The sequence below is a fragment of the Panicum hallii genome, chromosome 3 (assembly GCF_002211085.1).
Source record: "Panicum hallii strain FIL2 chromosome 3, PHallii_v3.1, whole genome shotgun sequence".
NCBI classification, from domain to species: Eukaryota; Viridiplantae; Streptophyta; class Magnoliopsida; order Poales; family Poaceae; genus Panicum; species Panicum hallii.
Genome location: NC_038044.1, coordinates 51,145,319 through 51,207,490, shown reverse-complemented (window position 1 = coordinate 51,207,490; position 62,172 = coordinate 51,145,319). Strand labels below are relative to the sequence as shown.

The window sequence follows — 62,172 nt, the reverse complement described above, 5'->3', positions numbered from 1 at the left end:
TTTTTTTATTGATTCTCACGATACATATTTATAGTTCGGAGACTTTGATCTTAACTAACCCTAGCTGATTACGATTCAATCTCTAACTTACTATATTTAAACTATCCATAGATACACGGCCATCCTGGCCCCTGACACGTTTGCATAGAGGCCGATTCGCAGACCATTACGATGATTTCCTTTAGCCCATGTTGCTCTCGGCCCATCCTTTGGCCCAGTCAAATTATAGCGATAACAAGTTGATAAGATCACAGTGTGTGGTAGTGGTGGCTAAGCGTTTGAAAGTACTAGCCACATACCGCGAAATATGGTAAAGCGGTAAGCCTAGTAACCAATCAGCCCATGGAGTGGACATACCTCCCACCACTCGTAATTTGGTTTTTCTCACGCACCGACGTGCAGGAGTACGTTCCACACAGCTGTGACACCCTAGGTGTCAAATTGTACCATAATAGGTTATGAAATGTAATGCATGTGTTGAAATGTATAAGGTTGGATGTAATTGTAGAAATAAGACCTTATGTGTAATTTTATAAAAATATGAGTCCTTTTGTGCAAGATGTATGAGTTGCAAAAGTAACTTTTAAAGTTTACTAGGGGTTTATATGTAAAAATGTTAGTCATCATGACAGTTTTGAAAACTTGCATGTAAGTCTAAAAGTATGTGAGTTTTACTTTGGGAAGGACAAAACTTTTATAAAGTTCAAATTTAGTACAAGTTATCAAAATAAATATGTATACTTTGAGTTTTTGAATTCAAACCCTAAAGCAATGTTGTAGAGCTTGAAAAGTTACACATTTTCTATTTTGGCCATTTTTCCATTAGAACCCTGTAACAGTGGGAAATTTAGCTTTACTTTCAGGCCCTTAAAGTTTTTGTAATTTGCAATCAAGTCCTTGGCGCCCCTCCACCCTTCTTCTTCCTCTGGCAGTCCTTCTGCTCCTCTGTTCTTGCGCCGCCGCCGCCGTTCCTCGGTTTCCGACCACTGCAGTGCAGCCCCCTTGCCCCCCCCTCACTCCCAGGCGCCGCCCTAGCCCTGCTCTCCGCCCTAGCCCGCCCCCGTGGCCTCTCCTCGCGCCACCACGCGCCTGCCGCCGCCCACCCGAGCCGCCGCCGTGGCCCTCGGCCTTGCGCCCCTCCCGTACCTCCTCCTCCCTATATATAGCTGCCCTAGGACCTGTTGAAGCTAGTCCCCACCCTCTTGCGCCTCTCTCTCTCGCCGGAGCTCTGCTCCCAGTACCACCCCGCCGCCGCCCTTCGGCTTCACGCCGGCGACCCTCTTCCCGACCTCCCCAAGCCCGACCAAGGCTTCAAACGAGTGCATCTCGGTACCCTCTCACTCCCCACCCCCTTCCCCGTGCCATCCGAGCTCTTCCTTCACCGGATTTGAGCCAAGACCGAGCTTGCCCTGGCCGGCCATGGCAGAAGGGCATAGTTGTGAAGCTCCAACTTTTTCTGAGGGCCTATATGAAAGATTTTGATTCTTTCTCCTTTTCAATGTGCTGAACTTTGAAAATTCCTAAGAAATCATAGAAAATTCAAAAAAATGTAAAACTAGTTGGACCTGAATTCTTATTTCAAACTCTATCACTCTTGTTTTGTGACCATGTTATGTAAGTATATGATTTGTGCTGTGTTTAAAATAGAAGTAAATGAATGCTTGTTATTTCATGTGAGTGGTGTTGCTGACTTGTAAATTCAATAGAAAATTGTAAGTTTTGTTGGAAACTAGATCTTGAACTCTACAACTTCTATTAAATAAGTTTGATATGAAACTAAATATTTTTGAATCTATGTTAAATCCAAGATAAGAGAGTGTAATATCCATAGTTCCTACATGTTAACTTTGTTGATCATGATTTTTGGTATGCAATCTTTATAGATTAAGTATGAATTGATGTAGAATTTTCAAACCTTATCTTGTATTGTAATTTAAATTCTTTTAAGTTGATCAATTTAATTGGTTTCATAGTAGAATTAGCTAGGTATACCCTTTACAGCTTATTTAATTAGATCTCCTGGTCAGAATCTTTAAATATGCAATTGATCTGTGTTTAAATTTTCAAAACTTTATAACCCTAATTATCCAGGGTTCATATTCAATTTTGAATTTAAACTTGAAATATTTAATGTCTGTTCCCAATTAAATTAATGCTATAATCATAAGTTGAATGTAAATGATTCAAAGCTTAGGTTCCTTTTTGTACCATGAGTTCTTGAGTGTTAACCTTTTGGATTGCAACTTTACCGTGAATTGAGATGAAAGTGTGTGCATCCATTAAACTCCATCTTGCATATCATGTAGACTCGACCACTCTCGCCGACGGAAATTACCAGCTAATCCCGGAACCAGAAGGAGGTTGTCCTGAAGACCCCGCGAACTTCGTCAGGGAATTCTCTGAAGGCCCGAACCAAAGTTCGGACGTTATTAACTTGACTAACCCCAGCCCCACCAGTAAAGGCAAGCCCCGGACATGACCCACTATTTTAATTATACTGCAATCTATATCTATTTACGTAATTCTATACATTAAGTTCTTAGGAATTGCTTGAAACCCTAGATGCATGGATCCTAGGAACCAATGTATTGCACCTGAGGTCATATCGATTATATGCTCTGCTAATAGAACCGGTAGAAGTCGGGTGATTCCCTGTCACTCACGCGATATAGGAAATGTAATGTTTACATTCCTGTTATCACTATAAGGATGACGGATGGGAGTTTTGTGAGGTATCATGGTTCAGGTGATACCCCGTCTGTGTTGTTGAATTTTGATAAGGTCGCGGTGTGTGCTGATCGGGGTTAAGTGTTTGAAAGTACTAGCCACATGCCGTAAAATATGGTAAGCGGTAAGCCTAGTAACCAATCGGCCCGAGGAGTGGACATACCTCCCACCACATGTATTTGGTTCTTCTGGTTACTTGATTCGACTGGGGAATACGTGTTGCAAGGGCAACCAGGAGTACGGGTTTTGTAGTCGCACTACAGACGTACGTCCTGCACTTTGGAAGTGCGTATGGTCCTGCAATCGCTTGTGGTGGATCTGATCCACGAGTCGGAATGAAAGGCAAACGGTTGCTTCGGAACGACCCTTTGGTGTTCCAAGCGTGTGCGTTAGGTTTACCTTGCAAGGTTAAATTCGATTCAGAATCGTCCGCTTCTCACGATGATTGAGACTTCTTGATCCCTTTATCACACAGAGTAACAAGAGCAACTATATGATGAGTAATACTGAAGGTTGAGATAAAGAGCTCTACCTTGCTTGCTTAGTTATAAGTGCTTATCTAGAATGGATAATCACATAGAACTTGAAAGCTAAAAGTTGAAAATAAGGATCTACTCTTAGTTGCTTTTCAGCTGAAACTAAACCCAGAGCTATTATAAGTCTAGTTACATGGCTATGTATACCATGAACGGGTAAGCCTTGCTGAGTATTAGTATACTCAGTCTTGCTAGCTTTATGTTTTTCAGGTAAAGTCTTTGAAGACCCTACTCTTCCCTTGCCTTGGCCCTGTGCTCTTCCAGAAAGTTGGTCCGTGGAATGGGATCCGTCCCCGACCAACATTGGTGATACCGAGTGATGTCGTGCCCGGGCTTAGCTTGACATCCGTCTTGACAACGTGCTGTAGATCATCGCGTATGTTTTCCGCTGCCAAGAAAGACCATAGCTTCAACAGTTGTAATGTTTTCTCTAAGTTTAAAACTTCGTATTTCTTTTGGAAACTCTTGTAATGCAATTCTCTATGATGTAAAATGTGATGGTGATTGTATCTCTGGACTCACCTTCGTGTGAGGTAACCTTATTTGATCCTGTGTATCGGTGGTTTATCGGGACGCTACCCGACAGGCCAAAGGATTATACCGTTTGATGCACGTTGGAACCCTCGGGAGTGGACTCGCTTACTTGAGCCGGTATAATTCAGGTTGGTTCTGCCACAACAGCGGATAGGAGTACGATCATGTAGTCGCGCTACAGACGTATGTCCTGCACAATTGGTGTGCGTACGGTCCTACAGTCGCTTGTGGTGGCCCTGTTCCACGAGTCGGAATGAAAGGCAAACGGTTGCTTCAGAACTATCGTTGGATGTTCCAAGCGTGTGAGTTAGGTTTGCCTTGCAAGGTTTGGAAATTCGATTCAGAATCGTCCGTTTCTCGCAGAGATTGAGACTGCTTATTCCTTCTACCACATAGAGGAAGAACAGTAACCATTATGGAATAATCCGGATGGATGCTAATCCCTACCTTATTTGTCTAGTATAGGTGGTTACCTAGAATGGTTAATGGAACTAGAATCTGAAAGCTAAAATATAAAAGTTAGCTCATACTCTTTGTTGCTTTTCAGCTGAAATTAAACTCAGAACCATTACAAGCCATCATAAGTCTAGCTACATGGCTAAGTATACCATAACACGGTTAAGTCTTGCTGAGTATTAGTATACTCGGTCTTGCTAGTCTATTTTTCAGGTATGACTTTTGAGAATCCCACGGATAGTCCAACATGGCCAAACTCTGTTCCGTTTGGCTGGTCCGTGGAGTGGGATCCGTCCCCGGCTGGCAGTGACCCTCCGGAATGACACCAAGTTTTGGGCTGAATAGGGTGTCAACCTTCGCGACGTAGTAGTTGCGTGTTAATTTCTTCCGCTGTGACTCTACACAAGCTTGCATGGCTTGTGGTTTTCAAACAAAGTTTGTGTAAGTATACTTAAGTTTAAAACGTTTGTAATAATGTTAATATTCTGTGAATTAAAAGTTGATGAGCTATTCTGCGATTGTTAACTCGCCTTCATACGAGGTAAACCTACTTCGATCCTGATGAACCGTGGTTGCATCGGTCGGAGACCCGACAGACCAATGGGTTGTTCCGTTTGAAGTGCGTTGAGTTAGTATCAGCTGTATAGCGATGACTAGCGCACTTGAGCCGGAATAATTCAGGTGGTTCTACCACACCAGTTCCACTGCCCACTTTGATATACGCCCCGTGGCATCTTGATTATGGAGAATATCCGCCAATGGAAAATCCGTAATCACAGTGATCTTGTACTCGTCGAAGTAATGGCACAACTTTCTTGATGTAATTAGAATTGTATATAAGAGTTTCTAAACTGCCGGGTATCGTACCTTGGATTCAGAGAGTACCTCACTGACGAAGTACACAGGCCTCTGCACTCCAAACGCATGCCCTCCCTCGCTGCGCTCGACTACAATAGCACTGCTGACAACATGAGTTGTTGCCGCGATATAGAGTAGCAGATCTTCTCCCGGCAATGGTGCTGTAAGGACCAGAGGAGACTGAAGGTGATGTTTCAGGTCTTGCAAGGCTCGCTCGGCCTCCTCCGTCCACTGGAACTTGTCTTGGCATTTCAGGAGCTCGAAGAAGGGTAGTCCTCTCTCCCCGAGCTCGGAGATGAATCAGTTCAGGGCTGCCAAACATCCTGTTAGCTTCTGCACATCTTTGATTGTGGCCGTAGCCCCCATATCAGTGATGGCCGAAATCTTCACAGGGTTGGCTTCAATTACCCGGTTGTTATAAACCCGAGCAATTTCCTTGATGGTACTCCAAAAACGCATTTAGTTGGGTTGATCTTCCACCGAAACCTGCGTAGGCTGCTCAACGTCTCTTCCAAGTCTGCAATCAGGTCGTCAGGATTCCTGGTCTTGATGACCATGTCATCCACGTAGGCTTCAATATTCCGATGCAGCTGATCAGCAAAGCACATCTGAATCGCGCGCTGATAGGTTGCTCCTGCATTTTTCAACCCGAAAGACATAGTTTTGTAAGCGTACGTCCCAAAAAGGGTGATGAATGCGGTTTTGATTTGATCTTCCTCGCTGAGTGCAATCTGGTGATATCTTGATAACAATCAAGGAAGCAGAGGAGTACACAACCCGCCATCGAGTCGACGACTTGATCAATGCGCGGGAGCCCGAAGTGATCCTTTGGGCAATGCTTGTTGAGATCGGTGTAATCAACGCACATTCTCCATTCATTATTCTTTTTCCTTACAAGGACGGGATTAGCTACCCACTCTGGATGAATTACTTCTTTAATGAAGCCAGCCGCGAGGAGTTTAGCCATTTCCCGTTTAATTGCTTCACGCTTGTCGTGAGCAAATCTTCGAAGGCGTTGCTTTTTGGGCACAGCCTGTGGGTGTACATTCAAACTATGCTCGATCAGTTCCCTGGGCACCCCTGGCATATTCGCTGGTTTCCACGCGAAGATGTCTCGGTTAGCCCCAAGGAAACTGATGAGCGCGAGTTCCTAATTCTCATTTACGGCTGCGCCGATGACGGCGATCTTGGATGAGTCACCCTCCTGGAGCTGGATCGACTTGAGGGCCATGTCACCAGTCGACAGAATGCTCGACTTGCTGGCCTTTCTCGAAGGGATCTCCAGCCCGGCTTGGGAGAGCTACTGCGCAGCCGCGAGTACTTCCCCTGAAGCATCTGGCACACGCGTAGTTGAAGCATACTAGATCGCCTCCTGGTTGCAATCATAAGACTTCTTCAAGTCGCCTCGGAGTATGAGTACTCCACTTTGTCCTGGCATCTTGAGAAGCAGATAAACATAATGCAGCACTGCCATGAATTTGGAGAGTGCCGGTCGGCCTAGTATGGCATTATAAGAAGATTTGAAGTTAGCAACTTCGAATTTAATGAACTCAGTGCGGTAGTTCTCCCTCGTGCCGAAGGTGACTGGAAGAACCACCATGCCAAGTGGGTGCGCCGCATTACCTAGGACAATGCCGTAGAAAGGAGACTTGCTTGGAACCAGCATGTCCGGGAAGTCCAGAGCCATCTTTCTCAAAGTGCTGGCGAAGATGACGTTGAGACCACTCCCGCCGTCGATGAGCAGCTTGGTGAGCCTGACTTCTGCCACCACCGGATCCAAGACCAGGGGGAACTTACCGGACTCCGAGAAAATTGTCCACTGATCATCACGGGAGAACAAGATGGGAACCTCTGACCAACGGAGTGGTCGCGGTGCCGCTGGCTCGACGGACATGATCTCTCGGAGAAGCAGTTTTTGTTCCCGCCTGGAACCGAAGTCTCCATCTCCCCCGAAGATGACGTTGATGGTCTTTGAAGCATCCTGGAATTTCACGTTGTGCGCATGGTCCCCTTGGTCGTCGTCTTCGGGTTCTTTGTCCAGTGGCTTCCTGTTCTTCTTGCCGCCACCGGGATTGCTGAATGTCCTCCGGAGGTGGTAGCAATCAATTGCCGCATGATTGGCACCTGGATGCCATGGGCATTTCTTCTGCAGGAGCTTCTCGAACTCTTCCTATGTTGTTGACTTCTTGCCTCACGAGGGACGATCCACAGCCGCGATGAGATCATCTGGCTTGCGCTTTCAGTATGGACCAGAATAGTCCCGCTGGCTCTTGTCGTTGTAGTTGTCATTTGGACGCCTCAGGTTACTATTATTGCGCCTTGGGAACCGCTCCCGCATCTTCTCTTCCTACTTGGACCAGTCGTGCATCATGTCACGAAGCCCCGCAACAGTTTTCGGTCTGTTCCGCCCGAAGTCTCTGTAGATGCCTGGGTCGGTGATGCCGTTGTAGAAGCAGTCGATGATGTCTTCCTCCGAGATATTCACAATGGTAGCACGGACATCGAAGAAACGGCGTGTATAGGACCGTAGGAGCTCATTACGTTCCTATTTACATTGAGCAAGATCGTGACGAGTACCTGTGCGAGTGATCACCCACTGGAAGTTGTCGATGAAGACCTTCTTGAGCCGCTCCCAGGAGTCGATCGAGTTGTTGCTGAGGCTCTCCAACCACGTGAGCGGTGCAGGGTCCAAAGCCATCGGGAAGTAGACGACCTTGGTGATGTTGGAGCCCCCTGCGACTTCAATGGCGGTGGAGTAGCAACGTAGCCATTATTGAGGAGCTTGCTTACCATCATACTTGGTGATGCCGATTGGCTTGAAGCCCTCAGGGTACTTGTAACTGCTAAACCGTGCGGAGAAAGCTGGAAAACGGTCGCTGCAGTCAGTACCCTCTGTCTCGGCTACTTCGCGCTCTTTGCGCCTGGAATCAATCACGGACAGCGCATCGCGTCCTTCATTGATTCGCTGGCACAGGTCTTCTAGAGGAGGCTGATGATTGGCCTATTGTGGGTTACCCCCTGGAGGTGGCTGCTGCCTCCCGCCAGGGGCCTGACTCCCACGAGCATTGTCATTGTTGCTGTGCTGAGGTCGAGGACGGCCGCCTGCCGTTCGAGTGTGAGCCTGGCTTCGGCTTTCGCCCACGCGCTCCTCCCTGAGGGTAGATGCCGGGTTTTGTTGATCAAGCTGGATCCAAGCCCTCTGTGCATAACGAAGTGCTTGACACACGTTTGGATCGTAACTGCACTCGAGTATAGCTGTCACCCTGGCGATGTTGGCCACCGGAGTCCTGAAGCCCCGCTCGCTTACAGCAGCGAATTCGGCGTCAAGCTTGCGATGCATAGATTGCATGCGCTCATTGACCCTCCTTCGACAGGCTGCGCGAGCTCTGTTCCTGGTCCTCCGTGCCTCACGATCTGCGTCGTTTTCGTCGCCGGCGTTAGCTGTGGCCTCATCTTCAGATACCGCATCAAACTCGACGATGGGCAAGTCGCCATCGTCCTCACCTTCTTCCGCCATCAGCACCTGGCGTGAGATGAGCTCATCAGAGCTCGTGTCGACTAGCTCGGTCGACTCCTCCACCACGATGGCTAATGGCCTACCCTCCTGAAAAGGCAAAGGCTTGAGGTGTGCCACAAGTCGGTCCTCGACCTCGAGTAGATCAGAAAGTTTCATGCCCTTCCAATGCACGAAACGCCCCTCCAGAGTAGAGGTGATCATCAGACCGTTGGCACCAAAACAACCCGAAGCCCCCAGATGTGCGGTGGCTTCGGGCTTTCCGAGTTGGGGTAGAGAGTCCAAGTCCTCCTCCAATGTGGAGAGGGACTCGGAGATATCGGCCTCCTGGAGATCAGTGGCCAAATTGCACAGACCGAGTCATGATTAGCTACGCAAATCCTCAGATTGGAATGAGTCCAACCCAAGGAAGGTTGTTGCAGTGCTGGATGAAGTCACGCCGGAAGCAGACTCCTCCTCAGTCCTCGTAGCGGATCCATGGATTGACAAGTCGTTGAAATCATCAACGAACTTGTCGAGGTCGCTATGAGAACCCAACGCAGGAGTTTTCGGCTTCATGTCGATGAGGAATCGATGGAAACTGCCCGCACCATCTACGACGCAGACCCACGAGCCAAAAACAAACGTCGTGCCCTAAGAGGGTACTGACCTTGTGAACTGGAAAGATGCCATCGAGTTCGCCGGTAGATCTTCGATGCGCTCCCCTACCTGGCGCGCTAGCTGTCGGTGTTTTACCAGCTGCCCACCGAGGGATATACCCAAGGTGGTAAGTTTAGGTGAGGAGACGCCGAGATCAGGAACTCGAAGGTGCTAGGAACAAAAGACTTGGACAGGTTCGGGCCGCGAGGTGCGTAATACCCTACGTCCTGTATGGTGGTTTGTTTTGCCTTGGGTGTAGATGTTGTTGTGTTTTGAATGGGTCCCTGCCCCCCTTATATATCCAGGAGGACAGGGTTACATGAATCCTAGCCCAATACTAGCCAAGGAATCGTACCCGAATATAACTCGAGTAGTTTTCTTCTGTACCGACTAGCTCTTTCTCCTACTCATACGAGTAGAAAACAAAATAAATAAGAGATAAGACAGGCTTTATCTCCTAATCTCGTTTAAACTATGTTATGTACACAGTCCCGTAGCCCCGGGTCTCACAGTGCGGACCTGGGGTAGCGCGCGGGTGGAGGCCGAGCCGTGCCGTGACCGGCTCGGGCTTCAGCCCGAGTCTGGCTCGAGGTCAGGGACGACCCCAACAGGCGGGCCCCGCCTGTCAGCGAGAGAGAGAAGGGAAGAAGAGAGGGGCGTCGGGTGGGCTGACTGGGCCGGGGGAGGAGGCGAGCAGGCTGGGCCAGCTGGGCTGCGCGGGGAGGAAAGGGAGGAAAGAAGAAAGGCCGGTGTAACATTCAGGTAATTAGAATTTGAAACACTAGATCTTAGTGTTAAGTGTACATGTGTGATCTTGTTTATGTGTGTTCAAATTGAAGTACAAAGGGAAAAAGGGTATTTATGTAATTTTGAAAAATATGGGCCTTTTAGTGATAATTGGGCAAGAATGGGAGTTAGTATCAAAACCTAGGAAAAACATGGCACTAGGTGTCCCATTTATATCACTATAGGAAAGAAAGTGCAATAGATATGTTAAATCCTAAAAAAATGGGTCTTTGTGTGAAAACAGGGACTTAGATGTGATTAATGCAAAAACATGGGTCCTTTTATGCAAAATATTGAAGCATAAAAGTAATTCTTAAAGTTTACTTAGGGTCAAAAATGTAAGAATACAAGTCATCATGACATTGCATGAAAACTTGCAAATGTGTCCAAAATTACATGAAGTCTACCTCAGTAAGGACAAAACCTATTCAAATTTTACCTTTGTTCAAAATTTAATATGTAAAGCTGTATACTTTGGATTTTTGAACTTGAACCCTAAAGAAATGTTGTAGGGTTTGAAAAACTCTCGAACTTCTATTTTGGGTATTTCCTCATTAGAGTTTTGGATTAGTGGGAAATTTTACTTTACCCAGAGGTCCCTGAGATTTTAGAAATTTACAAACAGGCCCCAGACCCCCTTCCTTTTTCCTCCTCTGTCACATGCTGCTCTGCTCTGGCCCACCCCCCCCCCCCCCCCCGCCGCCGGTGCAGCGCACCTCACCGTCGCCGCTGTGCAGGCCGCCGCCACTCCACCTCCTGCTGCCGCCTTCCCCACGTGTCGCCTGGACGTCGCCCGCCGCCCTAGCCCTTCCCTGCCGCCCTCCTTCGCGAGCGCCACGACCTCCCAAGCCCGAGCCCAAATCGCCTCCGCCGCCCACTACTCCCCTCCGGTGAACTATGGGCTGTCGTGGGCAGCCACTGTCGACCGCCCATTGCTCCCACCGACCCCCTAGCAAGCTTCTCTAACCTCTGCTCGAGCTCCCCAGCCCCCAGTAGCCCTCCCATTTCAACCGGAGCACCGTTGCTGACGACCGCCGTCCGCCGCCGTCTCCTGCTCGCTGTGGACCGCCCACCCCAGCCATCCCCGCACCACGACAACCCCTCAGCCAGTTTCCTTTCGACCCTATGAAGCTCTACAACCCCTCAATTGGTCCCTTTGTGCACCACACCGGCTTCCCGACGCTCGCCGGCATTTAACTCCGCCGCCCCCGTCACTGCCTCCGCCGGTTACCCCAATTCCGAAGCTTGTGTCCCCAATTGAGTACATCAGTACCTCCCCCATAGCTCACTGATGCTTACGCGCAGGTCCCTCGCCGACATTGGCCGCCGGAGCATCGCCGTCGTCGTTGACCCCTCCGCCGCCGCTTCGGGCTTCCGTCGAGATCCTCCTTTCCGGCCGTCCCCACTCTCGACAAGTAGTCCAATCGAACCGCCATGAGCCCCTGAAGCTTCCCCTTCCCTCAGACCTCGCCGCCGGTGGCTCTCCTCGCCGGAACTAGCCGGTCAAACCCCTGCCTCCCTCTCTGACCACGGCCAAGGGCCTCGGGATTGAAAGAAACAGAAGCCCAGGGGGCTGTCTGTGAAAACCGTGACTCAGATGAATAGTGTCATATAGGGACTCCACTGTTATTTGTGCTGCAGACTTTAAAATTTCATAGCAATTCAAGAAAAAAATCATAAAAATGTAAACTAAAATTTGTTGGATTCCTTATTCTGAGATCTACAACTTTCCTTATAGGTTGACTTTCAGTTTCTGAGTAGTTTCCACCCTAATTTTAAATGTTAAGTTTAAGTAGTTGTAGGCTAAGAAAATGCATAGTAAATAGCAGAAAAAAGGTAAAAATGTGAAACCAATTGTGTTAGTTTTGCTTTAACATGTAGTACTTAGGAAAAATAATTAACCTACTGTTTGAATAATATTTTCATAATGTGTGAGTTTAATTATGAATAATACCTATTTAACGTTACATATCTAATATCTATAGATTTAAAAGGTCAAAAATTATGAAAATATTTGGAGATGTTGAACTTGAGTAGGGAGACCTGCGTATAAAAATTTAAAACAAAATCTTATACAGATATACAATTCTAAATAATACCTAATGGATTAGTGCTAATGTTAATTATTTTTATAGCTCAATTTCTGTAGGAATAAAAATCTTAATAAATTCACTATGGCTTAGACATAGCCTAAGCTGTAGGTATCAAAATTTCAACCTCAGTGCTATGATAATTTATTTTATAACAACAAATCATGTTGCCTAATGTAGCAAACTAGATTAACTCGTACCCGGTAAATGACTGCCCAGTAAAAGGATAAATGAAATGTTTGATAAACATATTGTATTTTCATTGGATTGCAACTTTATCGTGAAATAAAATAAAAGTATATGCATCCGTTAAATTACATCTTTGCATATTATATAGACTCAACTACTCTCGCCGACGGAGACTACGAACTGATCCCGGATCAAGGCGTGGAAACTTCTGAAGTCCCCGGGAACGTCGTCGAGAATTTAACTGAAGCTCCGAACCAAAGTTCGGAAAACTTGGACACTCCTGCCCCCAACCCCACTCAAGAAGGCAAGCCCCGGACATAACCGTTACTTTATTTACACTGCAATCTATATTTATTTATAACTATCTATGCATTAAGTTCTTAGGAGTTGTATGAGAAACCCTAGTTGCATTTTCCTAGGAACCAATGTATTGAATATTAGAACTTGAGTTCGAATAGCCGCTACGCTAATAGGACTGGTAGAAGTCAGGTGATTTTCTATCACTCGCGCGATATAGGAGTTGCAATGTTTACCTTCCTGTAATCACTATAAGGATGACGGACGGGATTTATGTAAGGTATCATGGTTGAGATGATACCCCGTCTGTCTTGATGAATTTGGTTAAGGTCGCAGTGTGTGGTAGCGGTGGTTAAGCGTTTGAAAGTACTAGCCACATGCCGCGAAATATGGTAAGCGGTAAGCCTAGTAACCAATCGGCCCGAAGAGTGGACATACCTCCCACCACTCGTATTTGGTTTTTTCGGTTACTCGCTTCGACGTGTGGGAATATGTGTTGTAGGGCAACCAGGAGTACGGCCGTGTAGTCGCGCTACAGGCGTACGTCCTACACATTGGATGTGCGTATGGTCCTGCAGTCGCTTGTGGTGGCTCTGATCCACGAGTCGGAATGAAAGGCAAACGGTTGCTTCGGAACAATCATTGGATGTTCCAAGCGTGTGAGTTAGGTTTACCCATGCAAGGCTGAAATTCAATTCAGGAATCGTCCGTTTCTCGCGGAGATTGAGACTGCTTGATCCCTTTGCCACATAGAGTAACAAGAGCAACCTTATGGTTATCAAAGATGATGTTTGACTAAAGAGTCTGCCATGCTTGAATAGCTATAGGTGCTTATCTAGAATGGATAATCACATAGAACTTGAAAGCTAAAAGTTGAAATTAAGGATCTACTATTTGTTGCTTTTCAGCTGAAAACTTTACCCATAACCCAAAAAACCTTCATGAGTCTAGTTACATGGCTAAGTATACCATGAAACAGGTAAGCCTTGCTAAGTATTAGAATACTCAGTTTTGCCTTGTGACTTTTATTCAGGTAATCCCCTTGAGGACTCTGCTCTACCTATGCCATGGCCTTACCCGCTGCTCGATGGTTGGTCCGTGGAGTGGGACCCGTCCCCGGCCAACATCGATCCTACCAAGTGATATCATGTCAGGGCTAGCATGATATCCGTACCAGCGATGTGTACAGTGACCATATTTTAAACTCCGCTGCCATGACTTGAAACCTTAAACTGTTTTGTAATAATTTCCATCAGTTGGGAACTTATGTTACTTTTGAACACTCATGTAATATACCAACCTGTGATGTAAAATGTGATAGCAATTGTATCTCTGGACTCGCCGTCGTGCGAGGTACCTTATTTGATCCTGCATTCGTTGGTTTATCGGGACGTTACCCGACAGGCCAAGGAATTACACTGTTTGAAGTACGTTGGAACCCTTGAGAGAGGACTTGTGCACTTGAGCCAGTGTAATTCAGGTTGGTTCTGCCACAGCTGGTATCAGAGCTAACAAATGTACACTGGAGATATGAAATGCCTTCAATATGTTTTTAGTATAAAATTTGACCAACAACGTATTTTGCAAAACTACGTTGGTTTCGTAAAGGATTGTGCTTAGTACGTAAAGCCCTAGGGTGATATTTAATAAGGGAATTAGAGGTGGCTATAGTATATATATATATAACTCTAACTCCCAGCATTACTTTTCTTTCATAACTTAAATTGATACACAATTCAATTTTACATTCTATAACGACACCTTCGATGGTAAGGTAAGAAGGTAAGGATCCTCAGCCAGCTGAGGGAGCTTGGCTTTCCCGTCGGTGATGCGAACCGAACGTTGTTTCTCAAGCAGTGGCCTACTTGAGATGCTGCCAATATATCAACTTAGGTTGGTTATATTGGGAGTAGATGGTTCGGCGCAGGGTATGGCGATCGCTGTTCATACCCCTGCATTTTGCGGTATCCCCGTGAATATGTTGTTCCGATAACGTATGTTAACGTTGTCTGTACGGCGGTAATGATACAGATGTTATTTCTATAGTGAACAGTAATGATTGGGGACGCTTTCATGACACGCTGGCATGAAAGGTTCATTGGATATATATTGTGGTTTTCTGCAGGTACACTAACCACGATTATGAAGTTAAGGCGGATAGGACTTATCGATTAGTTATTAGTGAGAGACGTATGTCTTATGCCACCGGAACTAACCACGTAAGCCCGAAGATATTCGGCAATTATTTTGATTGTGAGATCAAATAGTACATGCATGCATAACCCATCCTTAATACACAGTAAACGCATTGAATATGTTGTAGAGTGTTGTTATTCTCTAGTGTGGGTCAATAGGAATTTTTGTGATAGTTTTAGTTTGAGTACCTTAAGTATCCATCTGATTTCTAGCCTTTGCTGTTATCAGAATCAACTGTCTCATTCTATTTACCTTGTGAGTTCTTAGCAGGGTAAATATATCTTACCATTTGCATTCTTGTTGCAGATGGCCGCTCCTTCGAATGTTTCTTGGGATCATGCAGGGCATCTTCACACAAATGCCTTGCATTGGGAAGGTTTTCCTCGTCTTCTATGGGAATCATTAAGCTTGTTCTTGTACACTGAGCCTCCACAATATGATGGAGTGGAGTATCGAGAGGAAGGTGTCCCTCGATGCCGAGTCAAGATGACAATCCCTCAACATCCTTTCCACTCCCAGTGGCACCCCATAGAAGTCGATGTGGTGGGGTATCGTCTAGTTGACACCATCGAGGCTACAGCTCTGGAAGCCATTCATCTCTTTTGCAACTAGCATCCAATGGAGGTTGCCAGGTATCCCATTGGTCTGTTCCCTGCTATAGACTCAAGTGATCCGGAATGGAACTTTCGGATAGCCCATTATGGTCACTTGTTGGGAGATTTGGCCGAAGAAACGATCCGCAGTATTACCAGGTTTATGAATGTTCAACACCATTATCAGATTTTGCTGCATCGTAGCATGGGTCAGTTAACTGATGTAGCACAAGGTCACTATCGGAATGCTGACCGTAAAGTCACCCAAATAGTGGAGCAAAGCCTTGGTTACTCAGAAGGATGAAATCATCGCAGCACGAGATGAAACCATCCTTCATCGAGAAGATCAGATCAACGAGAGTGATGCTATCATCACTCATCACAATACAATCATTGAGTTCCTCCAGGAACAAATCCACGACCTGATCCTTGAGACGGATGATGCCCAAGCTTACATTGAAGAACTGCAGCAGCCACCAGTACCTCCCACTGCACTCGTAGTACCTGAAGGTGGTGAAGAAGACCCGGAAGAAGTTGAGGGAGTTTCGGACCTCGACTCTGAGCATGGAGACCCGAAGCCCAATCCTCAGCCAGATTACTCTTCTTCTGGCAGTAAGTCTTCTGTAGGCAATCTTGACGATTTCTAGCTTGTCAAATTGTCGACTCTCTAGATGCAACCCATGTAAAGTGTAGTGACTTAGGTAGTAATTAGCTTACCTAGACCTTGTGTCATTTGTTGCAATATAGATGGCCTCTATAGGGATCCTTCGGATGTGCGATGTTAAGGACAACCAGAATCTGTGATGTAATATAAGTCTTGTGTTTTATCATCTTGTTCAATATCTTTATTTCTGAAATGAGTTGGTTGAATGGAGTATGTGAATTGCATATCTGAGTGGTATATCTTCTGAAATTGGGAGTAAGGCTATGTGGTTAATAATGGATATCTCCTTTGTTTCAGATGGTTGGAGCCACACGCGGAACCCCGGAAGGATTCTGGGCAGATCAGGCCAGCGGTTCTCAACAACCGCCACCACCACCTCCAAATCTAGCCGGGGTTATGGCTCGGCAAACCGAACTTCTCAATCTGCTGGTACAGGCACAGCAGAACCAATAGCGCCAGCAATCACGAGGAGGTCGTGATGAACCTCAGGCGGCAAACTACCAAGATTTCTTCAGTACTCAGCCTCCGCTATTCAGCAAAGTTAAGGAGCCCCTTGATGCCGATGCTTGGCTTTGCACCATTGAATCCAAGTTTGCTCTTCTTACGATTCCATGTGCGGACTCTAGCAAGGCTCACTTCGCTGCCCAACAACTACGCGGAGCTGCTCGTATCTGGTGGGATAACTATTGTGCCATGCAAGCTGATGGCCATGTTATCTCCTGGGAAGAATTCCGGAATGCTTTTCGAGCACATCATATACCCGAAGGACTGATGGAGCGGAAACTGAATGAGTTCTTGGCACTTACCCAAGGCACCCGCACCTTACTACAATATGCACAGGCTTTTAATCACCTGTGTCAGTACGTGGGCTATCACGCGGATAGTGACACCAAGAAGCAGGATCGTTTCCGTCGGGGCTTGAGCACTAAGCTCAAAGAACGTTTGAACCTTATAAAGGCAAATACCTTCAGCGAGCTGGTTAACAAGGCCCTGACCTAGGAGGATTGCATCACGACACATCGTGCCGAAAAGAAGCGAAGGATTTCCACTGGACCCGCGGGCGTTCAACCCTCGCGGTATCGATTCGTTCAGAATGCACCGCCTAGAACACCACAGCGAAATGCTCCATTTGGCAGACTAGTTTTCAGACCGCCTCAACAACAAAGAGGGTATAGACCTCCCGTACCTCCGCAGCAACCACAACAAACTGGCCCACGGCCAAATGTACAACAAGTCCAACAGAGAAGCAGCACTTATCGCTGTTTCAATTGCGGGAGTGCGGATCACTTCATCAGAGATTGTTCGCGGCCCAAGAAACTTAATCAAGGGCAGAGTTCCAATCAGGGTAACCAGAACAAGGGCAAGAGGCCGATGATGCAAGTCCGGCAAGGGCGAGTTAACTTCACCATCCTTGCAGAACTTCCGGATGGAGCCCCCGTCATGTATTCTCTATTCATCACAAACCAGTTGTTACATTATTTGATTCAGGAGCAACTCATAGTTTCATTAGTAACAACTGTGGTACCCGAATAGGACTTGATCTTTGTCCTACCCTGGGGTCATATATGATTTCTACCCCCGGAGGAAAGATCACTTCCAACCAAATGGTTAGAAGTGTGCCAATTCAGTTAGGTAGCAAAGTAATTAAAACTGATTTGGTTTTGCTAAATTTAGAGGGTATTGATGTTATACTTGGGACAAACCGGATGACTGAACATAGAGTACTGCTAGACATCTCTTCCCGAATTATTGAGATTAATTCACCACATCAAGGAGCCACTACCCTCTATCTGCCACAGCAAAAATATCTCCATTCTTGTGCCTATGCTATTACAGACATTAAAGTAAAAGATATTCCAGTATTCTGAGTATCCCGATATCTTTCCACACGACTTGCCTGGAATGCCACCAGACAGAGACATCGAGTTTATTATTGAACTTCAACCTGGCACCGCTCCTATTATAAAGAGGCCGTATCGCATGCCTCCAAATGAATTGGCCGAACTAAAAATCCAACTCCAAGATCTTCTTGACAAAGTTTTCATACGCCCAAGTGCTTCACCTTGGGGTTGTCCTACTCTCTTTGTAAAGAAGAAGGACAATAGCCTAAGGCTATGTGTCGATTATCGTCCACTCAATGCGGTCACTATCAAAAATAAGTATCCTCTTCCCCGCATTGATATCTTATTCGATCAACTAGCTGGAGCTAAGGTCTTTTCCAAGATTGACTTACGCTCTGGTTATCACCAGATCAAAATCAAGCCTTGTGACATTCCAAAAATGGCTTTCTCGACCAGATATGGATTATATGAATATCTGGTTATGTCTTTTGGGCTTACTAATGCACCGGCATATTTCATGTATCTCATGAATTCAATCTTTATGCCGGAACTTGACAAATTCATCGTGGTCTTCATCGATGATATTCTGATATATTCCAAGACTAAAGAAGACCATGCTAATCATACGACTACGTGATCATCGCCTTTACGCTAAATTCTCAAAATGTGAATTCTGGCTGGATAGTGTGAAATTTTTGGGACATACTATCTCCAGTGAAGGCATATCGGTTGATCCAACCAAAGTTCAGTAAGTTATGGATTGGAAGCCTCCAACTTCAGTCCATCAAATTCGAAGTTTCCTTGAATTGGCGGGATACTATCGCCGGTTCATTCCTGACTTCTCCAAAATAGCTAAACCCATGACTGGACTACTTAAGAAAGAAATTAAGTTCCGTTGGGATGATAAGTGTGAAGAAGCGTTCCACACCTTGAGAAAGCTTCTAACCACTACTCCAGTGCTAGCTCAGCCAGATAATACCCAGCCTTTTGATGTCTATTGCGATGCTTCTAGAACTGGACTTGGTTGTGTTCTTATGCAAAACAACCGGGTCATTGCTTATGCATCCTGGGCACTCCGAAATCATGAACAAAACTACCCAGCCCATGATCTTGAATTGGCAACAGTTATTCATGCTCTTAAGGTCTGGAGACATCATCTTATGGGTGCTAAGTGTAACATCTACACTGACCACAAGAGCCTCAAATATATCTTTACCCAAGCTGATCTAAATATGAGGCAAAGGCGTTGGTTAGAACTGATCAAAGACTACGATCTTGAGGTACACTACCATCCTGGCAAGGCCAATGTGGTTGCAGATGCACTTAGCTGCAAGGCACATTGTCATTGCTTATCCATAGAAACTTTTAATGACACTCTCTGCAATCAGATGAGAAAACTCAATCTAGAGCTTATCCCTCAAGGTAGTCTAAATCTATTGTCTATCGAGTCTATTCTGCAAGATAGAATCATCATGTCGCAATTATATGATGAAGGTATCAAAATTATCAAATTGAAACTATCCCAGGGAGAAGCCAAGTATAGATGTTTCCACACTGATCATCAAGGAATTCTATGGTTCAACAATCGTATTGTTATACCTAAGGATCATCAACTTTGTAAACAAATCCTTAATGAAGCACATCGATCTAAATTCTCTATTCATCCTGGTAGTACCAAAATGTACCAAGATCTTCGACAAAATTTTTGGTGGACCAGAATGAAAAGAGAAATTGCTAAATATGTATTCGAGTGTGATACGTGACACAGAATCAAAGCCAGTCATCTAAAAGCATCTGGTACACTCCAACCACTACCCATTCCGTCATGGAAGTGGGAAGACATTAGTATGGATTTCATTGTCGGTCTTCCTAACACGTCCCAAAAACACGACTCCATATGGGTAATCATTGATAGACTTACTAAAGCTGCTCATTTTCTTCCCGTGCATACCACTTATTCTGCTAAGAAGTATGCCGAAGTCTATCTTGATCAAATTGTTCGGTTACATGGTGTCCCTAAGACCATCATTTCTGATCGAGGGGCCCAATTCATTGCACGCTTCTGGGAACAATTGCAGTATGCTCTTGGAACCAAACTAATTCGAAGCTCTGCATATCATCCCCAGACTGATGGACAGACTGAGCGAATCAACCAAATTCTTGAAGACATGCTCCGAGCTTGTATTATTCACTATGGTGCAAGCTGGAACAAGTGTCTTACCTTGGCCGAATTCTCTTACAACAATAGCTACCAATCTAGTCTTCAAATGGCTCCCTTTGAAGCGTTATACGGTCGAAGATGTCGAACTCCTTTGAGTTGGTCTGAGACCGGAGAACGCAAAATCTTTGGATCAGATCTAGTTATCGAAGCCGAAGATAAGGTCAAGGTTATTCAAGCCAATCTTAAAACGGCCCAGACTAGACAAAAGAGTTATGCAGATCGAAGGAGGAAACCTCTGCAATTCCAAGTAGGGGATTTTGTCTATCTCCGAGTATCTCCTACCAAAGGTATTCAGCGTTTCGGCATAAAAGGGAAGTTAGCACCCCGATATGTCGGACCCTTTGAAATCCTTAAAGTCTGTGGGCCAGTGGCTTACAGAATTCGCCTTCCATCTCAATTGGCTGCCATTCACGATGTCTTCCATATCTCTAAACTCAAGAAATGTATCAAAGTACCTATGGAGATCGTTGAAGCACCCGCCATTGAGATTGAACCTAATCTAACTTACATCGAACACCCTATCCAAATCCTGGATACCAAAGAGAGAGTCACTAGAAGGAAAAATATTAAGATGTATAAGATCTTATGGGATCATCACACTGAAGAAAAAGCAACTTGGAAAACAGAATCCTATCTTCAACGAAATTTCCCAAACTTCCTTCAGGCCAATTCCCAAATCTAATCGTCCGATTCTATTCTGCTTCAGAATCTCGGGATGAGATTCTTTTTAGGGGGGAAGGCTGTAACATTCAGGTAATTAGAATTTGTAACACTAGATCTTAGTGTTAAGTGTACATGTGTGATCTTGTTTATGTGTGTTCAAATTGAAGTACAAAGGGAAAAAGGGTATTTATGTAATTTTAAAAAATATGGGCCTTTTAGTGATAATTGGGCAAGAATGGGAGTTAGCATCAAAACCTAGGAAAAACATGACACTAGGTGTCCCATTTATATCACTATAGGAAAGAAAGTGCAATACATATGTTAAATCCTAAGAAAAATGGGTCTTTGTGTGAAAACAGGGACTTAGATGTGATTAATGCAAAAACATGGGTCCTTTTATGCAAAATATTGAAGCATAAAAGTAATTCTTAAAGTTTACTTAGGGTCAAAAATGTAAGAATACAAATCATCATGACATTGCATGAAAACTTGCAAATGTGTCCAAAATTACATGAAGTCTACCTCACTAAGGACAAAACCTATTCAAATTCTACTTTTATTCAAAATTTAACATGTAAAGCTATATACTTTAGATTTTTAAACTTGAACCCTAAAGCAATATTGTAGGGTTTGAAAAACTCTCCAACTTCTATTTTGGGTATTTCCTCATTAGGGTTTTGGATTAGCGGAAAATTTTACTTTACTGAGAGGTCCTAAGATTTTAGAAATTTCCAAACACGCCCCCGGACCACCCTCCCCTTCCTTTTTCCTCCTCTGGCATATGCTGTTCTGCTCTGCACCCCCCTGCCGCCGGTGCAGGGCACCTCGCCATCGCCGCTGTGCAGGCCGCCACCACTCCACTGTGGCAGAACCAACCTGAATTACACCGGCTCAAGTACGCGAGTCCACTCTTGAGGGCTTCAACGTGCTTCAAACCGTATAATTCCTTGGCCTGTCGAGTAATGTCTCGATAAACCACCGAATGCAGGATCAAACAAGGTACCTCGCACGAAGACGAGTCCAGAGATACAAATGCCATCACACTTTATAGCACAGGCAGATATATTACATGAGTGTTTTTAAAGTAACATCAGTTACCAACTGATGGAAATTATTACAAAACACTTTTAAGTTTCCAAGTCATAGCAGTGGAGTTTATAACACGGGCACTGTACACGTCGCCAGTTCAGATATCATGCTAGCGCTGGCATGATATCACTCGGAGGGATCTGTGTTGGCCGGGGACGGGTCCCACTCCACGGACCAACCATCGGGCAGAGGGTAGGGCCACGGCACAGGCAGAGCTGAGTCGTCAGGGGAATTATCTGAACAAAAATATCACAAGGCAAGACTGAGTATTCTAATACTCAGCAAGGCTTACCCGTTCATGGTATACACAGCCATGTAACTAGACTTATGAAGGCTTTTCAGGTTTTGTGTAGGGTTTTCAGCTAAAAAGCAACAAAGAGTAGATCCTTAGTTTCAACTTTTAGCTTTCAAGTTCTATGTGATTATCCATTCTAAATAAGCACCTATAGCTATTCAAGCATGGTAGAATCTTTTGCCAAACATCATCTTTAATAATCACAAAGTAGCTCTTGTTAATCTATGTGGTAAAGGGATCAAGCAGTCTCAATCTCCGCGAGAAACGGATGATTCCTGAATCGAATTTCAACCTTGCAAGGGTAAACCTAACTCACACGCTTGGAACATCCAACGATGGTGCTGAAGCAACCATTTGCCTTTCATTCCGACTTGTGGATCAGATCCAGCACAAGCAACTACAGGACCATACGCACATCCAATGTGCAGGACGTACGTCTGTAGAGCGACTACGCGACCGTACTCCTAGTTGCCCGGCAACACGTATTCCCACACATCGAATCGAGTAAACCAAATTACGAGTGGTGGGAGGTATGTCCACTCCTCGGGCCGATTGGTTACTAGGCTTACTGCTTACCATATTTCGCGGCATGTGGCTAGTACTTTCAAACACTTAACCACCGCTACCACACACTGCGACCTTATCAAATTCAACAACACAGACGGGGTATCATCTCAATCATGATACCTCACAAAATTCCCGTCCGTCATCCTTATAGTGATTACAAGAATGTAAACATTGCAACTCCTAAATCGCGCGAGTGACAGGAAATCACTCGACTTCTACCGGTCCTATTAGCAGAGCGGCTATTCGGACTCAAATGCTAGCATTCAATACATTTGTTCCTAGGAAAATGTAACTAGGGTTTCCATACAATTCCTAAGAACGTAATGCATAGATAGCTATAAATAATATAGGTTGCAGTGTAAATAAAGTAGGGGTTATGTCCGGGGCTTGCCTTCTTGTGTGGGGTTGGGGGCAGTAGGGTCAAAGTTTTCCAAACTTTGGTTCGGAGCTTCAGTTAGACCTTCGACGGTGTTCCTGGGGTCTTTAGAAACTTCCACTTCCTGATCCGGGATCAGCTCGTAATCACCGTCGGCGAGAGTAGTCAAGTCTATATGATATGCAAAGTTATAAGTTAAGGAATGCATATTATTTTATTTTACTTCACCATAAAGTTGCAATCCAACGAAAGTAAAATTTACTTATTGCGCATATCATTTACTTCTCTACTGGGCAGTCATTTATCGGTTATTAACTATTTTACCTAGTTACATTAAGCAACAGGGTTGGTTACCCTAATTATTTAACTAATGGCATGGGGTAACATGTTAAGTTGGTTTTAAATATCAAAATAATTATTTTGAATAGCTTTACTTATTTGTTTTGCTAATTATTTATACTAACTCTAGGTTATTATCAACTATGGACTTATCATAGCATGTTCTAATTGTTTTGGATTGATTTGCACTTGACCCTACATTGGAAATTTAGGGATAGGCTATACTACTCTAGAACAGTACTTCAAATTATTTTCATGATTTTTGAACATTTAAATCCACAGATATTAATTATACAAGGTTAAATAGGTATTATTCATAATTAAACTCACACATTAAGAATTTATTATACAAACAGTAGGTTATTTATTTTTTTCTAAGTAATATACATCAAAACAAGATTAATGCAATTGGTTTCACATTTTTATCATTTTCAGCCATTTATTATGCATTTTCTTAGCCTACAACTACTTAAACTTAGCATTTAATTTAGAGCACAAAACACTCAGAAACTGAAAGTCAACTTATAAGAAAAGTTGTAGATCTTAAAATGAGGATTCCAACAAATTTTAGTTTGCATTTTTATGACTTTTCGTTGAATTGATATAGAATTTTAAAGTCTGCAAATAAAATTACACAAGGGGTCCTTAGGGCACTATTCCTCTGAGTCTTAGGTCTTGCAGATAACCCCCTGAACTTTTGTATCTTCTAACCCGTGGTCCTCGGCCTTGGTCAGATAGGGAACACGGGGTTTGACCGGTCTGTTCCGGCGACAGCGATCGCCGGCGGCGAGGGTGGAGGGGTGGGAAAGCACTACCACGTCGGTGCGCACCTGGGGGTGGCCGGAATCGGGTCGGGGTGAGCTGTAGCGGTGGCGCGACGGGGACAGTGCGGCCGGCGGTGGAGTTGATCGGCGAGAACGGTGCTCCGGTGGTCGGGAATGGTGGGAAAGTAGTTGAGGAGCGTCAGGGCGAGGTGGGGAAGCTTGGGGTGGAAGCAATTGAGGTCGAGGAGGGCCGGAGAGAGGTGTCCCACGGCGAACAGAAAGCGGCAGCGGGTGGAGATCGTCGGCAATTCGTCGGGGAGCCGGTATGGTGCACTAGGGAATCAACGAAGGGATCGTAGAGCTTCACGGGGTTGATGTAGTGCTGGCTGAGGGGTTGTAGTGGCGTGGGAAGGCTCGGAGTGAGCTGCCCATGGTGAGCAGGAGGCGGCGGCGGAGCTCGAGCTAGCCGGAGCTGTGGAAGACAAGACTTGGAAGCGGAAGGGCGAAATTGGATGGGCTGTAGAGCATCAGTGGATCACTGCGATGCTGGGGAAGCACTGGATCGGGGTTCAGAGGGAGTGAGGGCGGCTAGCGACGGTGGGCAGTAGGGGCGGCGGCGGTCTGGCGAAGAAATTGAGCTCGGGAAAGGAAATGCTGGGGAAATGAAGTTCGACAACAAGTAGGCAAGGTCACAGAGTGGTCGTGGAGTGCGTCTTAAAGCTGGAAGCGATGCTACGGTGCAAGCAGGAGCTGGCAACGGCGGCGAGATGCGTGGCGGCCGGCGGTGGCTCGGGAAGGTCGTGGCGTGCGCGCGAGAGGGCAGCAGGGGAGAGGAACATGGCCGGGGTAGGGGGAGGACGACGCGTGGATGTGATCCCAGCAAGAGGTAGCGCGGTGGCGGCGGCAGAGCGGCGGCCAGGGGCGAAGGACTGCCGGCGGCAGGAGAGGAACAGAGCAGAGCACGTGCTCGGGGAAGAAGAAGAGAGGGGAGGGGGTCCGGGGGACTTGTTTGGAATTTTCAAGGATTTCAGGGACCTCTCGGTAAAGAAAGATTTCCTACTGATCTAGGGGTCTAATGAGGAAATGCCCAAAATGAAAGTTGTAGAGTTTTTCAAACTCTATAATATTGCTTTAAGGTTCAAGGGCAAAAACTCAAAGTTTATAGCTTTGCATGTTTAAATTTTGAACAAAAGTAGAATTTGAATTCTTTTGTCCTTACCAAAGTGGATTTGATGAAATTTTAGATACATTTGCAAGTTTTCATGGGATGTCATGATGAATTATATTCTTACATGTTAGCCCTTAAGTAAACATGGAAGTTACTTTTACACTTCAACTATTTTACATAAAAGGCCCTATGATTATTGTTTTAATCACACATAGGTCCCTGTTTTTACTTAAAGGCTTATTTTCCTTAGGATTTAACCTATCTTTTACACTTTCTTTCCTATGGTAATATAAATTTGACACCTAGTATTATATTTATCCTAGGTTTTAAGGCTATCTCCCATTTTACCCAATTAAACACTCAAGGACCTATATTTTACAGAAATTACAATTATACCCCTAGTCTTTTGTACTACTCACATATACTATAGCAAGCATACATATTTCACACTAAAGCCTAGTGTCTATGTTTCTAATTACCTGAATGTTACATCCACCTCCTGCTGCCGCCTTCCCCACGTGTCGCCTGGACGTCGCCCGCCGCCCTAGCCCTTCCCTGCCGCCCTCCTCCGCGAGCGCCACGACCTCTCGAGCCGTCCGCCAGCCGCCACATCATCGCCGCCGCGTTCTGTGCTCGCGCCTACTTCTTCTCCTCCCCTCTTCTGCCCAACAGAACCAGGAGACCACACTGAAACCATTTGCACCTCTTTTCCCCTTGTCGTGCACACCCCGAGCCCAAATCGCCTCCGCCGCCCGCTCCTCCCCTCCGGTAAACTATGGGCCGTCGTGGGCAGCCACTGTCGACCGCCCATTGCTCCCACCGACCCCCTAGCAAGCTTCTCCAACCTCTGCTCGAGCTCTCTAGCCCCCAGTAGCCCTCCCATTTCAACCGGAGCACCGTTGCCGACGACCGCCGTCCGCCGCCGTCTCCTGCTCGCCGTGGAAAGCCCACCCCATCCATCCCCGCACCACGACAACCCCTCAGCCAGTTTCCTTTCGACCCCATGAAGCTCTACAACCCCTTAATTGGTCCCTTTGTGCACCACACCGGCTTCCCAACGCTCGCCGGCATTTAAATCCGCCGCCCCCGTCACTGCCTCCGCCGGTTACCCCAATTCCGAAGCTTGTGTCCCCAATTGAGTACATCAGTACCGTCCCCATAGCTCACTGATGCTTACGCGCAGGTCCCTCGCCGACATTGGCCGCCGGAGCATCGCCGTCGTCATTGACCCCTCCGCCGCCGCTTCGGGCTTCCGTCGAGATCCTCCTTTCCAGCCCTCCTCACTCTCGACAAGTAGTCCAATCGAACCACCGTGAGCCCTTTGCCACATAGAGTAACAAGAGCAACCTTATGGTTATCAAAGATGATGTTTGACTAAAGAGTCTGCCATGCTTGAATAGCTATAGGTGCTTATCTAGAATGGATAATCACATAGAACTTGAAAGCATGTTGCTTTTCAGCTGAAAACTTTACCCATAACCCAAAAAACCTTCATGAGTCTAGTTACATGGCTAAGTATACCATGAAACAGGTAAGCCTTGCTGAGTATTAGAATACTCAGTTTTGCCTTGTGACTTTTATTCAGGTAATCCCCTTGAGGACTCTACTCTGCCTATGCCATGGCCTTACCCGCTGCTCGATGGTTGGTCCGTGGAGTGGGACCCATCCCCGGCCAACACCGATCCTACCAAGTGATATCATGTCAGGGCTAGCATGATATCCGTACCAGCGATGTGTACAGTGACCGTGTTTTAAACTCCGCTGCCATGACTTGAAACCTTAAACTGTTTTGTAATAATTTCCATTAGTTGGGAACTTATTACTTTTGAACACTCATGTAATATACCTGCCTGTGATGTAAAATGTGATGGCAATTGTATCTCTGGACTCGCCGTCGTGCGAGGTACCTTGTTTGATCCTGAATTCGGTGGTTTATCAGGACATTACCCGACAGGCCAAGGGATTACACTGTTTGAAGTACGTTGGAGCCTTTGAGAGAGGACTTGCGCACTTGAGCCAGTGTAATTCAGGTTGGTTCTGACATAGCCGGCTGGGCTTGGACCGCGTGGAAGAAAAAGAGAGGGGAGAGAGAAAGAGAGAGTGGGCCGGGCCCAAAGAGAAAAAAAGGGAGAAAAATTATTGCATTGAAATGCATTTGAATTTAAATTTAAAATTTAAATTCAAATAAAAGATAAATAATAAAATAATGCAATGCGGCATGAAATGCACAATACCTATATTTTCTTATATTTCTTTTTATGGTTAAGTACATTACTGTTAATTTACGGTAAATGCTCTAAAATTAAAATAATTAAATAAAAACCTTATGGATCCTGTAAAGAATTTAGCAAAATTAATTTAGGTTCGCTAATTTGAAAATTAGCGTGTTACAAACAACTGAGCGAAATGCCACTGAAGAACCCCAAGATCCTAGAGATCACTCCAAAACTTAACAGATTTTCCACAATTTACCTTACAGGAGAAGAGCATGAAAAAATTATCAGCAAGTGACAAAATATCCTTCCACCGAAAGCATCCAACTGATTTTCTGACATGGGTGGAACACCATTATTATAGAGACAACTTCAAGTGAGATGAACCCAAGGCAGATCAGCATGGTTATAAAATTTATGCAAGAATTTCAGCAGTAGAGAAGTGTTTTGAGTCCTGAGATTAATGATACCCAAGTCTTTGGCTTCCTCCACGGGGAATTCTATTTTGAGTCATAGAGATTAATTTTTTATACTAAAAACAATGATTGTGATCCACTTAAGAAGAGGTCAAGCAAGTCACCCTCTCCAGAATTTGACATCTAGATAGATGTGAATAAGAGCCCCTTTGGCGGGGCTCCGCGAGCGGCTCCAAAACTAGGTCCTGCTGGAGCCCTCCAAACAGGGTGCACGCAAAGGGCTTCGGCAGTGAGGCCCCCGAATTTCCACCCTCTGGAGCGATTTGGTGGAGGAGGAACCACAAATCGTGGCTCCGCGCAGCTCCTCCGGCTCCTCCATCTCGACTTCCACCTTTGCCCCCGCGTGCGCGCTGCGCCTCCTCGCGGCCTCTTCACGCGTTGTGCCTCCTCGCGGCGGCCAACCGTTACGCTCGGCCAGCCTCACCGGCGGCGGGAGCCCGAGGCGCAGCGGGGTGGGAGGCCAGGTGGAGGCGGGAGCCCGGGGAGCGGCGAGGTGGGGCGGGAGGCTGGACGGCGGCGGGAGCCCGTGGTGCGGCGGGGCAAAGCAGGGCCGGGTGGCGGCGGGCCACGGCTGGAGGCCGGGCGGCCGCAGGAGCGTGAGGCACGACGGGCAACGGCGGGAGCTCAAGGCGGGGGTGGACGGCGGGAGCTTGAGGCGGTGGCGGCCTTGGCGAGCGACGCTGCATCGGCAGCGGGCTGGCGCATAGGAGGCCGGTCCTGGAGCAGAGCACTGGGAGGCAGGCGCGGAGGGGAAGGAGGCGACGTCGGCAGCCGGGAGTTGGGTGCGGATAAGGAGAGAGAAGGAAGGGAAGAAAAAATAAGAAGGAAAGAAAAAGAAGGAAGAATTGAGAAAAAAATAGATAAGGGTAGTAGGTCATTTGAACCCAGCTCCAACAGAAAAGCCGCTCCACCCAAGAAACCGGAGCCGGAGCCATTTTTGAAGGAGCCGCTCCCTGCCAAGTAGACCCTAAGAAGTGGCGCTTCGAGCTCGAGGGGGCCAGAAAAAAGGGGGTCGTGGAAGAAGCAAAAGAAGGAGAGATTGAACTAGTATTATGTTTCATAACGAATTTCAAGATATGATTGCAACAAAGAAGGAGATGGAGGCTGAAATGAAGCAAGAGAAGGAATCGAGATGGATGGAGGTCAAGCCCATCAAGGAATGCAAGGTGGCAACTCACCAGTCAAGTTGAGAGGGTGCCAGTGAAGAAGATGAAGCACGGATACAGAATAATGTTCATAAGGCATCAATGAAAAATAGATAGAATATTTTGAGTCAATGCGAGTGTAAATTCTAGCATCAAGGATGGGTAGGAGTGGCAATAGGAATGTGTGGTGCTCCACAATCAATTTATATATGTTATGTTTGAATTTAAAAATTATGGAATTGAAATGATATTTTGAATCGTTGAGATGTTGGCATAATGTTTTGATAATTTAGATGTGAAAAATGAAGTGTTCATAGTGTTTACACACACAAGGATATGGAGAAATAGAAGAGAATGAATAATCAAATATGAGTAAGTGAGATATTATAACCAAGATTGTACAGTTCAGCAAGAAGACCGAAATCGGTGAGATTGGACCATGAGAGAGCCCGAGAAAAATATAGAGGGGGGGGGGGGGGTTAAGAAGGTGAGAAATAAATTGTGCAAAATGGAGGTGGGGGGTGAGGGGAGTTAGAACCATGAATACATTGTTGTCAATGGAGAAACTCACACTAGACTAGCTTGTGTTATATTAGCCATGAAAAATCTAGACATATTGGAACCATTTTGAACGGAGAATTTAACTGATTGAACTATGAACCAATGAACCAAGGACACGAGTGGTTTGATCCTTGTAAGGCCTTCTCTAGTGGCCAAATGAAATCGAGTTTTATGTGCCGTGGCTGGGTAGGAATTGAATCCTTCCACTCCAGCAAGCGAATCCTCAATGTGAGAGAAGAATCGAATAAAAAAAGATTCAATGCATGGGAATCAAAAAATTATACGCATAGCTAAATGCGTGATACTTGCCTCACATGCTTGCAAGTTGCATCATAGCCATGAATGCGGGTGTGATTTAATGTTTTTTCTCAATAATAGTCTCTTATTCGTCTAACTTTTCTCTCAAACCTTATATTATATTTCCTATTCATCCTCACATGCACCACCTATTTGGATCCACCTTTGTACAGGAGTTCATGTCAGCTTGTTGCTTGCATGAAAGTCAACCGCTCATTTCTATCCTCCCTTCTCCTCTCGACATCTCCAAAAATTCTAACTAGCTTGGCTATAAAGCTATAATTGGACTTACTTTAATATAGTCTGATACCAGATATTCCATATATTTCAATTATTTTTTATTTAGTTTTGTGCTAAGCCAAACTTCTCTAACTCTGACCAACTTACTATAAAATATATATAAATTTTTATAATACTAAATAAATATTGTACAATAATAAGAAATCGATCTTGCGGTGCTTAATTTTAACTAGTGATCACGGTTGTTTTGCGAACAACTTTCTCGTTCTCTCCTCTTTGTATCCTCACAAATCACAAATGCTACGTAGAAACATATAAGATAATCTATACCATCAAAGTAGGATAATTTTATCTTAAGTTTACATAGTATTCTTTCTAGATTTAAGTTTTTTGAGGGTATTTTTCTAGACTTAATTAATACAAAGGTAGAGTGACAACTATGGAAAGTAGGGTATTCCCGCGAGCCCCTTCCGGTCCCCGGTTTTCAAGTGAAGAGTGAGTGTTCCCCTTCCCCTCCGCCGCCCATTTCAAACGAAACTGAATTCCTTCCCCTTCGCCTCCGCCATGGCGTCGGGCTCCTCTCACCCCCAAATCGACCAGGTAAAACCCTAACCTAGCTCCTGGCCGCATTCCCTTACCTGCCTCCAAGCCCTAACGCCTCCCGGCGATCTGCCCCCTCCGCAGTTCTTCCCAGCCAAGAAGCGGAGGCCCTCATCGCGGAAGGACGACGCGCCGCGACCCGGGGCGCAGCATGGGAGCCCCAGCGGCGCCAAGGGGTCCCTGGAGGGATACCTCGTCCGGTCGCCTTCCACCCGTGCCACGGTGGCGGCCTCGGCGGCCCCCGCGGGCTCGCAGAGGGGCGGGGACGCGGGCGCCAGGCGGAGCCTCACGGCCGCTATGGACGTCGATGTCGCCTCCTCCGCTCCGGCGCCGGCGGTTGAAGGGGCCGATTTGGAGCTCAGGAGATTCACGACGGACTTCCTTTCCCATTGCTGCAGGTGAGCCACTAGTTGTGAAGCGGGAGGGGGGATCTTGTGCTGGTTCCAAGAACTGTTCCTTTGCAAATGAAGGGTGTAATCTTGTTATTGCAGTGCTATTCCCCCTTTGACGGATGACTCTGAGTACCATGAGCAGTTGGAGAAGAAGCAGAAGCGGAGTGCGAGTCAGTCGTTCTTGGTTCCTTACGACAATGCCTCTGCCAAGAAGCAGTGCATTGCTCATTGCAGTGGCTTGGAAGCTCTAAAGGTTGGGCCAAGATACATGATTCGTCCAAGCCGGGCAGCTTTGTACAAAAGGTGATTCATGAGCTTCAACTCATAGTTTGGTTCTTTGCAGGAATCAGATGATAGTGTGGCCTTCAAGAAGCAATGCATCAATCACCATGGTGGCTCGGAGGCTGTGGAGGTTTGGTTCTGTCAGCAAGTCAAATCTAGAAAGTGGCAACCCTTTTTTCTATATTTTTTGAATTTTTATTTTTCCCTTTTTAGCAGGAATCAGTTGAGGGGGTAAAGGTGAGTTGTGTGGGATTTTCAGCCTTGCAAAGATGTAGCTTTACCCCAGATACTACACAGAAAAAAGTTGGGTTTTCTTTAGCCCCTGGGGAAACCCCAAAATCTGTATCAAGGAATTCCCTTACTTCACCTGGGGAAGAATTCTGGAATGCAGCAATTGAATTCGCTGATGGAATATCCGCCCAGGCAGACAAGGTCCGTGGAAAGCCCGAGTTTGATGCAACAGAGGATAAGTCATCTTGTGCTGTAGCAGTATGCTCTAAGACTCTTCCTAGATCAGGAAAGGATGAGCGTGACTGTCTAAATACAGTAGGCAGCAATGATACACATCAGATGGAGAAGTTGTCAAACAAAGTTGAATTTCTGGCAGCAAACAGTCAGCATATAAACAGCTCTCCTTTGCCTGTGAAGCACCTGGACTTCTTTCATGAGGATGACATCCAAGTTTCAGGTTTGAAATGTGAAGAAAAAGGCAGAAATGAAGCTAATAATGTACAAACAAACCATGTTGAATTGAAAGACGGTGGCCTTCAGAGAAAAGAAAATATAAGGAAGGGTTCAATAGATCCTGTAAATTTGATGAAGACACGTGCTCTTGATTTGCATGCGGATTCTGCAGCCATGATCCAATGTCATGGTGTATTCAAGTCAACAACCGAAGGGAATGTTCACTCAACTCGAGAGAGTGACAAAGATTCTCATCAAAATAAATCACTTGCTGCATATTCAAATGGTTGCTTGCCTATGAAAGATACCAAAAGTAAATTTGTTTCTCAAGAAGTGGAAACTAGCACACCTACTAGCTCTGTTCCTCTGAAGGACCACTCAAAGCTATCAAGTTGGCTCCCTCCAGAGCTTTGTGCTGTATACATGAAAAAAGGCATTTCGGAGCTGTATCCTTGGCAGGTTAAGTTTCTTTTCCCTAATTATCTTTTTGATCCCTGGCAGGTAGCTTTCTGTTTCCTGACTATTTTTCTCCTGTGTAAGTTGTGTAATGTTTTCGTATTTGTGTGGTGGCACATTCTGGTTAGTCATATGTCACAACTGTTACCTTTATTTCAGTGTATATGCTTTGCTTTGATTGGACCAAAACAATGTGTTGGTAGTGAATTGCATATTCTCAATTTGTTCAGTATAGTCCACCATCTTTTATGTCATCAAGTATCAGGTGAATAAATAAGTAATCAAGTATGCTATGTTGAAAGGCAATATTATTCCTTTCTTTAAATATAATCCTTGTTCGCTACTCTTGGATTGTGATTGTATTGATTATCCTTTGGCCTTTGTTCTCATGTCCATTGCAGGTTGAGTGCTTACTTGTGGAAGGTGTCTTGGAGAAAAGGAATCTTGTGTATTGTGCATCCACGAGGTACTTGCAGATCTTGCATGTCTTTCGTACTTGGACATTGCCTGGATGCTTCATGTTCTCAGTTATCCACTATTTTTATTTTCAAAAAACTTCTGCTCTATCTTGCTTTAATCTTATGTATATCTTTTTTGTTCTTATATTGCAGTGCTGGTAAAAGCTTTGTTGCTGAAGTTCTGATGTTGAGGAGGATACTGTCAAGTGGGAATATGGCAATTCTTGTCCTTCCCTATGTGTCGATATGTGCTGAAAAGGTTTCTAGATATTTACAGCTCTCTGATGTTCTGGAACTTACTTGTGTTTGACTATTCATTTACTTTTACAGGCTCAACATCTTGAACAACTTCTTGAGCCACTGGGTAGGCATGTCCGTAGCTTCTATGGAAACCAGGGGGGAGGATCACTTCCTAAAGATACAGCAGTTGCTGTGTGTACCATAGAGAAGGCAAATTCTTTGGTAAATAAGTTGTTGGAGGATGGCCGCCTCTCTGAACTTGGTGTAATTGTAATAGATGAACTTCATATGGTAAGGTTATCTAAAGCCAAAGTGCTACTCAGAAAATACTCTCTTTGCTTTCCTACTTTCTTTTATTTTACTTCCAGGGTTATTTGTACTCAATCTGTTTCGCAATGTAATCCCATTGTCTTGGGAACTGCCACTTCGCAATATAAGTTTGTGGTGACATTGATAAAACTAACGTAATTATTTAATATTTCTATTCTTCCCCTTCCTTTAGTACAGGACATTATTGACATTTAATAAGGGTATGTATCGGCCCGATGTTATTAACTTTTAGTTCCTTGGTCAGTGTGCATTGTGGGTTGGATTTGAATTGTGGAACATATAGTGTTGCAAAAAACGGTATAGGTGTATCTGGGATCTCTGCACAATTGAACTAATGTACTACTGTATATGTACAATTATAACATATACTAGGTTTATCTGGTCAGTGTGCATGGTGGGTTTGGATTTGAATTGTGGAACATATGGAGTGTTGCAAAATCTGGTATAGGTGTATCTGGGATCTCTGCACAATTCAACTAATGTACTACTGTATATGTACAATTATAACATACTAGCAGTTGAGCACTATAAAGAATAGAAGTTTTATCATACCCAACTAATTGAAAAGTGAGACAACAAGGTATAGATCATGCTTCCAATTAATTTTGGTTCAAAGTGATGTACTTTTACGCTACTGCATCGTTGTTTATGTTTTCTTTGGGTAAATTTTTTTTTGTCCAAGGCTTGGAATCCTTGGTTGCTAACCATCTTATCTAATCTTATGTGTTACACTGTTACTTCTACTTGTTACCTAAGTTTCCATATTATTATATCATAATTATTATGATCAATTTGTAAATAACACAAGGCCTTGCATCCTTGGCAATTACCATTACAAGAAAGAATAAAGAAAAGAACCAATTTATCCTGGCTCTGGATGAATTATGGTCGCATGCTTAAGTCTTAAGTCTTAACACATGTAAGTTGAACAGGAAGCATGCTTTTCCTTCTTTTGAGCTTCCCTCAGAGCTTTATAATATCTAGGGCCCAGGATCCAATGTACCCTTTCAAGGGCTAAAGCTCTATGACAATTCCTGGCCCTCCAGCCCTTACCTAAAGAAGCACATATGATGCATCTTTACCTGTTTTTGTTTACCTTCCCCCATGTCCCTGAGTTGGTTCTTTCTTCCTTTCTCCTACTTTCTCTGTTGAACAATATGTAATAATGTACACTAGATAAGGTGCCTTCTATTATGCAATTTCATTATAGGTTGGTGACCAACACAGAGGGTACCTTTTAGAGCTGATGCTGACAAAGCTTCGATATGCTGCTGGTGAAGGGAATTCAGAGTCATCTAGTGGAGAAACTTCAGGCTCTAGCAGTGGGAAGATGGCAACTCATGGATTGCAGATAATTGGTATGAGTGCTACTATGCCCAATGTTGCTGCTGTAGCTGATTGGCTTCAAGTAAGATATTCGTTGTTTTTTTATGTTCCTAATTCTATATGCTTATTTAAGTGATGCTGTAATATGTGGTAGAAAGAACATTACTAACCCCTCAGAAGTTCAACTTAGCGTTGTACTTCATTTACCATTTTTGAAGAAAAAGTAAAGGTACCTGTATTTTTTAACTAAGATCTGGTGACAAAATAATTAGTTCATAGGCGAATGTGACTATTCTGATATATGTGAGCAATTGTACTTCTTAACAACTGTACGCTCTCATCATTTTTTTAAGGCACTATAATGCCACCGTCTTTCTTCAGTTCTGAAGCCTAACTTGAATTGCTTGCTACCAAGTGACAGTGCGTAGTTGTTTGTTCTGGTCAAATGGAAAAACATTTGGATCATGCTGTATCATTTGATCGATCTTTGATCCGGAGACAATAATGAACTTGACTCTAATTTCCTGCACAACTTAAAATAGCGCAGTGAACTTGACCAAAAAAAATGCTATTTATCTACAGATTATGGGCAATAAACCAGAGTTAATAATGAAGAAAACCTAAATCCTCAGTAGTTCTGTTGGTAGAGCCTCCAGTTGAGAGGCTGCCTACCTGGGCTGGAGCCTGGGGGTGCTCACAGGTCGTGTGAGTATCACCTCAAAGGATTTAGGTTCTCTCTGTTGTCTTCTTTTGCACAACTATTTTTTTTATCATTAACACACAGCAATGTTAGGCTCTGAGGATTTAGGTTTTCTTCATTATTAGCATATTTAGTTGTCTAGTTACTTTGTTATAGTATGCTATTTTGTGATGGTGCTGATTTTTGATCTGTTTGGGTAATATGAATGATATCTAGTCAAATGTATATTATATTTTCCATATTAAAATGTTATTATACCTCATTACAACTTGTAATTGATGTTTATCTTATGCTGTTTTGTAATTCTATAGGCTGCTCTTTACCAAACTGACTTTCGACCAGTTCCACTGGAGGAATTTATCAAAGTTGGTAATCAAATATTTGATAAAGACATGAATGTTGTTCGTGTCCTTCCAAAAGTAGCTGATCTCGGTGGCAAGGATCCAGATCATATTGTTGAAATGTGTAACGAGGTAAATTTGATATGTACTCTGCAGGTCTCAGTTTTTCTCTGTTTCCCACCACATTTTCCAAGGAAATCGAATACTCTACTTGTTTTTTTCCAGGTTGTTCTTCAGGGTCATTCTGTGCTTTTGTTTTGCTCCAGCCGTAAAGGCTGTGAGTCAACTGCAAGACATGTTGCCAAGTTCTTGAAAGTAACCTCTGTTGGACCAAGTGATGTTAGTTCAGAATTTTCAGATGCTGCATCAGCTATTGAAGCCTTGAGGAGGTGCCCTTCTGGATTGGATCCTGTATTGGAAGAAACCCTTCCTTTTGGTGTTGCATATCATCATGCTGGTCTTACGGTATGGAAGTTACCATTCCTATCTTAATAAAATACACAAAATGTCATGAATATTTTTTTCTTCTTGAAGCGTATATTGCTAACCGTGGAAGCGGTTCCAATTTCACCTAATCCACAACGGGCAAGGGTGTCAGGAGGAACTATCAACCACCTCCACCCACTACACACAACAATGTTAGGCTTTCAGTTTTTATAATCGTCAACAATTCTAGATTTTTGGGTGCTGTTTCAGGGCTACTTTATCTACTCTCGACAATAATTCCAGCCAGATCATTGAGTTCACCATCTATGATCTGTTCTGTTTGATTCAATAAGAGTTATAGCCTGTTTGTTGGCAGGTTGAGGAGAGGGAGATTGTGGAGTCATGCTACCGTAAAGGCCTCGTCCGTGTGCTGACTGCCACTTCAACTTTAGCTGCTGGTGTTAACTTGCCTGCTAGACGGGTTATATTTAGGCAACCTAAGATAGGTCGTGATTTTATTGATGGGACTCGCTATAGACAGATGGCTGGTCGTGCTGGTCGAACTGGAATAGACACAAAAGGAGAAAGTGTAAGTACAAGGTCTTTGTTCCATTTTATTGTACTTAGAGAATGGTTCTCATAATTCACTAGCTTTGTTTTCATTTTTTATTTTGTACGTTCTAAATGTTTCTGTTTTTGTATGCTATTTTGACATTTGAAATCCATGCAGATACTTGTATGCAGGCCTGAAGAGGTCAAGAGGATTACAGGTATTATTAGAAGCAATTGCCCTCCCTTGGAGTCCTGTCTCTCTGAAGATAAAAATGGAATGACTCATGCAATTATGGAGGTTGTTGCTGGTGGGATTGTGCAAACTGCAAATGATATTCATCGATATGTGCGGTGTACGCTGCTTAACTCCACCAAACCTTTTGACGATGTCGTGAAGTCAGCTCAAGACTCCCTTCGCTGGTTATGCCATAAAAGGTTTCTTGAATGGAACAATGAGACAAAAATATACTCTTCTACCCCACTTGGTAGAGCGGCTTTCGGAAGTTCACTCAATCCTGAGGAATCATTGGTAGCTTACTTTATCTTCCCTTTTCCTTTATTTCATTCCATTTTGTTTAATCTTGCATGTTGCTGCCTGTAGGTTGTGCTTGATGATCTTTCTAGGGCAAGAGAAGGCTTTGTTCTTGCATCTGATTTGCATTTGGTTTACTTGGTAACGCCCATAAATGTGGATCTTGAACCTGATTGGGAATTATATTACGAGAGATTCATGCAACTTTCTTCTCTTGAGCAGGTATGCAAGTCTTATGTTGTTCTGTCGCACTTGAAAAATTTATTATTGAACTGTAATTTGAATGCACGTAAAATTAAACTTTTATCTGTTTTGATTACATAATTGTGAAAAAACTTTTTGATAGTGAATAAATGCGATGCAAAAGTGAATTAAGAAAATGATAAGTCAACATCAGAATGTGTGAAACCTGTTTCAGTATTTTACGTAACTATTTGAATCTGAAAATAATATGTTAATTGGAACTCTTTGTGTTGTACCTGGTTTACTTTTTCATAAAATTGACCTGGTGCATAAAATTCATGTAGGAATGAACTGTTTTTATTAATTTTCAGAATTCGGATGTGATACGCAGAAAAATTGCAAACATCGAACTTTTATTGGTGTTGTTGCCATTGCAGTGTCATAAAATGTATATAACTGTGTCTTGCTCAACTTTATTGGTTGAAAAATCAAATCTTTGCTTACTGTGGTAATTTCAGTTCATAGAATACACAATCTCAAAAAAGGGGGGGGGGGGTCCTAGAGTAAGCAATCACTCTCCTACTCTTAAAATTCTGTTTTTTTTGTCGGTACATTTTAATGCAGTCAGTGGGCAATCGGGTTGGAGTAGTTGAACCCTTCTTGATGCACATGGCTCATGGGGCGGCAATGCCTGTTCGTGGAAGGCCTCAGAGAAACACTGGTTTACGCAACAAGTCTCCAGCACAAGCTGGTGGAAGTTCACTTATTAATGAGCAGACACTCAGAGTGTCTAAACGCTTTTATGTGGCTTTGATGTTATCAAGGCTTGCTCAGGTATCTTCTTATAGCTACTTGGCAGCTTTATCTGCTAATTTACAATTACTCAAATTTGACATTGCCTGTTAGTCATGTGTCAATGCATAGTGCTTAAAGTAGGCAGAAAGCCTAATTTGCAAAGTGTAAAAATTAGTTGGTGGAGAAACAGAAGTTGAACGTTATCGCATTATATAGATGGCAACTTGAAATATTAGGTCATGTTTTATATTGAGATATGACAATCCATTGGCAGACTCTATTTTGTTAAGTTACCCTGTTAAAATGTCATTAGTTTTATGAGTTCAGTATCTGCGACGGCTAACATGCTTTCATTTGTCCTCTGCCTTTACCCTTCTTTCCCTCATCTCTCCACAAATTCCACCTACTTATCTTTTTCTCATCCACCTGCCCTGAAATGCTGAGAGGATGGTGGGATGCATTTGTGAGAACGAATGCTGAGGGGAAGATGGTTTCCATCACCTCAACTTTTGTGAACCTTGATCTGAGTAGCTATGTAACACGGACACGAATACATGTATCATTATCGGACCTGATACGGATACTCGGATACAGCATTTTCTCAAAAAAACCTTTACACGAGTATGATTTATTATTTTTAAAATAAATAAATAAAAATGCACAGTAAAACTCTAAACATGCAGTAGCAGCCTAAGGAATGTTGAAATCACCATGCAATTGCAGTTTTGCAATTTTCCAATTAATCAACAGGTAAGCGAAGCATCTCCATCCACCAATTCTCCAACCCCAAAGTCTAAAATTGTAAAAATCAAACATGAGCTCATTGAGGGCGGTCAGCGGCAGCGCTTGTGCGTGCTGTGTGTCGGGCATCCACGCTCGCCTTGACTCCTCTCGGATGTGTGGCGCGTGCATGTGCGGTGATCCACCAGCAGTCTGTCAGCACTCCTCCATGCCAGCAGTTTGTCACCGGCGAGCGGCAGCACACGTGCGGGTGGGCTTGCGGCGGCAACGTGTGTCTGCGCCAGGGGCAGGCCAGTTGGGAACAGGAAGGATAAGGCTGGTGGCTGTGTCGTATCGCAAAACAGAGCAGATACGTGTCAGCCCACGTATCAAATATTATTGGATTTATTTTTTCGGATACTCGACGGACGTATCAAGGCCGTATCCATGTCCGATACATATCAGACATGTGATACGTGCCTTCCTGGATGTGTCCGTGTAGCATAGCTGAGTGGTCCTGAACCCAAGGAGCACGACCTTGCCGGAGGTGGGAGCTGCACCACAAGGGCAGGGATAGAGGGAGATAAAATTCTTCTTGGTATATTTCTTGCCTGCTGACTCCTGCCAGAATTGGTTACCATTATAGAGCAGGCGCTATCAAACTAATTGAACTTAGCCTCTAAGCAAGAAAACTAGCATACTGAACGAATCTAAGCTGACTTGCTGTTCTTGAGGGGCAAGGCTAGCCCACTGCCCAGGCCTAAGGGCTTTGCACGTGAAAAATATGTTCAAGTTATAAAAATGTGATTCTTGATGTTTAGCCATTTTACATTGTTACCTTTCCTTCAGTATCTGGTAGTATCTTCTTTGTTATTTTGAACCCTACATCTGTTTTTTGGTTTCGTTTTCTTACTTTTCTCCTATTATAACAAACAATAAGGCCAGAGTCTTGTCATATTGTCTTGAACATTGACTTCTGCATATGGCATCCACATCAATGCAATTGATTGGTGGACCATTTTATACTTTCTAATGTCCCAGTTGATATATATCTGTTCTCTGTTTGTTTTTTGTTCTGCACAAGCAGAAGATTATGCTTTGTAAGTTGTAATGGTCTTAATCTTGTTACAAACCTTTGGAGGACTGAGAAGATGATATGCAATCTGTGGAGATGTCCTCTATTTATGGAGAGCCATATAGGAATATAGAGAGTCTCATGAGAATATAGAGAGCCTCATGGGTATAGAGTCTTTTATATATTTAACACCCCCCTTCAAACTCAAGGTGGAAGTGGAGGATCTGAAGCATTGAGTTTGAGTAGGTGAAGCCGATGCTGCTCTTTGAGTTTGTGCTTTAGTAAAGAAATCTGCTAACTGCAGCTCAGAGGGCACATACTGTAGAGCAATGGTTTTCTGATGACAATGAGACCGAGTAAAGACTTCCATGCAAGAGGAGATGAGCCAAGAAGAATGCAGTATCCTGTGATGGAACGACGATCCGTTGGGTCACTCGCCCAAGTGGAGTCCGAGTAAGCATGAAGCTGAAGCGGACTACCACGAGCATAGAACAAACACTGAGATGATGTCCCCCTTAAGTATCTCAGCACACGAAGTAAATGTCCAAAATGAACGGAGGTAGGAGCACTCACAAACTGACTCAAAATATGGACAGCATGAGCAATATTGGGTCTAGTGACAGTAAGATAAACAAGACTGCCCACAATATGCCGATATGGAGAGGGATCCTCAAGAGGTGTACCATCTGTGGGACGAAGCTGCAGGTGTAGATCCATAGGCGTGGCAACCGTCCGACTGTCGCTGATGCCTGAACGACCAATAAGATCCTTTATGTATTTAGACTGAGAGAGAAAGTATCCTTTTGGAGAGTGCTGAACCTCCATTCCTAAGAAATAACTCAGAGGACCCAAATCTGACATCTGAAATTGCTCACCAAGTTGCTTCTTCAAAACAGAAATGTGTTCCACATCATCGCCCATAATCAACATATCATCCACATATAGAAGCAAAGTGCGACCACGTGGAGAGAGATGAATAAATAAGGCAGGATCATGAACACTAGGTGTAAAACCAGCAGCCTGTATCACAGAGTCAAAATGCTCAAACCAGGCATGAGGAGCCTGTTTAAGACCATATAAAGCACGTTGAAGACGACAGACATATCCTGAAGGAGCATCAACACTTGGGGGTGGTTGCATATAAACTTCCTCATGCAAATCACCATGAAGAAAAGCATTCTTAACATCCATTTGAGATATAGTCCATGAAGAAGTGGCAACCACTGCAATCAAGGTCCGAACAGTAGTCATATGAGCAATTGGAGCAAATGTCTCATCATAATCTCATCCCTGAGTCTGCTGAAAACCTTTCGCAACAAGACGAGCTTTATATCTCTCAATGGAACCATCTGACTTGGTCTTAAACCACTTAGATGTGATAGGCACGGCATGTGACGGTAATGGAACAAGATCCCAAATTCCTGTACGATCAAGGGCAGCAAGCTCCTCAGTCATAGCAAGCTGCCACTCTGGAATACACACAACTTCCTGATAAGTGACTGGCTCACAAGCAACAACATTCACACAGGGAAAACCATACTTGTCTTCAGGATGAATAGTACTGCGATCTCGTAGATTATATCTTGGACCAGCCTGTGTCTCATCAGAAACAATATGTCTCATCAATATTATTATTAGAACCATCAACAGCAGCCACATCAGGACTAGCCGAGGTTGTAGAACTAGAAGAAAGTTCGGTGGGGGTTTTCGGACGACGACTGAAAACACGTGTGATAGGTGGTTTTGAAAAAGGATGAGGTGGAGGTGGTGGAGGCGGCGCATGTACAGGTGGTGTAGGTGTAGGTGGCGCATATGAAGTTGATGGAGGAGGTGTAGGCGGCGCATGTGCAGGTGGTGGCGGTGTAGGTGGTGTATGTGCAGGAGGCGTGTTGGAAATAGGAGGAAGACACATAAAAGATGTGGACTTTGTGGGTGAAGATGAGGGCTGTGTAGAGGGGTTATAAAAGAAAGGACAATCCTCAACAAAGGTCACATCACGAGAGATACGTATGCGACGAGAAGAAGGATCATAGCCTTTATGCTCAGGACTATAACCCAGAAAAACGCACTCAACAGATTGTGCGGTCAACTTAGTACGGTCATGAGGAGCAAGCAAAACATAACATGTACATCCAAAAACTCGCAGATGGTCATAGTTAGGGGAGGTACCAAAAAGTACCTCACCAGAACATTTGTCAGACAGCTTGGATGAGGGTTGTCAATTTATGAGATATATAGATGTAGAGACAGCTTCACCCCAAAAATGAGAAGGAACAAAAGACGAAATCAAAAGTGTGCTGGCTGTCTCTATAATATGGCGATGTTTGTGTTCAGCAACACCATTTTGAGCATGAGCGCTAGGACAAGAGAGTTGAGTAAGAGTACCCTCGGAGGACAAAAACTGGCAAAAAACATCAGACAGATACTCACCACCAGAGTCAGAATGAAAAACCCTAATAGGAGTAGAAAACTGTGTGTGAACCATGCGGACAAAAGACTAGTAAATAGACCACAGTTGAGAACGATGTTTCATAAAATAAATCCAAGTATAGTGAGAATGATCATCAATAAAAATGACATAATATTTGTGACCACCCTTTGTAGCAAAAGGTGCAGGACCCCATACATCTGAATGAATAAGATCAAAAGGTCTAGCAGAATGAGAAACACTGGATGAATATGGGAGTTGTATTTATTTTCCAAGCTTGCAACCCTTACAATGAAAACTAGACTGGAGAGATGTATGAGGTAAACGTCCTTTATTTATTAAGGTAGACAATCGAGATCCACAAAGGTGACCAAGACGATGATGCCACTTGGCGAAGGATGAGGTGGATGACGAAGCGACAGATGACAAACGAGCAGATGACTGAGGAAGACGTAGGGTGTTGAGAACATAGAGGCTAGGGGAACCTCTACGGCGATGGCCAGTCACAATCAAAGCCCCGGTTCGACAATCCTGAATAAAACAAGATGAGTCATCAAATCCAACAAAACAATTGTGATCTGCTATTTGTCCAACTGAAAGAAGGCTCATGGACAACTGAGGTACAAAAGAGACATCAAGCACAGAAAAATTGAAAGTACAAAGAGAACCCTGATGAGTGATATAGCAAGATGTACCATCTGCTGTCTAAATAGAAGCACCATCATCAACTGGCTTGCTAGCAACAAGTTGGGACTGGTCAGAGGTCACATGAAATGAAGCCCCTGAATCAAGAACCCAAGAAGACTGAGGAGCACTGATAGGTGAAGCAGCAGCAACAGACATGGAGCCTCTAGGAGTAGAACCAGTACCACGACCTGTAGCCGCACGAGCAGCACGACGTGCACGAAAATCAGCCAATTTCTCTGGATGCTGAGAAAAACAGTTCTATGAACTATGATTGGTCTTGCTACATTGCTCACATGGTGCTGAAGGTGTACCCTTACGTGGTGCACTGTACCTCTGAGAAGCTGCCAATACAGTGTGAGACACAGACATAGGAGGAGCAGACATGGACCGAAGGCGAGTCTCCTCAGCAAGAAGATCAGACAAAGCACGAGCCATGGTCAAATCAGATGAATCATGAAGCAGCTGTTTACGAATGGAATCAAACTCTTCCCTGACTCCCATGACAAAACGATATACAAAAAGCTTCTCAATAAATTGATGTGCTGGACAGTTATCTGCTGCACAGTCACCTATCATAGAAGTCAGAGAGCCCACAAGACGATCAAAAGCAGAGTAATACTCATCGATGGTCATGTCATTCTGCTCAATTGTATGTGTTTGCTGCATGAGATTGTGCAAAAGGGCACCACTATCCTGAACATAGCGTTCCTTCAAATGAGACCAAATAGCCTTGGCTGTTTTAAACTTCCTAAGACTCATAATCATAGATTGCTTAACACTATTAACCACAGCAGCCATCACTCCCATCATTGATTTCCCAAGTTTGGATGGCATTAGCATTGCTAGGATCAGGACAGCTACTATAGTAGGAGGATCATCAGTTAAATGGAAGTATAGACCATAACCCCTCATTGCAGTCTCAACACAAAAGGCCCACTGTGGGTAATTCTGGCCATCTAGAGTGATGTTGATGACAATAGCGTTGATCTGCGACATACTGAAATGCCTACTGAAAACTGCTACACTTGACAATAGAAGAGGGTAGCAGAGATCAGTTACCACAGCCTTGGTAGAAGAGCAGCAACACGATCAGCAATTGGTGCTGCAGATGGAGGCCACGACCCACTGATGAAGTCCACAACGAGCCGCAGCACAATAGCAGCAGCAGAACAACCGCAGCAGAATAGCCGCCCACTGATGAAATACCACGGTAGAGCAGAAGATTACAGCTTCCTCTGTTCTTCTGGAGGTGGCAATGGACGAGCTGCAGCCGATCCGCGACGGCAGCAGCAGATGAAGGGTGCTGGCAGGCGGAGGCCGCGACAGAGTGCCGCGACGAACGGCGCTGGCAGCAGATACCCGCGACGGGCGGCGCCGGCAGCAGATGCCCACGACGGGCGGCGTAGGGAGGAGCCGCAATGGGTGGCGCCGAGGGAGCAGCGCGCCGGAAGAAGCTGCGACGGGCAGCACCGAGGGAGCAGCACGGGACGAGGCCGCGACAGGCGGTGAGCGGCGACGACGCGGAGGCCAAAACCAGGAGGACTGGGTGGCGACGAGCCGCATAGGCACACCGCAGCAAGAAATTCCAAGGAAAAAAAATGGATCGTGGGTGGATTTGATTAGACTAATCCTAACCCTAATCCTTGTTCTGATTCCATGTTTTCGGAGGCTTTTGGGGATCAATATTTAGCAAAACAATTTCATCAGCTACTGCTTGCATGTACTGGAAAATTTGGTCACTGCAGCTTTCAGAGTCACCAGATAATATCACCTGCCTAAGGTTGTATACGTGCTTTCTTTGGACCTTTGGAGGACTAAGAAGATGATATACAATATGTGGAGATAGTCCTCTATTTATGGAGAGCCATATAGGAATATAGAGTCTCATGAGAATATAGAGAGCCTCATGGGTATATAGAGTCTTTTATATATTTAACAAATCTATGTACTTTTTGTAATACAAGCTTTATGAATAGTTGTGATATTTTCGGTCTTTTGTATTTGTAAATTTTTGTTCCATGTTTACAGTGTTCTGTGTGTTTCCATCTTTTTTCCCTGAAAAGTGTTAGTAGCAGAATTTTCACTCTCATTGAGAGTGAAGATGACACTAGGAGTTGGGAATTTTTCTGGGTTTATTTCTCAAACTCTACCACAATGCCATACCCTCTAAGGGTTGGGGATACATATTTATAGGCTACTAGCCAGCCAAGGATATGCTAGTTGCTAGTCTAAGATGCCAAACTAGATGCTGTCCTAAAAGCAGTCAAGATGCTGCTGTCTTAGCTGCTCTAAAAGCAGTCCAAGATGCTGAGAAATGCTGAGAAAAAAACACCCTGCCCACAAAGACCAAGTACAGAGACTTATTCCCATCATTCTCCCCCTAAGTCTTGTGCGTCGTCTTGTGGGAAATCTGGACCATCCCAATCTTGGAGTAGAGCTCCAGGAACCTGATCTTCCCAAGAGGCTTGGTGAGCAGGTTTGCAAGCTGGTCCTTGGTGTTGATGTAGCCTGCCTTGATGCTCCCTTCCTCCAAACAGCCTCGGATGAAGTGGTACCTCACCCGGATGTGCTTGCTCCGTTCATGGAAAACGGGGTTCTTTGTCAGGGCCAGAGCGGACTTGCTGTCCACTCGGAGATCCACCGCTCTAGCGTCTCTGCCGAGGAGATCACCGAGCAGTCGAGCGAGCCAGATCGCCTGAGTCGAAGCGGTGGAGGCCGCGATGTACTCGGCCTCACAGTTGGACAGAGCTACCACCTGCTGCTTGACCGACTGCCAGCTGATGAGGCACTTGCCAAGGAAGAAGAGGATCCCACTGGTGCTCTTGCTGGTGTCAATGTTGCCGGCGTGGTCGCTGTCACTGTACCCGATGAAGTGTGCCGCTCCGGGGCACCTCGGGTAGTAGAGGCCGTGGTTGAGACTCCCCGCAACATAGCGGATGATTCTCTTCACAACCTGCTGGTGCTTCGTCGTCGGTCGCTGCATGAACCGACTAACGTAGCCGATGGAGAACGCCAAGTCCGGCCGTGTGTGGGCAAGGTAGCGAAGGCTCCCCACAAGACGCCGGTACTGGGTAGCGTCCACCTCCTCTGCCCTGCTATCACGGCTCAGCTTCAGCCTCTCCATCGGAGTGAGAGCTGGGTTGCAGTCGGTGAGCCCAGCTAGCTCAACGATGCGCTTGGCGTAGGCGGTCTGCCGAAGTGTGATCCCGGAGTCGTCCTGGTGCACCTCGATCCCCAGGTAGAAGGAGAGAGGCCCCAGGTCACTCATCTGGAAAGTGGCCTTCATCTCTTCCTTGAACGCCGCCACCTCTGCAACCTTGGTGCCGGTGATCACCAAGTCGTCGACGTAGACGCCCACCAGCAGGACATTTCCTCCATTGCCCCGCTGGTAGACGGCCGCCTCGTGCGGGCTTTGCTCGACGCCCATCCTCTTGAGCGTGGAATACAACTTGGCATTCCATGCCCTTGGTGCCTGCCGCAAGCCATAGAGGGCCTTGCGCAGGCGCAGCACCTTGCCCTCCTTGCCGGGGATCGCGAATCCCGGCGGCTGGTGCACGTAGACCTCCTCCTTCAAGTCACCGTTAAGGAACGCCGACTTGACGTCCACGTGGTGGACACGCCAGCCCTCTTGGGCAGCCAGCGCAAGGAGGAGTCGCACGGACTCCATCCGTGCAACGGGAGCGAAGGCATCGTCGAAGTCGATCCCCTCCCGCTGCAAGAAACCTCGTGCCACCAAGCGAGCCTTGTGCTTGATGATGGCGCCGACTTCATCCCTCTTCAGCTTGAACACCCACTTAAGGGTGATCGCGCGGTGACCTCAAGGGAGATCAGCAAGCTCCCAGGTGCGGTTCTTCTCTACCGCATCCATCTCCGCCTTCATCGCGGCACGCCATGCCGCGTCTTTCTCGGCCTCTGCGAAAGACCGAGGCTCGCCGTCGTCGCACGCAAGATGCAACTGCCCCTCCAGGTCATGAGGCACTAGTCCCGGCACTGGCTGGTCGCCAAGAAGATCCTCCATCGTACGGTACCGCAACGGCTCGCCGTCGTAGCACGTGTCGATGCGCTCCTCATCGGGAGAGAGTGGGGTAGCGAACTCCACCGGGCTGGGCTCGACGTGAGCTAGTGCTGGAGTAGACATGCCCGGAGAAGTGGCTGTCGGTGCTGGAGTGCATGGCGTTGCCAACTGAGGTGGAGCCGACGAGGAACTCGTCTTAGCCGGAGTTGTGGCTGGAGAGCATGGTGTCGCCGGCTGTGTTGGAGTCGGCGAAGACGATCTCGTTGCAGCCCGAGTCCTGGCTGAAGAGTGTGGTGCTGCTGGGGTAGAAGGCGCCGGGGACGGTGAAGGCTCGGGGACTGCGGTTGGCACGCTCGTCGAAGGGGGGCTGCCTACTCCCCCAGCTCCCTCGAAGTGGAAGTGCTCGACAGTGAAGTCGTCGTATGTCGGAGTCGAGCCGTCGTCCACCGCCTTGTCCCGTGCCCATCCCCGGCCTTCGTTGAACACAACGTCGCGCGCGGTGCGCACATGCTGTGTCTTTGGGTCGAGGATGCGGTAGGCCTTCAAGCCTTCCGCGTAGCCGATGAACACTCCCGGAGTGCTCCTGTCGTCGAGCTTGCTGACGTGGCCAAGCTCCTTGGCGAACGCGAGGCAGCCAAAGACCCGCAGGTGGGAGACCGTTGGCTTGCGCCCATGCCAAGCCTCGTATGGCGTCCTGCCGTCGAGTGCCTTGGTAGGCGAGCGGTTGAGCATGTAGACGGCCGTGACCATGGCCTCTCCCCAGAAGACAGCCGGCATCCCCCTCTGCTTGAGGAGGGCCCGGGCCATCCCTACAACCGTCTGGTTGCACCGCTCGACGACGCCGTTCTGCTGCGGGCTGTACGGCGCGGAGTAGTGGCGCTGATTGCCTTCTTCAGCGCAATACGATGCGAATTTAGCCACCGTGAATTCGCCGCCGTTGTCGGTGCGCAACACGCGCAGCTTGCGGCCACACTCCGCCTCCGTCGCAGCCTGCGTGCGCCTGATGGTGTCCGCAGCCTCTCCCTTGCTGCCGAGGACCATCACCCACATCTAGCGGGAGTGGTCGTCGACGAGCAGCAGGAAGTAACGTCGTCCTCCCGGTGTGGCCGGTGTCACCGGGCCACACAGGTCCCCGTGAACGAGCTCGAGCCGCTCCTTGGCTCGGAAGCTCGCCTGGTGGGGAAACGGGAGCCGTCTCTGCTTCGTCAACACGCATACGTCGCAGAACTGCTCCACATGGTCGAGGCACGGTAGGCCTCGCACCATCTCCTTGGCACTGAGCCGCTTCAGGGCCTCGAAGTTGAGATGCCCGAAGCGCTCGTGCCACTGCCACGCCTCGTCGTCCCGATGAGCAGTGAGGCAGAAGGGTTGTGCCACTTGCACATGGAGGATGTAGAGATGATTTGCGCCCCTGGTTACCTTGGCAATAAGGCGACGCTGGCGATCCCAAATCCTCATGACTCCATCCTCAACCATCACGCACGAGCCGTTCTCATCTAGCTATCCCACGCTGATGATGGAGTTCCTCAACGCGGGAATGTAGTAGACTCCGGTGAGCAGCCTGTGCTCACCGGACTTGGCGGTGAAGACCACGGAATCGACGCCCTTGATCTCCACGCCGGAGGCATCTCCAAACCTGACGAGGCCTCGGACGTTGGAGTCAAGCTCGGTGAAGAACTCCCGTCGGCCAGTCATGTGGTGGGTGGCACCGGTGTCGAGGCACCACCCCTCGGTCTTGTCGTCGCCGGAGCCGTCGCCGAGAACGGCGTGTGCCTTCGGCTCGTCAAGGTGGAGGAGAGCCGCTGCGGCCGATGCCGCTGGAGGTAGCTCGATGCTTGTGTGTGCCAGGAGCAGAGCTGGCTCCTCCTCCTCTGCCTGTGCGACGTGGGCCTGGCTGTGTCGTGGCTGTCGACAGTCCCTGGCCCAGTGGCTAGACTTACCACAGTTGCGGCAAACATCGTCCTGTGCCGGCTTGTGCTTGCCGACGGCGCCACCCTGGGCGCCTCCGCGCGCGCCATCCTCGGCACGTCCTCGAGCCCCAGCCTGGGCGCCTCCCTGCGCCTTGCGCGGCTTGCCGCGCTTGCAGCCGTCTGTCGTGGAAGAAGGCTCCCCCTTCTTCCCGTCACCTCGACAGACCTCCCACTGCTTCCCAGCGAAGTGGAGCTTGCCGCCAATGATGACAGGGTCTGAGGAAAGTTGTGGCTCGTCGGCGTCGACGACCTTGAGGCGACCAATCGCCTCCTCGATCGACATCGTGGAGAGGTCCACTAGAGACTCGACCGAGCAAACCATCTGCTTGTACTTCGGGGGGGCGCAACGAAAGAGCTTCTCGATAGCTCTTTCCTCGTCGTAGGAGGCGTCGCCGAACTGCACCAGCTTCTGCCTCAGGGTGTTGAGACGGAGGGCGAAGTCGTCGAGGTCCTCACCCGGCTTGAATGCCAGGTTCTCCCACTTCTTGCGAAGTGTGCAGTGTGGACTTGCGGGCGCGGTCGCTGCCGATGCGTGCTGCAGCGATGGCGTCCCAGGCTGCCAGCCTCGACGCCCTTGCTGCTGCGGCAGCGGTCTCTGCCGCTGCCCGCTCGCGCTCCTCCGCTGCAGCGAGTTCGGCCTCCTGCTGGCGCCGCACGTTCGAGGCGACCGAGTGCCGAGAGTGTCCTGCGGACATGGCGCGCTGCTGGGGGGCTGCTGCTGCTGCTGCGTGGAGTGGATCCTCCATCAGACAAGCTGCTGCTTGTCTGTACAGAGGAAGGGGGTTGAGCAGGAGCAGCCGGAATTGCTGCTGCCGTCGCTTCTGCTGCCGGCAGGGGCTGCTGCGAGGCTATGGAAGGGGATGAGCAGGAGATGCTTAGGCTACAGGATAGTACGGCCCTGATACCACTTGTTAGTAGCAGAATTTTCACTCTCATTAAGAGTGAAGATGACACTAGGAGTTGGGAATTTTTCTGGGTTTATTTCTCAAACTCTACCACAATGCCATACCCTCTAAGGGTTGGGGATACATATTTATAGGCTGCTAGCCAGCCAAGGATATGCTAGTTGCTAGTCTAAGATGCCAAGCTAGATGCTGTCCTAGATGCTGTCCTAAAAGCAGTTAAGATGCTGCTGTCCTAGCTGCTCTAAAAGCAGTCCAAGATGCTGAGAAATGCTGAGAAAAAAACACCCTGCCCACAAAGACCAAGTACAGAGACTTATTCCTATCAAAAAGATTGTGTTATCTGTTCTCATTTAATATTTTCTTTCAGGAGATTCCTGTTGCTGATGTTTGTGAAGCATTTAAGGTTACCAGAGGTATGGTTCAGGCGCTGCAGGAAAATGCTGGCAGGTTTGCTTCAATGGTTTCTGCATTTTGTCAGAGACTTGGTTGGAATGATTTAGAAGGTCTAGTAGCGAAGTTCCAAAATCGTGTCTCTTTTGGAGTTAGGGCAGAGATTGCTGAACTTACATCAATTCCATTTGTCAAGGTGTGCTTCCATTTATCATGCATATATGAGTTATCCAAGTGTTGCCACATCTCATTTTCTTACGTACGGTTATGCAAAATATGAAATAGGGCTCACGTGCAAGGGCTCTGTATAAGTCTGGTCTGCGTACTCCTGTTGCCATTGCTGAAGCATCTATTCCTGAAATTGCAAAAGCTCTTTTTGAATCTTCTACTTGGTCTGGGCAAGGTACATTCTCTATTCATGCTTGATCCTTTCTTTGCTACTCTTTTTGATGTACTTCTTTACTTCGAATCTAGTTGTCGTTGCCGTGCTGTGGTGGTAGTGATAACGATAGCAATAGCAGTAGTAGCGTTACAGATGCGCAATTTTTTTTCATTTGCTTCTAGATGTGTTCAGTAAGCTTGCAGATACTCTTCTTTTTTTGATCCACAGTTACTCAACCTATTTCTTGTTAATTTTAAAGCTTACTCTAATGGCAATCTGTTCAATTGGCTAGATGATTCTGGTTTACGACGAATGCAATTTGGTATAGCCAAGAAGATAAAAAATGGAGCTCGCAAGATTGTCCTTGAGGAGGCAGAAGCTGCCAGAATAACAGCATTCTCAGCTTTCAAGTCACTTGGTGTAGAAGTTCCTCAGTTCACCGCACCTGCACTCCCAGCTATTGAGGACTCCCCAACTCGAGATATGATAGTTTCTCCTTGTGGAGATCAAATTAAGTGCAATAAGCTAGGTTTCGGGACCGATGCTGTAGATGATAAAAATAACTCATCTGATTATGGTGCTTCAAGAACTGCATACAGTCTAAGAGAGCAACACCCTGATTCTTCCATTCAAATGAAAGAGAATCTAGGAATAGCTAACAGTGCAAAAATTACCACACAGGAAGCAGCATCACCTTCGTCAACAGAAATTATTGCTGGATGGAGTAGTACAACTGTGGCTGACAAAGGTCCTGTCAATGCATATAACTTCCCAGGGGGATTTGACTGTTTCCTTAATCAATGGTCTGCAGTTAGTGAATTTTCCTTTGATGTTCACTTTATCAAGAAATCAATGAAACCATCTTCCACCCTTTTCGAAGTCTTTGGGTTGGCAGTCTGTTGGGAAAATTCCCCCATATATTACTGCAACTTCCCAAAAGATCTAGTCACTACTGGTATCAATGATTCAAGTGAAATGTGGGGTCATTTCCAGAGAAGATGGAAAAAAATAGCTGACATTATGCAACGTAAGAGTGTCAAGAAAATGACATGGAACTTGAAGCTCCAGATTCAGGCACTTAAATCAGCTTATGTCTCTTGCCAACGGCTTGCAAGGTTTCATCTTGACCATAAAATGCTGGACAATATTGAAGTACTTGACAACTCGTACGTGTTGCTATCACCAATCTCTGTTTATAATGGATTGGATTTATGCCTGGTGGCATGGGTTCTTTGGCCTGATGAAGAAAGCAGAACGGTACCAAATCTTGAGAAGGTACATCATATATTGTGTTCTGCAATACCTTTAGCTTTTCATTGCTGACACATTCTCTTCAATCGAATTTTTTAGGCTGATTTCTTCCGATTTTGGCAATACACAGTAGTTAATTTTGAAATTGAGTTATATCTGACATTGTAGTGCTTATGTGTATGCACCCTTCTGTGATAAACAGTTAGTCAAGAGACGACTTCATAGTGAAGCTGCTGCTGCTGCAAATCGGGATGGAAGATGGAGAAATCAGATGCACAAAGCAGCACACAATGGCTGCTGCAGACGTGCTGCACAGACTCGGGCTTTGTATACTGTCTTGAAGAAATTACTTGTTTCTCAAAATCTCAATGATTTGGTTGACACAATTGAGGGTCCATTGGTATAATTCTTATCCTTGCCTAATACTCCCTACAGTCACAAAAGAGTACCATTTTGAGTTGCATGCAGTTAACTTGCTGAAACTTTGACCATCGATAATATTTTTGAATACTTTGATTGAACAATTGAAAATTCTTTAGCTAGATTTTTTCCGAAAGGTAGTTTCAAAATATTATTAGTTTGCTGTATTTTGCATACATTTTATTCTAGAAATTAGCAGTCAAACTAGTGTATTAGCGTTTGCGTTGGTTGATATCCAAAACGACACTCTTTTGTTACTGGAATACAAGATTGTTCCTCATATTATGCTTTAATTTCTTTTGTGCATTCATTTTGATAGGTAAATGTTCTTGCTGATATGGAACTTTGGGGAATTGGTGCTGACATGGATGCTTGTCTCCATGCGAGGCATATTATAATAAAAAAGCTAAAGGAACTAGAGAAAGAAGCTTACCGATTAGCTGGCAAGACTTTCTCACTAAATGCAACTGCTGATATCGCAGACATTCTATACACACACTTAAAATTGCCAGTTCCAAAAGTTTGTGAGAAAGGGAAGCTGCATCCTAGCACTGACAAGCAGTCTCTAGACCATCTAAGGTATTTTCATTTCTTTCCAGTTTCCAGTTGTTAGTTCTGATGTCAAACTTTTTTTTTATGGTTCGTTGGAACTACACGTGTATTCTTTCATGGCAGGACATTATTTGCGCAAAATCTTTATACTTTTTTCCAATATTTTCTAATATAAAATATACATGCCGGTATGTCTGGTGTGTCAAGTTTTAATGATGGTCCAGTGCTAAATTATTGAGTTAAGTTATATATTTCTACTAGTGTTTGACGCGTGCCCATGCGCGCGTAGCGCTACACGGTTATATGTTGTGATAGTACTCCCCCCGTCCTAATATATAAGGCGTAACCACTTTTTACTCAAGTCCCATAATATAAGGCGCTCTCTCTCTCTATACGCACGTATATCGATGCGGTAATACTAGTGTTGATAAAGAGAATTAAATATATTCCTTGGTCTTTGAACCAGAGGTGGTTACGCCTTATATACTGGGACGGAGGGAGTAATATTTTTCAATAGAGATCAAACTTTTGAAGGCAGAAAATATTAGTTCTACCTAGTTCTATATCAATATGTTGAAGCTGCTGGAGTATCATGTAAATAGTTAGGCTCTCTCATATCAAACTACAATCTGGAACTGCATTAAAATTGTTACCCGTCTTTGTATATTCTTCATGTATATTTCTGTCAGCATACTTGTTTGGTACTAATATTCTTCTTGTAAAAAGAAGGGGTCACAAGGATCCCATCCCCAAAACACACCCACACTCATTCCCACAGAATGCAGTTATATACACATCACGCACAAAGTTTTAACGACCACATCACCTAAACGGACTAAGAGTTGAGGTATATTGTTATGTTGTCTTGATGAAAGCTTGGAAAGTTCTTGTGGGCAGTGATATTACTGGCATTTGATCATCTTCTGGACATGCTTTATGTTACAGCAAATCGTGTATGGGTAGTGTCTAGGTCATAGATTGTAGAAGTGGGTAGATGGAGGTTGCTGACCTGAATGCTTGAACTTGGGCGGCGCGTGTTGCGTCGCGCCCAAAGACGAGGCTCGGGATTTGTTGGGGGTAAATTCTTTCTTAATTAACATGAATATCTTAGGAGCATTATATAGCCCCCGCACAGACTCCTTACTTGACTCCAACTCAATCCCGTATCCAAATTTCCTAACAAACTCGGGTTTCTCACGTAACAGACTCAAACTCCTATCTCTAAACCAATCTATACTCAAACGACTCAAACTCCACTAGATGCTCGACTTGAACTAGGATTGGTGTCCACACGTAACTGAGCATGACATCTCTCCCTCCCTCGCGAAACAGCTCGTCCTCGAGCTTGAAAGCTGGATAGCGAAGCTTGAACTCAGGACCCCTCGTCGGACTCATAACCGCCACCGCTGTCAGGGTAGTCGAGCATGATGCGGAATAGCTTCTTGCACCTATGCCCTGACAAAAATTTTTCATCACAATTATAACACAAGCCCTTTGCGTGGCGATCGGCCACCTCGTCAGGTGTTAGGAACTTTAGGTGCTTCGACTTGGCAGGCAGCACGCTGCGGACTCTGCTCCTACAGAAAGAGAAACTAACATAGCTTCCACATGCTGAATATTTGCACGTCGCTCATATGCACGGGTCAGGTACATGGCGCCTTCCAATGTCATTGGCTGGCGAAGCTCAATATCAGTACGCAAGGGATCACCAAGACCTGCTGTGAATACTTGGGTTTGTTGGCTTTCAGTCATGCCCTCACAATGACACACCAATTGTAAAAATTTGTCCTGGTACTCAGCGACGGAACTAGAATGACGTAGCTATGATAGTTCACCATTGTGATTGTCCTGAAGAGCTGGTCCAGACCGACGTTTGACATGAGCCACAAACTGGGGTCAGGTTGGTATTCCTTGATCACGTTCCAGACGAAAATACCATTGATGAGCACCATCTTCCATATGTAGAGAGGCTATCCAAACTTTCTTGTCTTCTGCAGTGCATACGCCACGGAAGAAAAACTTGCACTTATTGAGCCACGGGAGCGGATCGCATATGCCATCAAATTTGGGAAAGTCCAACTTAGCATACCGTAGCTGGTAGCAGTCCTCATCACGGCATTGCTTTGGGTTAGGATTAGATGGAGCCTTCGAGTTCTCCGCATCAGATTCATCTGGTTTCTTGCCGTCGGACGAGCTAGACTTCTCAAGCCGTGAGATCGCAAGATTATGTGTGGTGACTTCGTTCTTCAACTCGCTGACGTTGGCCTTGATGGCCGGCAGTTGGTCTACCGACACCTTCATGGACTTGAGTTGAGCGGCAATGTCGGTGAGCTGCTTGGACATGCCGTGCAGCTGCTGCACGAGGTCATCGATCTCCACCTTATTTTCGCTTGATAGTAGGATCCTAGATGTATCTGATACCAAATTGTCACAGCGGATCGTGTATGGGTAGTGTTTAGGTCATAGATTGTAGAAGTGGGTAGATGGAGGTCACTGACCCGATCGCTTGAACTTTGGCAGCACCGTGTTGCGTCCGTCCAAAGATGGGGCTCAGGATATGTTGGGGGTAAATTCTTTCTTAATTAACATGAATGGCTTAGGAGCATTATATAGCCCCCGCACAGACTCCTTACTTGACTCCAACTCAATCTCCTATCTAAATTTCCTAACAAACACAGGTTTCTCACGTAACTGACTCAAACTCCTATCTCTAAACCAATCTATACTCAAACGACTCAAACTCCACTAGATGCTCGACTTGAACTAGGATTGGTGTCCACACGTAACTGAGCATGACACTTTAAAACAGTTATTGTGCTAATAGGCACTCTTTTTCTGTTTTTTGGAGTCACATTATGGACTAACTCATGTTTCTCCCTAATATGTGCAATAATTTCAATACACATTCACATAAGATCTTGTATTTGGAAAAGCTCTTTGTGCTATCTATCAGTTAATTGTAGCTACCACACCACAGAGAAGAGAAGATCTACCTTTACCTTCGACCTTCCTACTCATCTGTCCCTCTGGGCTCATATTCTTTGGGGATGGTTATGGTGCCATCGAACTTTCCCTAGGAAGAATGTCAGTTTCATTCCCTATTCTTTTCTGATTCACTTCATTTGGCACATGTAGGACTAGTAGGGTTCAAAATGCTTCTGTAAAATGCATAAAATACAGGCTGATATGGCCAGGGGACGTGGGGATTTTATTGGATTACAAAGAAGAACAGAGGCAAGGTTGAGCTAGATTGCCTCCAACAGAGATCTTTGCTCAATCTTTGCCTAACCAACTAATCACTCCTCTCAGCTTATATAATGCCGGCTCTAACAGACAAGCTAACAAATCTCCCCCAACAACTGCTGACAAACCCTAATTCTGTTTGAAATATATGGCACTCTTTTGATTTCACTTGGCCCTAAATTTTCCTCGACTTAGCTTCCCTTGGTTTTATTGTTTACTATAAAGTCCGTATCAATCTGGATAAAATGCTCTCTTGAAGCTTCTATCAATTATCCCCAGTAATGTGGGAGCATTCATTTGTTTATTTTTAACAAAGAACTTTCAATCCTCCTCTTTGATCAGGGACCTACACCCGATTGTCCCAGTAATTAAGGAGCACAGAACATTGGCCAAACTGTTGAATGGCACCTTGGGGTCCATTTGTTCACGTGCTCAATTTTGCACTCAATCACAAAGGTACATCATCCATGGAAATTGGCTTCAGACATCAACTGCCACTGGCCGCTTATCTATGGAGGAGCCAAATCTGCAGGTTATTTAACTTTAGTAGATGCTTTGTATGTTATGTTTGGTTTTCACTATGAAGAATAACTTACTGATTTACCATGTTACTTTGTAGTGTGTTGAGCACTTGGTGGAATTCAATACAGGGAAAAGTGATAAAGATTACTCAATTGTGTCAGAGGTTGATCGTCATCAAATCAATGCCCGTGAATTTTTCATTCCCACACAGGTTTTGTTCAATTGGCTTTTATGTACTTATTGAATAAGTTTTACCTATAATTAGGATAGTTGAATATGTTTTCCTGTAACAATACTTTAGGTAATGTCATGATGTGTTTTTCTTTTTGTAGGAGAACTGGTTGTTGGTAACTGCTGATTACTCACAGATTGAGCTGCGTTTAATGGCTCACTTTTCTAAAGATCCTACGTTGATTGAGCTTCTAAGTAAACCTAATGGTGATGTTTTTACTATGATCGCTTCGAGATGGGTTGGCAAAGAAGAGGCCTTGATCTCTTACAAAGAGAGAGAGACCACTAAAAGATTCATATACGGCATCCTTTATGGAATGGGTGCAAACTCCCTTGCAGAACAACTTGAGTGCAGCACAGAGGAAGCTGCACAGAAAATTCAAAGCTTTAAGAGATTTTTTCCTGGTGTTTCCTCATGGCTACATGAAGCTGTAGCATCTTGCCGCCAAAAAGGGTTAGTCTACCTCGTAGCAATATCTGTTCTTAGTCTTTTTATATATGATACCATCCCTTTGATGCTAGTGTAGAATTTGGTCTATGATAAATATGTTTCTCCAGACATTACTTTTAGACATTTGAACATGTATCATCAAATGTTTTACAAATTCGTGCGTGGAGCTGCTTCTCATTAAGAATTTCAATTGAATTTGGATAAAGACATGATAAGTTAGTTGTGTTTGAATGTTAACTTTATAGAAGAAACCTCTAGGATTTACTACCTCTTGCCTCTGTTATTTATTTATTTTTCTTGAACACGCAGGAGAGCTGCGTGTTATTCATTAAGAAGGTGCATCTGCTATTTATATGACTAGTTAAGACCACTTCCATTATCGCTTGGAAAGACCGAGAGTTGACATGTGCACCCTCGCTGCTCTTGAGAGCTACCAGCAATAACATAATTTAATGAACCATCCTTTCCATATATCCTATTCCTATGCATCACATGACTCATATTTTTTCTTCAAAGAAAAAGAACTATATATGACTCATATTTCAGTTCTATCCGAACTGTAATCTTCTGGATTATGTCAAGATCTGGTTATTCTAAACTAGGGAATTCATAAGTTCAGGGCTATGATATTTCTAATGGTCATATCGATCATTTCAAAGGGTTCCTGGTCCTTAAAACTCATGTATAAGAAAAGTAGATAACAAATAAAAAGTTTGAAGTCTCAGAGTCATCTTTGTATATGTTGTATGACGTATGTATGATTTCATCATGTACATAAGCATTTTGTTCACTTGTACTGTGGAGATAGAATAATGGGTCCCTATTGGTTTTATCTCCAATGACGAAAAACAACAAAGCCTTATAGTCCTGAACAAGTTCGGTAGGCTTGTTATGGAGCCCAACAAGAGACATCATAAATTATGAAAAACACACATTAGAGACATCAATATAGATCTCAACTAAGCTCATATCAAAGTAATTTCTGTTTAATATCACTTTTCAGATATGTGGAGACCTTGATGGGCCGGCGACGTTTTCTTACAAAAATAATGGCTGGCAATAGCAAAGAGAAAGCTAAAGCACAGAGACAAGCAATAAATTCTATTTGCCAGGTAATAGAGCATTATCTCACATATTTTATATGCTTCATCTTGTTGTGTATATGATTAATATGCACTTGTTTCCAGGGTTCTGCTGCTGATATAATCAAGGTGGCTATGATTAGAGTTCATTCGGTAATTACCAACAGAACTAGGGAAGTTGATTCAACTGATGAAGTTACGAGGAACTTTTCAGAAATAGGTGGCAAGTGTCACCTTATTTTGCAGGTATTTTAGGACGCTGATATGATACTGATTTTCCTTGAGTTTTTTTTCCGTTTGGCTCCTAAATATGGATAATATATCTACTTTTTTTTTGTTTTGTAGGTGCATGATGAGTTGGTATTGGAAGTTGATCCATGTATGGTAGAACAGGCTGGAAGGCTGTTACAGATTTGTATGGAGGAAGCGGCTTCACTCTGGGGTATGACTTTTAACCTGAACTTTGATGGTTGACTTGTGTTCAGTTCTTCATAACCAAGCTAAAACTGAATTGCTGTTTGTTCTTGGTTAGTACCTTTGCGTGCAAAAATAAAGGTGGGAAAAACTTGGGGTTCCCTAGAACCCTTCTATCCCGAGCCTCGTTGATACAATGTTCCATGGAAATCAGTTTTTTCATGACATACAAATTCAAGGGCCAAGATGAAAGATTCTGTAAGAAAGCTGAGCAAGTTCCGACATGCCCCACTGAGGCCATGGTTTTGACTCTTCTTTGTCTACAGAGTTTCAGTCTGTTTCTGAAATTAACTTCTCTAAATCTCCAACTTATTATCTTGTTTCCAGAAAATTCACCTCCTGCACTACCAATCTCATGGAGCCTGCCAAACATCGTGGCATCTTGTTCTGCATTATCCATGCATTTCACAAGAAGCATGGCTGTTGCTGTGGTCCGTCTGTGCCTTCGGCTTTGAACTTGCCGTTGCATGATTGGACCGAGTCACTGAACTAGTGAACTGTATATTGGTGCGTACCTTTTGTTAGGTTTGTGTTTAGAAATTAGTTTAGTTTTTTGTTCTCACAATGTTTTTGAAACTTCAACTGATTCAGGTGATCCTTTCTGGCGTTCCAGCAGTTGAGTTGAGCCATTTCTATTGCGATGGTTGCGCTCTCTCTCCTGTCATCACTGATTGTATGTGGAATCAAGTGTACAGGACCAGCTGAAAGACCAGATAAGGCATGAAAGACCAGTGATAATAATTGATGGTACGTGTTGCATGCTGGCGATTATTAGGTTTTCATATATCATCTGTAGATGCTGTCCAAGGGACATGCTGGCATCTAATGGGCATGCACCCTTCAAGGTTCGTGGATTCTGTATAGGTTATCTACATTGTATATAACTGCAAATTTTGTAAAGGTTTTGGTTACCATGCAAGCATGCAAGAGGATGTTTGCTTCAAATTTCTCTGATGTGTACATTTTTTCTTCCGAGGTTATCTACATTGTATAACTGCAAATTTTGTAAAGGTTTTGGTTAGCATGCAAGAGGATGTTTGCTTCCTCGTAAATTTTGAGTGCTATCATGTTGGGTTTTTGAAACCAGGACCAGCCCAGTTTCCTGTTGTATTTCTTATTGGATTTAGTTTAAATCTGTAAATTTCACAATTTATTCAGTGAAGTATGGTTTGGGTGTTCTGATGCGTAGTGTCTCAAATGTTTTCATAAATTTACACTTTCCCTATTCGTTGTTATATCAGACTTGTGCCTTGGTTTATGGGCCCTCTTGTGTTTTCATATATTTCATGCATTGTCTCTGCTGTTTAGACTTTTGATGAGTTGGTCCTGTCCAAAGAAATTTCTCTGCCGTATTCGCTTACAACATGGAACTTTGGGATATCTGAAGCTCTGTATGAAAACTCCCATTATCCTTGTATGATAGAGGACAGACTCAGTTGATGCGCCAATGTTCGGAGTCGCCTGCGTGACTGCCTGTCCAAGGCATCACAGAAGGCCCACTGCCGGTCCGGAGGAGCTCCGCCCGCCGCCGGGTTAGGGTTCCGGGGTTGCTGGGGTTTGGGATTGTCGGGTCCTAGGCACCCGGACCTGTAGAGATCCGTCGGGGGGCTGCGGGACTGGCGGTCGGTCGGTCGAGACAGCGGCGAGGTGGGGCGCGGGGGTACCGCCCGCCAAGGCGGTGGAAGATGGCGGATGAGAAGGGCTGGTGGCGGGGCAGGCAGGCTGGAGTTGAAGAAGAAGGAGCTTGTGCCGCGGCGGCGTAGGGTGGCGGTGGAGACGCTGGAGCCAGCGGGGGATGGTGCAGGCGGGGGAGCTTGGCCGGTGTCGAGGATAAGGATTAGGATTAGTGTCAGCGACGGTAGAGGGTGGCAGCGGAGGCGCCGGGACAGCGCCGGAGCCAGCTGGCAGCATGGAGGCGGGGGAGCGACGCCGGTCCATGTACAGCCCATGACGGTGGAGACGGGAGAGCCTTCTGCGTGGCTTCCCCTCTGGTCGCACCTAGGACTGTACCCTTACACCAACATGGATCCGTGAATATACCTTTTCCATCATTCCATGTGCATGCCAGCCTCTCACAGGAAGCGCAGGATCCGTGTATGTAGTCTTTGCATGTGTTCTTTAAAAAAAAAAGACGAACTGGACTTATTTAGTGACAAACTAATCACTATCCTGATCTTAATTGCTTCCGTATCGTTTCCATATATGCTCTATCAAGTCAGCCTTCAGGCTGCGGTGCTTGGACCAATCATGAATTGCAGTGTTTATCTCGAGCATCTTATTAGCAAACTGATTAACTGGACCATGATGATAATTGATCAAGACCGTAGACTTCGTCTCATCACAGTCATAATCATTTCGAGACCCATAATGTTAGATATTTAGGCAAAGTTTGGCATATTTTAATTTCGAATATTACTAGCAATTCCATGACGTATACCGGTGATTTTATCATGACAAAACATGTGCTTGTATTCATGTTAATTCTACTAACTAACACGAACAGAAAGATAAACCACGGAAAGTGTAGAGGGTACGCCGAGGTGGGATCAGTGCCAGAGGCTGTTTTCAAGACTGGATATTGTATCGGTTCGAGCTGTTCGATATAACCGAACTAAGTCGATGCAATGCAGATGGCCGTTGGGAATTGGTCGGGACGATCTTGATGTTCACTTGGGGAACACAGCTGCGTCCACCTGTTGTCGGTCAAAACCCACCGGCGAGCAGCGACAGGCAACACGAGGAG

General features: G+C 45.3%; 1 protein-coding gene across 3 annotated transcripts; it reads left to right on the top strand.

Moving 5' to 3' along the window:
* The first annotated feature begins 30,851 nt into the window (after positions 1-30,851).
* On the top strand, positions 30,852-60,481 carry LOC112884713 (helicase and polymerase-containing protein TEBICHI). Of its 3 annotated transcripts, none has more exons than XM_025950228.1 (29): positions 30,852-30,934; positions 31,019-31,332; positions 31,426-31,579; positions 31,670-31,738; positions 31,825-32,751; positions 33,150-33,214; positions 33,360-33,465; positions 33,537-33,737; positions 34,987-35,184; positions 36,114-36,275; positions 36,369-36,608; positions 36,946-37,158; positions 37,300-37,650; positions 37,723-37,875; positions 38,461-38,670; positions 50,799-51,017; positions 51,107-51,224; positions 51,496-52,478; positions 52,657-52,854; positions 53,194-53,453; positions 57,012-57,201; positions 57,289-57,402; positions 57,524-57,876; positions 58,877-58,985; positions 59,061-59,201; positions 59,301-59,397; positions 59,488-59,671; positions 59,757-59,936; positions 60,021-60,481. In XM_025950228.1, the coding sequence occupies exons 1-27, from the start codon at positions 30,899-30,901 to the stop codon at positions 59,559-59,561; spliced, it is 6,255 nt and encodes a 2,084-aa protein (XP_025806013.1). In that variant the 5' UTR covers positions 30,852-30,898; the 3' UTR covers positions 59,562-59,671; positions 59,757-59,936; positions 60,021-60,481. The 3 variants fall into 3 exon arrangements, with proteins under 3 accessions (XP_025806013.1, XP_025806012.1, XP_025806011.1); XM_025950227.1 differs by having other exon boundaries at positions 31,822-32,751; positions 59,488-59,627; XM_025950226.1 differs by having other exon boundaries at positions 31,822-32,751.
* Positions 60,482-62,172: the final 1,691 nt, after the last annotated feature.

Excerpts from the sequence above, each read along its gene's own strand:
- LOC112884713 (XM_025950227.1), top strand. The coding sequence starts at position 30,899 with ATGGCGTCGGGCTCCTCTCACCCCCAAATCGACCAG. Across the intron at positions 51,225-51,495 it reads TTCTACTTGGTCTGGGCAAG|ATGATTCTGGTTTACGACGA; the intron begins GTACATTCTCTA and ends TCAATTGGCTAG. Across the intron at positions 58,986-59,060 it reads CAATAAATTCTATTTGCCAG|GGTTCTGCTGCTGATATAAT; the intron begins GTAATAGAGCAT and ends ACTTGTTTCCAG.